Below are 72,089 nucleotides of genomic sequence, written 5' to 3'. Positions count from 1 at the left end.
GAGTCCAGCGAAGGGCAACGAGGATGATTCGAGGATTGGAGCATCTCCCTTATGAAGAAAGGCTGAGAGAGCTGGGACTCTTTAGCCTGGAGAAGAGAAGGCTGAGGGGAGACCTTATTAATGCCTATAAGTATCTGAAGGGTGGGTTGAAGGAGGAGGGAGCCAGACTCTTTTCAGTGGTTCCCAGTGAGAGGACGAGGGGCAACGGGCACAAGTTGGAACATAGGAGGTTCCACTCGAATATGAGAAAGAATTTCTTCACGGTGAGGGTGACAGAGCCCTGGAACAGGCTGCCCAGGGAGGTTGTGGAGTCCCCTTTGGAGATTTTCAAGACCCGCCTGGATGCAGTCCTGAGTAGCATTCTCTAAGCAATCCTGCTTCAGCAGGGGAGTTGGACTAGATGATCTATATGGTCCCTTCCAACTCTAAAAAAAAATTCAGTGAAATTCAGTGAAATAATCCTGTTGGCCAGCCTGGGTCAAATGCCCAGGCCTTGCTCCTCCTCGTCCCTGCACCTGGCAAGGCTCAAAAACACTAAAACCTTGAATCCCACAGAGCCTGGCTGGCTATAAAGTAAATATTTTCACAAATTCAGACACTAGAGTCTTCTAAAAGTGCAATTTTCCCCAGCATTAGAAAAAAAGGTAGTCCCGTGCCTCTCAACCCAGGACAGTCAGTTGGCAGAGCTGCACGCGAGCACAGAGACTGTGCTAGGAACACGCCGTGCCTGGCTGGGGACAAGCAGACACAGCGCCAACCAGGCACCTCACCGGGGCCACACCGCGTGTGTGCCATCCACCCGAGGGACGCCTTCGAGAGAGGTGGATGTGGGTGACTATTCCAAAAAAGGGGTGGGCATTTTTTGCAAGCCAACTTGGATTTCAGCACTGGGAACATGATCAAAAATGCCGATTGAGACTTTGTCCAGTTAAAAGCCAGAGCCTCTTCTGTACGTCCACTCTCCTTTTCCACTGCCGCTGAAGGGGCTTCTCTCCCAGCTCTCGGACATGCTCAGCTGTAGCAGGGTCTGCCCTTCCTGCTTCCCAGTTCTCCTTAACTGCTGCCCGTGCCACAGGGAGGACAGTAATATTCTTCTGTAGCTCCAGCAACACCAGAGCACCACAACGCAGAGGATTTAAACTCAGCTGGGGATTCTCACGAACACTCTGTCGCGCTACGCGCAACTTTTCTGCCACCAGAGCCAAGACCAGGCTCCCTCAGATCAAGAAGGAGATCTTCCAATATGCTGTTTGGCCTGCTTCTGCAGCGGTTTCCTTGCAATCAGTCATGCCGCTGCTGCGGTAATGAAACACAAGAGTGAGAAAGCTCAAACCACTTGGACGGAAAGAACTCGGCATTCAGAGCCCCGAGTACCGGTTTTGTTTTCCAGCACACTTCACCACCAACCTGCCATAGCAGTTTGGATAGCATTTAGCTTTCAACTTCATCCCTAGAAAAGGAAACATCTGTCTCTTGCATGTGGGTAACGGTTAATATTCCACCAGAACCTGAATATGTGAAATTTATTCCTAACTGCCAAGCCACAGCGTTGTAGCCAGTCCAGCAGTAATTTTAACTATCGAAACGGGTTTAAAGATTTTCCTCTTCGAGTAGCTACTGGAAATGCTGCCAGCGAGACTGTAGTAATGCTGAGTGAGGCTTGAAAATAAAACTGTTTAATGAAATGAAAGGTCCTCTGCAGAGCTCTGGCTTTGCTTTGTGGCATCCAGAGAATGGAGATGTTTGCTATTCCACCCCTCTGAATCCTGGCTCATTAAGTCTGTAATGAACTTGGTAAGTATTTCTCCTATCTCTCCACGGATTCATGATACACTCCAGTGGATTCAGGTTACAGCAAAATTGGTTTCATTCACTGTCCATCTCAGGGGTGCTTTTGGGTCGAGGGTGCTCAACACAAACAGACAGGACCTGGGGAAGAGGTAGAAACTGGGGGTGGGCAGGATGGGAAGAGGGAAAAGGGAAGGTCTGTGAAGAAAACAAACAGGCTTGTGCTGGTGGGAGGAAAGGCAAGTCCGAGCAGGGGGCAGCATTGTCCCCACTCACAGGGAATGCATCTCCACAGGTACCACCTGCCTAGGGCTAGTGGGCCGGGCACAGCCAACAGGAGAAGGGTGGGGTATTTTCCTTTGGGGCAGGGGGTTGAAAAGAAGCATTCTTGGAAGGCTCTGCTTTCAGTAGATTTAAGCAGTGGAACCAATTTTATATTTTTCAGACTTGAAGTGCTCTGAGTTCTGGGTTTCTGAGGAAGTCTGAGGTTTTCACTACATTCTCTCTGCACTGGAGACTGTAACTGAAGCATCAGGTTAGGAAACGCCACTAAATTTGTGAGGAGCAACTGGAATTCAACCTTAAATTCAATACTTCGCAGAAGGCTTCTGAGGCATATTCAAAACAGAAAGTTGTTGTTTCATCTATGCTAAGGAAAAAACAAGCATGGCCACGCAGACCAAGGACTACATGCTCTTGAAAGAGCAGAGCATCCTTCCCTTCCTCTAGAGACCAGCTGCTGGCATTTACTGTTAAGGACTCTGCCACAAATTACCAGGTCCTACAAGCCGCTGTCGTGAGCAGTGCCCGTGGCACACGGAGAAGCGACAAAAGGTGAAGCTTTTGCCTCAAACTAAAAAACAGGGCAGAAGAAAATGGAGAAGGTGTGAAAAATGAGACAGTAAGTGTTTCTGACATGTTGCGTAACGCCCTAACTGCTGCTGCTGCTTCCACATCCCCAGGAACAGAGGGGCTTTCACGGCAAGACCACCCAGACACCGCTCAGCAGTGAGGAGAAGCCACAAGTTTAGTCTGCAGCTTTGTGAAGGCTTCTGGTTGCTGCAGCAGCAACGGAGCTCACAATGTCTCTGATCAGGATAACTTTTTTTTTTTTCCTCAATTAACCAGACTGAAGAAGTTTGAGAAGACCAAATTTTAGAGAGGGCTTTCACAGCAGACAGAAAAAGCACATGGGCACATAAATATGCATCTTTTTAGAAAGGACAAATGTTGTAATTAAACCCTCCCAAAATGCAAAACTTTTTGAAACCTGAGAGGGGAAAAGATGGAGAAAGACTCTTCACAATTTAAGGACTAAACTAATCTACCAGCAAGTTGCAGATTCCAAGCATGTTGGGGTGGAGTGAAGGGGTTGTGTCCAGTCCACACAGCGAACAGGTACGCACCATTTAAGAAAAGAGGAAATTAAAGAGCTTCTCTTAGATAACTATTTTCAGACCACTTTCACTCCCAGCAATCAAGTCAGCTCCGTTCCCCGACAAATGGGAGAACAGTAATTTCTCTTTATGAGTGAAATTTTGATAACTACAAGATGCATTTTCATTTAAAATGTAAATCGTCCAGCATCATCACATGTCTGTACTCTGAAAACAGTCTAAACAGCATCTTAGGCACTGAGGAGCTATTCCTGATCCCTTGTTTCCTGGACATTCAGGTGACGGATGAAACTTAATGATGTCCCTTCAGCTAAAAGAAAATGCAATTAAATTCAAAACAACACGTTCTTTCCCACCACCCAACCCCAGCTCTTGCAGCATGGCATTGGCAAAATCAAAAGGCTCCCTAAAAGTTTTTCTCCATGGGTAACTTCTTCCTCACCTGATAGAGGTAGGAGAAAGGCTTCTAGGTTTTGCTCAGCCTAACAGAAGTTGAGACCTGATCAGAGATGCCAACAGAGACTCAGCTTTCATTCCCTGCAGATCTGGTCCATACGTCCCTTGAGAAACGAGCATTCGATCGTACAACCAGTGCAGACACTGCCCATGGGCTCCTGAGTGTTCTCCAGCCCTTGACCACCTGGGGTGGAGAATAAGTCTTTGTTCTTCCAATTTCTCTAATTGCTCTCCTAAGAAGGTACTGTCTGCCATGCTGCTGCATTTCTTAACCCCACAGAGAGCTTTCTGCTGTAAAGCACTTGAAGATTTGGTGGTCAAAAGGAGAGAGAAAAGTGAAGACAAGTGAATATAGTGACAAGTGAATATAGTGGCCCTGGAACGGCCTGCCCAGGGAGGTGGTGGAGTCGCCATCCCTGGAGGTATTTAAGAAACGTGTAGACCTGGCACTTCAGGGCATGCTCTAGTGCCCGAGATTGTTGGGTTGGGTGTTCTGTTTTGTGTTGGTTTTTTGGGGGTTGGGGTTTTTTTTCGTGTGCGTGTGTGTGTATGGTTGGACTTAATCTCAAAGGTCCCTTTCAACCATGAAGATCCCGTGATTCAGCTGATCACAGATCAGCTTCCCACGCAGTATTAAGGAAGAAACCAGATGCATTTTGTGAGTCTGGAGTTTATACCCTGGCAGTTTGATAGTTGGCAAGGGTTCCTGATGCTCCAGGAAAACTCACTGAGTTGTTCTGTGCCAAGACTGAAAACCAATGGAACTCATGCCTTAACACTAATTTTACGAAGATTAAAGGAAATATTTCAGTAAGCACAAGGAGGCAATGCCTAACTCCTTTTGCACTGCACTTCTGAGGTGCACCATATGTACTGGTCTAACGAACACAGCCTAAACCCACAGAGTTTCTACTGCTGTCGCTGGAAGTGGACTTTGAGAGTGAAGCAACAGAAAACACACATTATAGCAAACAAAACCTCAATAACGCACACTGCATGACTGTCCTGAGACATCACAGGCTGCAGCAGAATCTCCCAGGTCTCACTTCATTACTTTGAGCCTTCGAAACTTTAAATATTTATGTTACCTGTGCCTGCCAGGTCAGCAGTAATAGCTTTTACAGGGTCACTGGCACAAAGCCAAAGGGCTGTAACTCTTTTAATTTTTTTTTTTTTTTTTTTTTTTTTTTTTTTTTTAAGTTTTGCTGACCGTACTGATAATTTTCAAGGTTTTCTCCCTATCTCTAGGGCACGTTCTCAGATAGTTCTGCTGTTACATCCTTTTGCATTCTTAGCGAAAGTTACTTGCAATCACCGGTCAAATCAAGCCCTGGTAAAACCTGAAATCCTAGGTGAAATCAGGCAAGACGTTCACCTCCCACTTGTGAAGCCACTGACTGCCAAGCACAGTCACCAGTGTCATGTCCCGTCTTTTGTGAGCCTCGTGCTGTCATTTGCTGAAAGTGGCTTGCACTGCTGAAGCGTTCTCAACCTTTCTGATATTCAGTCACATTATCAGCATTTCCTTTTAATGCTATTTCAACACCTCAGCCCCCAGCATCGGTGTAATTCAACATGCAAAGGGTTGTTTCTGGCTGCAAGTCATGAGAAGGTGTCTAAATGTTTAGAGGAACGTGGGTCATGAATTTTTAGCATGAATTAATTGTAAAAAAGTTACTTCTTCAAGTTGTAATCTTTCTCTCAATTAAAAAAATTAGAATATTTTTGTAATTTTCCACAGGCATTAAGATCCATAACCAGAAAAATCAGAAGTCCAAATTTCAAGGATTCTTAAATACCAAAGCTGACATTTTCATCTCTGGTTTTTAGAGTCGCTGAGCAGTTACACAAGGTTTTAGACGTTAGATAAAAAGTCACTGATGGTGAGCTTAAGCTTTAAATCAGCATATATTTTAGATAATTACTTTAGTCACGAGCAGCAGACCCAAGAATTCTCCAAACAGGCTATTCCAGGCACCATTTTGGCTCATGTCCTGCAGAGCAGCAATCAGGCATTTAGGAAGGGATTCAGAAGTCTCAGGGTACACGTGAAACCACATAGACTTTCAGACGCTGAAATGGGCCAATCTAGTGCCTGAGGTTGGGCTGTACAGACATGAGCTCAAAATATATAATCTTCCAAAAGCTGAAGGGACATCCCATGTCCCATTGGAAACTCCTAGTCCCAGTTCTGTGAGACTACAAGATGCAACTTAAACCAGCTGTTATTTTCAAGTTAGCTCAAAATCTGTGGGGGAAAAGGTAAGTGTGGATTAGTCCAATTCTTCCCCAAGCTGAGAGCAAAACTATGATTCTACTTAAGTTCTCAGCTGCTGTGCAAACATCACAGCATCAGAGGAGGTTAAGACTCCAATTTAGCTCTATATAGCCATAACACCAAATGCTCAATCACAAGTTGCATCAAGAGAAGTGTGGCCAGCAGGTCGCAGGAGGTGATTCTACCCCTCTACTCCGCGCTCGTGAGACCCCACCTGGAGTACTGTGTCCAGCTCTGGAGTCCTCAACACAGGAAGGACATGGACCTGTTGGAGAGAGTCCAGCCAAAGGCCATGAAAATGATCAGAGGGATGGAGCACCTCCCCTATGACTGTCGACAGGCTGAGAGAGCTGGGGTTGTTCAGCCTGGAGAAGAGAAGGCTCTGGGGAGACCTCATAGCAGCCTTCCAATATCTGAAGGGAGCCTACAGGAGAGCCGGAGAGGGACTCTGTCAGGGAGTGTAGTGACAGGACAAGGGGTAATGGTTTTAAATTGGAAGAGGGGAGATTTAGATTAGATACTAGAAAGAAATTCTTTCCTGTGAGGGTGGTGAGGCACTGGAACAGGTTGCCCAGGGAAGTTGTGGATGCCCCATCCCTGGAGGTGTTCAAGGCCAGGCTGGATGGGGCTTTGAGCAACCTGCTCTAGTGGAGGTGTCCCTGCCCATGGCAGGGGGGTTGGAACTCGATGATCTCCCTTCCAACTCTAACCATTCTATGATTCTATGATTCTAAGTTCAACATCTTTCTCACCACTGGAGGCCCTGGAATTGGTGCAAGTTCCCAGTCCCAACATTAGACAGTCCGTAGGCAGTAGAACAGGCACTGACAGAGCCAGAGGCTCCCTCTTTTGCTGAAGGAAGCCACATATAAAGGCATGACTGTGATAAGTAGCTCTTCCTGGGACGTCTCATCACTGAGTGAGCCTAAAAGAAGTAATTCTATGCCACAATTCAATGCTGTCATTGCAAAATGACCTTCTGCCACAGCTGTCCCAGTGCTGCTGCTGTGTCCTGGCAGTTAAAGTCTTCAGTCAGAACTGCTGCATGCCCACAATTCCCAGGATAGGTGATCCATACTGCAGGATCTTCAGTACAGCTGCAGACCAAGCCCTGTGCAGTTGGAGGCAGCTGCCTACAACAGGGAAGGAAATTGAACTCTACAAAGGCCCGGCATTTACACTGATGTGAGCACAGCTGGAATCCAAAATTTGATTGATGCTCCTGTGGCACCAGAGCTCCTGCCTAGATAGAGCACGTGGGATATCCTGCAGGTCCAATGTACTCTCAGAGAAATAAATCCTTTCTGCAGCAGAGAATATCTCTTGGTATTGCAGTGACGAATGCAGCAAGTGAAGGACCACAGAATACACTGAGGCAAGATGCAAATGTATAATCATGAAGCAAAAAAAAGCCCCAAGAAAACACTTCCAGTCCTGGTTCAACAGATGGTACATAGCCACAGCTATGGTAAAAAAACCCACCACCAAAACCAGGGATGTAGTCAGCCCTTATGCTCATCCGAGACACTCCTAGAAACAGCTCAGTTGTCATCACTCGACTGAGGCAAAGGCACTGACTGCAGAAGTTGTTTACCTGAGACCACAGAGGACAAATAAGTGCAAATAGTAGATGAAGGACTGGAGAAAAATGTACGAGGACAGATCACCCCAGCATGCCAGTCCCTTGGTGAGTGCAGACCACATGACGGAAGCCCTCTGCAAACTCACTTCTGGAGGGGAAGCCCTCAAAGACAAAAATCAGGTACTGTCCTGGTTTGAGGTAAAACAGAACTAATTTTCTGTTCAGTAATTTTTCCTTTTTAGCTGGGCCTCTTCTAACTAACTAAACTCTGAAATTAACAGCATATTGTTCAGAAACTGTTCACTCTCACAGTGATAAGACCTGGTTATGCCGAGGAATGGTGAGCACGGAGGCCCTTGCTTATACTTATTGCTGTAACAACCAAGGTCAGGTAAATTTGCTATTTGCCGCGTTGAAGGGTCGGAAGCGGAAAAGCGTAGAGGGGTCACACCTGTGGGGAGGAGGGGACAGGAGAGGTGACCCAAACCTGACCAACAGGGTATTCCATCCCATCCGCATCATGCTCAGTATAAAAGCTGAGGGATCAAAGGGTCATCTCTCTTCCTTCAATGGCCGACATCTGAGGAGGACCCTGTCTGTTCGTCTGCCTTTGATCCTGATCCGAGCATTCCTTACTCCAGATCTGGAATACAGCTCCTGTCCATCAGTGAGTCCAGCCTGGGACTTTCCCCTGTGCCTGCTGGTGACGTGATCGTCATCCTGGGATCTTGATACAGTTTTGTATCAAGATACAGTTTTTGTATCTGTATACTTTTTTTTCCCTCTTTTTCTTTTCTTCTTATTATTTATTATTTCATTATTTATTAATATTCTCATTAAAGTAGTTTAGTTTTTTCTAAACTCATAAGTCTCTCTTATCTCTCCTCTCTTTTCCTTAGAGGGGGGAGGCAGGGGCCATCTGTCACTCTGACTGGTCAATCCGGTCAAAACCAGGATTGTTTTGAGGTACCCAACCCTCCTCCTCCCACTGCACGTACCCAGATACCTCCAGGCAACCACTCAGCACAAGCACAGTTAGGCACAGTGGCCACGAAACTCAGGAACAGCTTGGTAGCTCCTTCTGCTCTCTCTGATCTACTCTGGATCCCACCACCAAGCCTCGTCCCAATCATTCCTTTCCCCCAGCACTGAGAACAACACAGCTCCCGCTCTCCCAGATTAGACAGGGCACAAACACCTGTGTCCACTGTTGAAAAGGTACAGCTGAGTGATGTATTTCTTTAAGTGAGACTCAATTACTTGGAGCAATTAGTTTTATGAATTCATTCAATGGCTGTGCTTAGGCATTCGATAACTGCTTAAACAAAACCAGCCTAAAAGGCACTTGTCTTGCACATCTGTTGACGCTTTTCCCTATGAATTGCTAAGGGCCATGAAGGTGAATCAGCTCTGATTCCCAGCACGCTGCTCTCAGAAGAGGTATTATCAGCCCGATCTTATTATTCAAGCCAACAAAATTAGTGCCCAAAGCTAGGATAAGCCTCTCCTCTCTCAGACACACCCTAAACCCAAATTCCTCTGGAGACAGCCCATGGCTGGTCATGTTCTCCTTACAAAGGTGAATCCCAAGAAGTCTAAAATTTACTTTTAATTTTTTACATTACATTTTCTTCACCGGAAGCATGCCTCAGCTCCGGGAAGTCTTCTTCATTAAGGGATTCCCTGTTGGCATCAATACACTGCAGTCCCAGCTGCCATCTTCTACCTGTGCTGCAGCCTCCTTCCTCCTGCCCGCCCGTCAGTGAGATAGTTAGCCACAGCGGGAAGCAAGTGTCTTGGCTGCTAGCCCGCTGGCAGCCAGAGCATAGAGCATTCACTCTGTGCTCTGCCTGTGCAAAAGTGACAAGATACAGGACACTGTATGATGCAGACAGACCGCAGCGCTTGGCTAGCTGCCCGCCACATCTCATGTCCTCCTTTTTGATAAGACTCCCTGGACCACTTGGCCCCAGTGGGTGTTGGTCCTTTCTGCAACAAGGATAACAGTGCTTCTTAGTTACAGCTACAGGAGGAACTTCAGCTATCCAGCCAGTACAGCAAAGGAAAGCAAGACAAGATGTTCTAGAATCCAATGAACCAGCAGTGATTACCTACACCCACACGGAAGAAAGCAACGGTACAAAGAAGGGCTCCTGAACCTCTCGAGTGTCTCTCATTGTAGATTTAAAGAGAAAATCAGCTCCAGGATTGAACCACAGCAGAAAAGGCCTGAGCAGGAAAGCCACCTGCCACGGCCCTCTACACTATCAGTCTGCCCTAATTCCCTCAGTATCATTCAAGCAAGAGCCATCCAAACTAGACACAGCCTGATGTCCTGGGAAGGGGGCAGAGATCAGGTGCTCCGTGAGCCCAGGCAGCAGGATCACAGCAACAGGGACCACTGTACCTGTAAACACCTGTACCCCATGGCCCGTGTGGGGACCCAGAGTAGAACCTGGTTGATCACAGTCAGTAGACACTTTGCTTAATCACCTCTCTACGGCGGCAGAGACTTTGCAGCATTATTTTAACTTCTTGTAGTTCTGCTGTTGTAGATGCCCTTGTAGACCCTTGTAAATGCACATACACAAAGCTTAAAATCCTGTTGCAGCACCGTGGGAACAGGAGCTGAATCTGTGTTCCCTATCATGCAACACAGCTTTTGGACCCAGTTTGCAGAAGCTAACTGATCCTCCCTGGTTCACAGAGTTACCGCAACACTTCTGCAAGCACCTATCAGCATCTTCAAGCACCATTCACCACCCTCTTCCACCTTGCTTCCAGCCAAACTGAGCAACCATTTCCGAGTGAATTCTCTGTTTCATCACTTGAAGTCTCTTCCTAGGTATACAATTATTTTCTTAAGTTTATTTAAATCACAGAATGATATGGGGTTGGAAGGGACCCCTGGAGATCATCTAGTCCAATGCCCCTGCCAAAGCAGGTCCACCCAGAGCAGGTTGCACAGGAACGTGTCCAGGCGGGTTTGGAATGTCTCCAGAGAAGGAGACTCCACCACCTCCCTGGGCAGCCTCTTCCAGGGCTCTGCCACCCTCACAGGAAAGAAGTTCCTCCTCACGTTTAGGTGGAACTTCTTCTAATCAAGTTTGTGCCCATTTCCTCTTGTCCTGTCCCTGGGCACCACTGAAAAAAGACCGGCCCCATCCTCTTGACACCCTCCCTTTAAGTATTTATAAGCATTGATCAGATCCCCCCTCAGTCTTCTCTTCTCCAGACTAAAAACACCCAAGTCCCTCAGCCTCTCCTCATAAGAGAGATGCTCCAGGCCCCTCATCATCTTTATAGCCCTCTGCTGTACCCTCTCCAGCAGTTCCCTGTCCTTCTTGAACCGGGGAGCCCAGAACTGGACCCAGGGCTCCAGATGGGGCCTCACCAGGGCAGAGCAGAGGGGGAGGATGACCTCCCAAATTTGCAGCTTGCGTTCCAAATCATACTAGTGACCAAATGAGTTGGTGTTTCAGCTAATGCCGAGCAGTGCTTGCACAACATCAAGGACTTCTCTGCTTCTCATGCTGCCCCCTAGCAAGTGGGCTGGGGGTGGACAAAAGACGGGAAAACACAGCCAGGACAGCTGACCCAAACTGACCAAAGGGATGCTCCATGCCATATGACACCATGCTCAGCAATAAAACCGGGGAGTTTTTCCAAAGTAGCCATTGCTCAGGGACTGGCCAGGCTGGTGATGAGTGATTGCTTTTGCACCACTATGTTTCTTTTTTTTTTTTTTTTCCCCTTTTTTAACGCTTCACTTATTAAACTGTCTTTATCTCAGTCCAGAAGGTTTTTTTTTTTCTTGCTTTTGCCCTTCCCATTCTCTCCCTCATCCCACTGGGGGCAGAAGTAGAGAAGTGACTGGGTGGGGGCTTAGCTGCTAGCTGGGGTCAACCTGCCACGCTCACGTTCATTGCCATCCATCACCAACTGTGTGATGCTGCCTCTGTTCCCCGAGAGGCTGCATTTAGCAGACAAATCTCTAAGAAAAAGACACAGTTACTTTTCCTCATGTTCTGGCCACAAGAACAAATATGCTAATATTCACACTAGCCAAATGCAATCCCCTGGCACTAACAGAAAGCACAAAGATATACCTTAACATGGATAAGCCAACTCCAACAGTGGCCCAAGTGGTGCTCCTGAAGCATTTTCAGCAGCACTAAGTTACTCCCCGATTCAACATTTTTGTCGTGTTGGAGTTCCTCTGCCTTTTGAGGGTTCAGTGCCTGGAACAGCATCAGTCATCACCGCCACCAGTGATTCTTAGCATCCAAATACTTGTGCATCAAACCCCAGAAAACCAAGACTGTAGAAAATTACACAATGGGTGGAGATTGTTGTCTTTGGTTTTGTGGATTTTATAGTTCAAGTTTATGTCTTGCTGACCATTTTAAGGCCTTGCGGCAAGTCTTGGGTTTTTTTCTTGCTTTTAAGTGAAGATTCCCAAACTGCAAGAGGCAAGGCCTTAGGGGAAATATATTGTCACAGGTGTGAGAGCAAAAGTTATCGAAAGCAACTCATTCTATACAAGTGCCGCTCCAGCAAGGTAGGAACATTTTGTGTATTTAGGTTTCCCTGAGGATGACATTTGTGGGAGTTAGCTATTAAGTGTTCCCAAACCGAGCCCATCAGCAAGTACTTACAGAGATTAGATTTTACAGTTACACCCCAGCACAAGCACTGGGAGCCCATCAGCACACGAAAACAAGCCAAGTAGAGAACACTGCACAAACACCCGGAATAGTTTGTAGCTCAAATTCTACACTGATACCAGTCACAAAACAAAAACCACTTTCAGGATCCAAACAAAACCTCTTAGAAACAAGGTCTATTTGCTCACTATTCCGTGCAGAGAAAAAGAAGGAAAGATAGATGCAGTTTGTGAATAAATTATTCATTACAAATTAGCCCTTGCTTTTAGCAGCGGGGTGCACTCCAGCCAACATGGGGCATGCTGTAGGAACCAAGAAACACTTCACCTCTAGCAGTTCTGCTGCAGTCAAATCGCAGCTGTGTTGTTACAACCTCATTCTACAGTTTTGCTCCTGCCGAAGCCATCCCGCATTTACGAATGCGAGATTTCCCAGAAAGGAAACTTATTGCGATCAAGGTTTAACGACGGCTTGTGATGACATTCTAAATCCCATCAATCCTTTGTCACAATACCTGCACTCCAGTCACCAGCCTAGGCAAGCAGAAGACGTTCAACCTCCACTTACTCATATATCCTTGCTTCAGCCAATATTTTTAACTGTATGTCATTTTACTGTCTCCCAGACCAAGCCCACATTGCAATAAAATACAGTGTTTATCAGCTATTTACCACGAAGAGCAAATCTACATTCTTTTAAGCAAAGTAGATGCCTCTTAAAAAAAAAAAAAAAGCATTATATATGATCTCGTTAATACTCATTTTCACAAGAAAGATTTCCTGATAGCAGAGAACTCTTATCATAAATTATCCAGGAGATTATTAGATTTACACGTTTCTTAGATAACAGTTTTAGAATGTTGTTATTGGAAATATATTAATGCCCTACACACAAAAAAAATAAAATAGAAATGGCATAAAGCAAGAGCTTATATACTGGGGATGCAGGAAAATAACTTGACACAAAGTTGCCTTGAGACAGCATCATATCAATGTTTTAAATCAAATTAATAATGGAAAGGCAGAAGACAGGCAGGGGCAAAAACATGTAAGCTATCTCCTAGTGAGGAAATACAGCCTGGCTTATTTACAACACCCAGACACCGCTTTCATGCCAAGATTCCTATGGCAGGCTCCAGCAGTGCACGTGTCCCTCCTGACCAAGGGGCACAGTCTCAGGCATTGCCTGCTCCTCCAAGAGCCTCAAATATCAGCAGTGGGCCATGATGCATCCTCCCATCCCTGCAGTTCTCCATCCCGTGCCAGCGCTCCCAGCCCTGGGGACAGATGTAGGACATTTCCACAGGAAAGCAACTTGTACCACAAGATGTGGAAGGCATCCATCAGGTTAGGGGAGACCCGGCAGGACAGGTATATCCTGAGGGATATTTGAAGGAACATCATTGTGCTTGACATGTAGGTACCCATTCAAGCTTAAGATCAGTTGCCTCAATTTCCAGGACTGCCCAGTCTTGACCAGTATCCATACATGGATGCAGGACTGCTAGGAGGTTTTGCTGGGACTCGGGGTGACAGGACTGGCTATCTTAGGGCCAACCTGTGTACATGTAGTACCCCCTCACGTACCCGCAACAGTCTAGTGTCATCCTGAAACCAGACAAACACTCACATGTCAACAGAGAAGAGCAAACAGCATTCAGCTCCTTTCAGGATGTCTAAGCCAGGCTTGTTCAAGAACATGCCCCAGTTTTAAGGATTTTAAGGTCCGCTAATGTTCAGCAGTAACAGCTTCCAAAAATGCCTACCTCATTCTCTCCAAGATGCACAGAAAGGGCCAATTAGCAGGAAGCTTCGGGAGCCAAATATTCCAACCCTTTCCTGAGGCGAGGAACGCATCAGCTGGTGCCACACAGAGAAGGAGTCTCCAAGGTGCATGGCCCACGTATCTCAGCTCTGGGCTGGCTCTGGGCCAGACCTGCTTCCACCATGGAAAAGGCTGTGACTAACTCTCCATCTGTCTGCAACCATCTCCATCTGCAACAGAAGAGGCGTCACAGGCCTAAGAGAGATCAGGCATTAGGATATCATGACATCAATTGATGTACCCCCAAGCTTAAGGGAAGTAAAAAACAGGATAAATCCATCACCTCTTGGGACACAGCAGCAAAAGCCAGGCAAATGTATACTGCCATGGATTAGGGCAACGAGGATGATTCAAGGATTGGAGCATCTCCCTTATGAAGAAAGGCTGAGAGAGCTGGGACTCTTTAGCCTGGAGAAGAGAAGGCTGAGGGGAGACCTTATCAATGCTTATAAGTATCTGAAGGGTGGGTTGAAGGAGGAGGGAGCCAGACTCTTTTCAGTGGTTCCCAGTGAGAGGACAAGGGGCAACGGGCACAAGCTGGAACATGGGAGGTTCCATTCAAATATGAGAAGAAACTTCTTTCCGGTGAGGGTGCCAGAGCCCTGGAACAGGCTGCCCAGGGAGGGTGTAGAGTCCCCTTCTTTGGAGATTTTCAAGACCCGCCTGGATGCAGTCCTGAGTGACATGGTCTGGGCAATCCTGCTTTGGCAGGGGAGTTGGACTAGATGATCTTTATGGTCCCTTCCGACTCTAAAAATTCAGTGAAATTCAGTGAATAAAAAAAGCCTAAATAGACAAGATGTGCGTGTGTGGGTAAAAGGCCTTTAATTCACAGCTCTCACTGCTCTACTGAACTGACCGTGGCCCAGGAGCTAGCCAGCCACCGTGACAGGGTATTTAATGTTAAATAATTCACTGACGACAAAGTGGTCATTTCACCTGGCACGATTTCTTGTGTTGTGACAGGCGTCGCGTGCCCCTCTTGCTTTGGGGCTCTCAGCTGGACAGAGATGCTTCTGCTCAGACCTCAGCTGAGAGGTGGGTAACAGACCCTGCTGGCAGGTGCTTGGGATGGACCACGTTTAGACTTGGTCTCTGCATCTGCAGGGAGAACCCAAGACTGCTTTTCACAGCCTTCTGCCTTCCCCAGCCCCTCTCCGAAATGTAATGGGCAAGAAGGACTGGAAGAACCACAGGGGGACCAAAAAAGAGACATTTGTACCTACCTCACCGGGAACTTTCTGGGAAGTTCTTTCCTTGGGAAGCAACCCCCTTCCTCCAAAGGGATTTACCCAAACTAGTAGTTTTCTTGGGGAAAACAAACACACAGTTAAGAAACCCTGGCAAGACTGAATTATTTACGGTCCTTTCAGAACAATCGTTCGAGCTCGTACTCCTCCAAGTGTGTTTCCAGGTGTAGATTCAGACTTAAAGCCCCAGGTCCTTTGCAGACACAAGCTGCCTGTTGTTTTCTTCACATCTCTGAACACCTGCCTCCCCTCATGAGAGGCAAAAGCAGACTGTTCTCGGTGAGAGACCAGATCCCCCGTTCCCACAGGACGGTCTTTTAAAGCAATAGCCAGGACTCTCCGCTGTGCACATAGGACGGTCTGCTGAAGTCCAGGTGAACAAGGTGAAGTCCAGGTGATCCACCGCTCTCCCCACGTCAACAGATGTTATTCTGTTGTAGGAGGTGATCAGGTTAGTCTGGCATGATTTGCCCTTGGTAAATGAGTCCTGGCTTTTCCCAGTCACCTGCTTCATTTGGTTAGTAACGTAACAGCTGCTAGGAGGACTCGTTCCATTACTTTCCCGGGGACTGAAGTAAGAGTAATGGGCTCGTAGCTTCCTGGGCCCTTCTCGTAGATAGGTATGACATTTGCCTTCCTCAAATCATCAGGGACTTTCCCTGATCTCCACAACCTGGGCTGGATTCCGTCCAGCCCCATAGATTTATGAGTGTTAAGCTCTTACAAGAGCCTGCAGACCAGCCCTTCCTCTGCTACCGGTGGGTTGACACACGTGCTCTCATAGCCACTTCATCTGGTGATCTGGGGTCCAGCTACACCAGTAAAGACAGAAGCAAAAAAGGGGCTGAGAGCGTCCGCCTTATCATCGTTATTGGTGACTAGCTTCCCCGCCAGGTTCAGCTGCAGTCTTTCCTGTGTTTCTCCTTGCTGCTCATGTATCTGAAGAACCCTCTCTTGTACTTGACATCTTTGGCCAATTTTCTAGCTGAGCCTTAGCCTTCCTTACTGCCATCTCTGCACGCCTTAGCAAGGTTCTTATAGTCCCCAGTGGCTACCTGACTGGCTTTTCACAGACAGTATGCTGCTTTTTTTACTTGTAAGCACACCCAAAACTCCTTGGTAAGCCAGGCTGGTCTCTTGTTCTGCCTTCCACCTTTCCCTATATAGGGGATGGGCTGCTCCTGTGTTTTCAGGAGGCTGTCCTTGAATAACTCACAGCATTCACAAGCTCCTTTGTCCTCCACAGATGCTTTCCGTGGAATCCCTTGCAGCTGGGCTCTAAGCATATTGAAGCTGGCTCTTCTAAAACGCAGGGTCTTTGTCCTACCACTGGTCTCCAGTGTGCTCAGCGAGATCTTAAACTCCGCAGCATTGTGGTTGCTGTTTCCAAGGATAACGTTGGCCGTTATGTTGTCAAGCAAGTCTTCTTGGTTTGCGAGCAGTAAATCCAGCAAGGCGCTGTTCCTAGACAGCATGTCCAGCATCTGCAGCAGGACACAGTCCTCAACACATCCCAGGAACCTGACAGATGGCTTGTACACAGCTGTATGCTTTTCCCAACAAATGTCCCAGTAACTGAAGTCACCTGTGAAGACCAGGTTCTAATGGCCCACTCAGAAGTAGAGGACAGTAGTCTGTGCTTTTTTTTTTTTTCCTCCTTTTTTTTTTTTTTCAACAGAGACCATGGTGCCTTCTTCTCCAAGGTGCCGTCTGTTCATGGTTGAAGCTTTTTGTCTGGTGGTCCTTGGAGGTCAGTGTCAAAGGGACCAAGTATTTCTTCTTGCAAAGCCTTGATTAATATTCTATTTTTTGTTCACTCCCCCAGTACAGCATAGCCAGCTAATTCCTCCAGCAGCTCCTCCACCTGCTGCCTGAGTGACTCCACCAGAGCACAGCTTGCACAGGTGGAGCTCCCAGCCTCCTCCACCCAGGACCCAGGGTGCAGTCTTTGCAACCCTCCACCTGGACAGCAGCTTCCCTAAAAGAAAACTCTGCATGGTCATCTCCACTCACCCCAGGCTATCCTGGCCAGGTAGCTGATTCCTATCTGCTGCAGAGAACAGCCCTTGCCTGGTCTCTACCACCATGTTTCCAACAACCTTAAAGCACCGCCTAATAAGCCCTTCTAATTCCCCAGAGACCCCAATTCTAGGCAGACTTGTGCAGCCACCAGCTAGCTGGAGTGCCCGTCAGCACCTGCAAGACAACCTGCCCCGTGAGGAAAGATTGAAGGAGTTAGGTCTCTTCTCCATGGAAACGAGGAGGCTCATCACACTATTTAAAGGGTACCTGCAAAGAGGATGCAGGTCCTCTCCTCACAAGAGTCACATGGAGAAGACAAGGGGCAATGGGTACAAGTTGCACTGGGATAGGTTTCATCTCTGTGATGCTGCCCTGGGGAGCTGGGGTGGCCACTGCTCAGAGGGATGCTCTGTCTCCTGAGAATTGTCCTTGGTCCCACTCTGGTGAGACTGCTCTGCTTTCTGCTGAGCTCTGCAGTGGCAAGCCAGGAGCTCAGGAACTGGGTAGGAGTCACCAGGATAGCTGGGCTCCTGGGCAGCTCCAGCTGCCCTCTGAGATGGTGATCCCTACTGGCTGGTGGAGGGATGAGCAGGAGATGAAACAGTTCTTCTCAGCCATGAACACCTGGGAAATATGAAAGCAATAGCAGGAATAAAGCTCCAGGACTTCCTTCTCCAAGGCCAGCATCCCCTTGCTCAGCGCTCCAACCCACCTGCCCCTGTCTGAAGGCCATTCTCCTAGAATCCCTCGCCAGCTTTCTCCTCTGCAGTGCTGAGACCCAGGCCAGATGGAGAAAGATCCTCTTGCATCTGTGAAGGTGACAGGACCCTCAGAAAAGGGACTGACCCTAGTGGAGGACCTTTCCACCATGAACTGCTGCTGTTCCTGCACACGGAGCAAAAGAAAGGCCGGACCAGAGCCTGTGTGCTTCAGGAGCCAAGTTTTCCACTGTTTCGTTTCCACAAAAAGACGTGTAGTGAAGGTGAAGGAGCAGGACTGTTTATTTGCAGAAGGCCAAGTGGAGGGATGAGCTGGGAGCAGGTGAAGGGGACAGGCAGGACCTGAGGGCTGGAGCTGTCCTGTGGGCAGGGAGAAGCCAACGGCCACTCAACCTTCCACACAGGCTCAGCCATGCCCGGGATCAGCTCCATGCAGAGCTCCAGCAGCCAGAAAGTTGGTGCATGGGAGAGAAGGTCTTCTCCTCATCCATGTCCTCTGTAGCTGTTCTTGGGAGCACTGCTAGACTGAATCTGGAAGACCTTTTCTCTGCAGCTCTTATGACGAACACTGTCATCCTTCATGCCTTGAAGGGCTGGGGGAGGATGCAGAGGGCAACAGGGCCAGCCAGAAGGTGGTGGCCACGAATAACCCACGTGCCCTTGAAATCTCTCTCTGCTCTGCCCACACCGCCCCTCGTCCACGCAGGCAGCAGAGCCCTCCCCAGCTGGGGCAGGGATTGCAGCTCCCTGCCCAGGGTCTTCCCTCCTCCCCGCCAGCCCCCACTAACACCCCGCTGCCCTCACTCGCCCTCAGAGATGACCTGGAGCGTTCCCTCGTGTGCCACCCAGCGAGCCCGAGGAACACACAGCCCATCACGAATCCTGCTGGCCCCAGCACTAGGTAGTCGGGGATCCACAGCCCCTGGGCCAAATCCTGCTGCTGGTGCAGGGAAGGAACCCCAGGCAGTTGTGGCTCACCAAGGAACCTGATGGTTGCCTCTCGCATGGACTCCTGTGGGCTCTGCAGGTACAGCAGGGACTGGTGCAGGTACTCTCCCGCTCTGCTGCTGTTCTCTGCCAGCTGGAGAGAGTGCAAGGGGATGGAGGGAAGGGTTGGTGCAGATTCTCCCCCTTGGTCAGGTGGTCCCTGCACCCAGGTCTGGCTTCAACTGCCAGGGCACTCATGATGCCCAGCCAGCAGCCCGCTGGTGCCTGGGTTTGGAGGAAGCAGAGGGCTGGGTGCTCCCCAGTGCCACCCGACTGCCAAAGCCCACCTGGCTTTGGCACCTCCATTGTCACCTCCAGGCTTGGGGAGGGAGAGGAGCCTGGCGAAGAGCCTGTAGGGCTGCACGCCTGAGGGAAGGGGATGTGTGTGTGGGGGTGCAGGCTGGCAGCGATGGGCTGCAGCAGTGAGCAGGGACAGGCTCCAGGTTTGTGACCTTTAGAACATGGTTCTAAGTTACATTCACCACTTTACAAGAGAACAGATCACTAGGGCTCCTGACAAGTACACTTCAGGATTTATATATGAATGAAATGAACTAAAAGCATGTTTCACATTCAAGGCATACAAATGACATAGGGAAAAATAATTTATAGAAGGGAAACTTATCTCAATAATTTATGATGCAAGCTAAGTGCCATGGAAGTCAATGAAAGCCCGAATCCTTTATAAGCTTTTTAACAAGAAAAGACAAGTATCTCCGCATCTAAACAAATAACACTGCTATTAGCATTCTATATCCCCCAGGATTGTGTAATAATAGCATACAGTAAAGTTAGGTAATGAGAAGCAGCAAGAAAAGAGCAGCAACCTTTTCGATAACGCATCATCACAGTTTTCCCTGTAAAACTATTCCATTTTCAGCTACCAAGACAAGCAGAGCAGCAGCTCCAGTAAACAACGCATGCCTGTGCTGTTCTCCTCAGCCAGTAAAGCTGCACCTCACTCAGCTGCACCCTAAAGCAGAGGCATTCCCCACATACAACAGCCCTTCATATCCCTGTACTGAAACAAACACCAGAACACACAAAATGGTCTTTATCCTGTCTTCACCATCTTGGACCAACATGTTTTCACAGCAGGCTTTGGTTTGGTCAGGCAGCAGATGGCTGTATTTTCACCGGTCAAGGTGGCTCACTTGGGGAGTGTTCTGCTTCAGCATAAAGTTCCTCCCCATCCACCTAACTACTTATCTGGAGATCTCATGTGGTATCCACGTAAGGACCCATATATTCTGCCTGACAGTTCTCAAACTAGCTGCAAGTCATGGTAAAGTGTATGGACTATGATAGCCATTGCCAGTAAAAGGAAAATATCTAAACTTTCAAAATCAAACATCTTGGAAGATCGTTCCTAGGCACTGGGGATGAAGATGGATACAATACTTTGCAAGGTAAATAAATGCCATTTGTAGTGGTTTCCCTTAATTTGGTAATGCATCCAGTTATATCACAGAAAATGCCACGAGATTCAGCTCTTACTTTAGACAGAAAGCAGGAATAGCAACCTCACCAGAGCAAGCATCACAATATTTAAAGCTGGCCAACAGCCTCTTCTCCGTTTCAAAATGCAGACTTCTACAAACAGATCTTTGAAAAAAAAAAAAAATTTGAATTAATTGCAATGCTCCAAGTATACGACTTATCACTAAAGAAACAAGCAAGGATCGCACGCCTTTGGAAATACTTTCTAGATTAATTAAGTCTCTCCCATGCAGGGTTGCAATAGCTGAGCTTCTGCCTTGTTGTACAGTTCCAGGTAGAGCAGAAAGAAGTCCACACTGTTCATGTAGAGTCTGAGATGTGGGTGCAGGGTTGGACTAAATGTCGTCTTTCTTCCAGGGGATGATGCTGAAATATACTGTATTTTGGCATGCCAGCACTACAGACTTCAGCAGGTCTGACAGACTACGCAAGTAACAAGCCAGATCTGGCTACTACATGAAGGGTTGGGAAGGGAGACTGATTCATTAAGACAAGCAATTAGTGGATAAAGGAAACCCATGAACAGCCCCCTTCGAGTGAAATTGAAAAGCAAAGTGATTTTGGCAGCAGCAGGAGAACTCTTGGAATTAGGAGTGCTTTTTAACAGCAGCTGACAAGGACTAATTGCTGCCATTGAACATCAGAGGATATGAGGAAAAAGGAGAGCTTGGGTAACATGGGAGTCCTGCCAGGAGATAAACAGTCATCTTAATGTTTTACCATCATCTTGCAAAAAGCAATCAAAAACATAAAAAATTAAAAAAGTCCAGCAGAGACACTGACGCTGTGGTATATCAGTTACCATGGTCATTACTGCCAGCTCTGGGAAATTATTCTTGATGAACAGGTACCTGTGTGAGCAAAAGAACAAATTTTAGAGTAGAGCTCCCAAGCCCACCTCAATATTTTGCTTCCATCCTCATGATATCAGCTCAGCAAACCGGATGTCTTGTGCAACACTTGGGATCAAGGAGCTATTTGCGGCACCTATCCAGAACATGGTGTCTGAGTGGAGCAGCAGACAAACACCTGCATGCCAAGTACCTGGAAGGGCCAATCCAGCATCTCATACTGAAGATGGTCAGCAAAGACTAAAGTCCTCCCTTTCAGATGAGAGAGCATAATACACACATCTGCTTCCTGTGAGACACTAACACCGCTGTTCACACCATGACGTTAGTACTGTGGGCTGCCAAGGCTCAGCTTCAGAGTCAGGACAGCTCATATGCAAAACAGTTTGATCGCAACCAGGATGCCATCTAGATATTTTCCCAGGCATAAATTGGAAAGGAACTCCATTTTTCAAGGCACTCATTATATATAATGAGAGGTCATTTCCACAAGCTCCATCATAAACAGGTATCTTCTTTCCCAGGCTAGCTGTCCATAATTTGTTCACTCCTTTCTACTGTTAAGACTTGCAGTTCCTCTTGTCATGGTTCCGAACACTCTCCAGCCACTCCATCATCATCCTTGAAGCTTAGCGCTAACACTGGATGCCGTACCCAACAGGGGATTCATCGCACTATAAGCACTACTTCATACATCTCACAGACGACAAAACACCAGCTATTTAATATTCCATTTCAGACACTTTTCTGCAGGACTGCTGTCTCATCAGATTTCCCCCCATTTTGTGCCTGTGGAGCCAGTAATTTCCAAGTAACTGTAAAATTTGCATTTGTTCTTACTGAATTGCAACCTATTTTTCAGCCAAACTGCAGCTACCTTTGATCTGAGCTGGTGCTGTTTTGAGTGGGGAGAGACTAGATGACCTCCGGAGTTCCACTATCCTACAGCCTATTCTCTAGGCGATTGGGAGTTCACTGCGTGTAAGAAAAAGCCCAGTAACTAGCAATCCTTGTAGATTTTACTAGGTGGCTGCAAGTCGTTCATAACTAAACTGAACTTGAGGTCAAGTGAATATGAAGTTATCCCTAAAAAATGGTGAGACAACTGATTCAGGAACATTTGGCACAGGTATAAGTTGGCTTGCAGGAAAACCCTCTATGGAGGAAGGAGCCAGGCTCTAACGTTCAGGCTGATCAAGTCATTCTGGATTGTCTTTGTCAACAGCTACACTTCTAAACCTGCTGTCTTTAATGAAGACAGGAGTTCTCTGCATTCATCAATATTCTGCCTGGCTTCCACATCCCACTGGAACCTGTGTCTCCAATTGAGTTCTTCCACAAAACTTGATGAAAAAGGACCCAAGGCTCATGGCTAAGCACTAAACTGCAGCTGTGGAGACTTTGGGTCAACTCTTCACTCTACAGTTTATTGTACAGGACACAGGAAGGCTACAGTGATCTCCCATAATGCCCCAGTTTGAAAACGGGAAAATAAACAATTTTGTCTTTTCTACATCATTTTTATGTTCTTCAGAGTTAAAATGAACAGACTGTAAAGGAAAGAGCCCAGAAACTCATCATTTTCCAGAGGGTCTCCAGCACAAAGACAACTAAAATAACCTTGGGTTATTCACAGTTTTTCAAAGGCAAGGGAGCAAAATAAGATATTTTAAACCATGTCAAAAATTGTTAGAAACACCAGATGGAAAATTATATTTTTCAGAAAAAACAAATGAGTAAGAGAATTTAGCTCTTATTGCTTTTCAAATATTAGACAACATCAATACAAGCATCAATAATTAATACTAACTCTTCTTCCAAAGACATACTAATTTAACAACACAGATGCTGATAACTTATTCAAGTCAGAGAATGGATGTAAAGAGGGCTTACCCTGCTCAGGTAGCTGCTCTTGGATTTCAGTTGATTCATTTGATTTTGCTGGAAATTTCTTTCAGAAGGCCTTTCAAATCAGAAAGCTGAAGAATTAAAAAAAAAAAAAAAAAAAAAGCAGCTTTGTTTATATGAAGTCACTGTAACTAACTCATTCCAACGGATGACTGCAGGTTGGTATGAAGGGAAAGGAAGAGAACAAAACAAGCAAGCAGTTGTAAGTACCTTAAAATACCCCAGAATATACTTACCCTAGAAAATCATAGAATCAAAGAATTTTCTAGGTTGGAAAGGACTTTTCAGATCATCTAGTCCAACCATCAACCTAACTCTGATAAAAAAACCCCATCACTAAACCATGTCTCTAAGCACTATGTCGACCCGTTTTTTCAGTACCTCCAGGGATGGTGCCTCAACCACTTCCCTGGGCAGCCCATTCCAAGGCTTGATAATTCTTTCCATGTAAACATTTTTCCTAATATCCAATCTGAACCTCCCCTGGCGCAACTTGAGGCCTTTTCCTCTTGTTCCATCGCCTGGGACTTGGGAGAAGAGATCAACCCCTCCTGGCTACACCCTCCTTTCAGGGAGTTGGAGAGAGAGAGGTCTTCCCTCAGCCTCCTTTTCTCCAGGCTGAACACCCCCAGCTCCCTCAGCCTCTCCTCACAAGACTTGATCTCCAGACCCCTCACCAGCTCCGTTGCCCTTCTCTGGACACACTCCAGCCCCTCAAGGTCTTTTTTGTGGGAAGGGGCCCAAAACTGGACACAGCCCTCGAGGTGGGGCCTCACCAGTGCCCAGTACAGGGGGATGATCACTTCCCTAGTCCTACTCGCCACGCTGTTCCTGACACAGGACAGGATGCTGTTGGCCTCCTTGGCCACCTGGGCACACTGCTGGCTCATGTTCAGCCCACAGTCGACCAACACCCCCAGGTCCTTTTCTGCCGGGCAGCTCCAGCCACTCTGCCCCAAGCCTGTAGAGTTGCAGGGGGTTGGTGTGACCCAAGTGCAGGACCCAGCACTTGGCCTTGTTGGACCTCATCCCTTTGGTCTCAGCCCATCCATCCAGCTTGTCCAGATCCCTCTGCAAAGCCTTTCTACCCTCCAGCAGGTCGACACTCCCACCCAACTTGGTGTTGCCTGTGAACTTACTGAGGGTGCACTCCATCCCCTCGTCCAGATCATTGATAAAGATGTTAAAGAGAACCGGCCCCAGTACTGAGCCCTGGGGGACACCACTCGTGACCGGCTGCCAACTGGATTTAACTCCATTCACCACTACCCTCTGGGCCTGGCCTCCAGCCAGCTTTTAAGCCAGCGGAGAGTCCTCCCATCCAAGCCATGGGCAGCCAGTTTCTCCAGGAGGATGCTGTGGGAGACTGTATCAAAGGCCTTACTGAAGTCCAAGTAAACAACATCTACAGCCTTTCCCTAATCCACCAAGCGGGTCACTTTGTCATAGAAGGAGATCAGGTTTGTCAAGCAGGACCTGCCTTTCACACAACAGCTATACAACATCAGCAACAATAGACATAAAACCCCTTATGTGAACTCCTCCCTCCCTGGCTACCCTGTGGTTGCCAGCCACCACTTTGAAAGCCATAACTGACTGCTGTTTGTAATCAGTAGTCACACTGTGGTGGCAAATGAAGCAGTGTTAATATTGCTTTTCACAGGAAAGCAATGCTAACAAGTACTATAAGTAACGAGTAATTGCCTCTCCAAATATTACACCAAATTCAACAGTGCTTGAAAGGACACTCCCAATTACAGTTTTCACCAATGCAATTAATGCAGTGAGCCCTAATGCATCTGTATTTCACCTAGTTAACAAGCAGGCATCACAACAGCTACAAGGTCCCGTCTATACTCCATCTCCTTGTGCTCCTTCAAACAGAGATTGCAGATGAGTGGAGTTTTGCGGAGCATTCATTCTAACACATGGAGCTGCCTTCAAACCTTCCCCATGCCATAACTGAAGTCTATTATTCCACATCAGGTTTAAAGAAAAGTTTACCCCACGATCAAGGCTCATGCCTAGGACTCAGTTACACCCTCAGACTTGTTTTTTGGACATCATCTGAAGTAAGAGCCAGTGAGCTATCCCTGGAATGCCTTGCTCTCAAGGGCACTACTTCTAAGCACTGGCCTCACTACATTTCTGTCATTAAAGCTGAAGTTAGGAATAGACAAAACAGCTTCCTATAAGGTATTCCCTCACAGAATAAGAGGTACAATTTGGGTATTGCTTTTCAGTAGAGAATTACGGTTATCGTATCTCCTTTCAGTTTCAAGCGGAGCATCACTAGACACATACTTGGTGGCTCAACATTTCCATTTCAGTCTTGAAACCAAGCTATTATTTTGTAATCTAAATTATTTGACAGCAATCAAAAGAAGCCTTTTGAAGTATATGTGGGCCTTTTCACCCTTGGACTTCTAAAAAGTCTGTTCTTCACACTAATGCAACTCCCCACTTCAGAGGCAAAATACGTAATTCAATCAAGCCCTCAAAAACCCCACCCATTGTGAAGGTCTTTTCAGTGTCACAGTCAAAAGGTATACTTATATGACAATTCTGATAATGATGTGCTCTCTAGTAGATCGGAAGCTTTATATTGCTTTAGCACAGGATTTTTCTGTGAATCAGATGAGAATTGGTCATTTTAATCATAATTAAAGGTCTTCCTTCCCTCCAATACATATGGAGCATCCTTTGTTTACCCAGCAGGTATTGCCTGTGTTACCTGAAGGCTTGCCACGATGTATCTGAACTGCCACTTAATTCTATTATCAGAGATTAAACAAACAAACAAAAACCCAGGATTAATTACCTCATGCCATCAGCACTAGAAGCTAAACTCGACAGGACATGTGTTTGAGAAGGGTATACTGTAAGTGTGTAATGCCCCTTCTTCCCATCGGCATTTCATGGGCCTGTTACACAGCAGAATATTGAACTTTTATAAGATAGAAGTTATTTTTACTTTTATTCCATCCAATAAGGAATACTGAGAAATACTGAGGAACACTGAGAAACAGCAAGAATCTTTCTACTTCATTTCCCAGCACAATACGAAGCTACATACGGAATCAAAGGTGCAAAGGAGCACATTAAAAAAAGCCTATTTAAAACGGGGTCCTGGCGACAGTAACAAAGACTGCACGTGACTCTCGGTGATCCTCATTTTCCTTGTGAAGACAATCCGCTTTACCAGACAGAGAAAAACCCCCGGAGAAGTCTGAATTAGAAGTACCTTTGAATCCAGTTGTCTAAATCGATGCACCGTCCTGAAAACAGAAAGAGGACACAGAGGAGAAGACTGAGTCCGGGTATTAGAAAAGCCTTGGCCAGGCCCCTTCCCCGCTTTGCAGAACTGGGCAGAACTGCTTTGCAGAAGTCTATCCGGAGCTAAGAGATCTACTCCTCATCTTTGGCCAAAGAGTGGAGCTAAGGCAACTAACAGCCAGAGGTCAGTTACAAAACAGATTGTGTGCAGAGGCCCCTGTTTGGGAAGACTCATCCTTCCAAGAAGGCAGGGCTGCAGGTGGTTTGGCATTGTTTTTATCGCAAGTATATTAACTAACATATAAATTACCGTTAGTGCCGCGCTATTCCATTTTCCTTGTCAAGACTCCTCTGCTTCCAGCATAAAAGCTATTTTTTTTGTATTTGTTTGGCTTTTTATCCAATGCTGAATGCCTCTGGGTAGTCTTAGCAGAAACACTTACTTGTGGATAACAATGTCCACAGCAGAGGCAAAGGGGCATGGAAGAGTCTGGTCTTTCCTGTCCATTCTTATCAGCTCTTCCCTTACATTCTATTTAGGAAAATTCTCACGCTGCTAGAAGCTAGCTACAAAATCAAGCTATCATACACAGCAGGTTACTGTTGCTGTTTTCTAGCTTTCTTTGTATTTCTCTTTCCTCTTACCCTATTACTCTGAAAACACTGAGATAGATCCTAACGATAGATAAAGGGTTACGATCTAGCAGTCAGGGAAGAGCAGTCCAAGCTATCAACCTTTAAATACCACCGTTCCAAGTAGCATCCTCCCCTCTCCAGAGCTCTTTCCTACTCATGCTATTAAGTACAGACCTCTGATAGATTGATGCCACGGGAATAATGCTTGGTATTTCAGGTCTAACACTAAATATTCTCTGCCAACTGCACAACATTACAAAACTAGTCAGCTATAGCACTGCTTTCCACGATGAGACCTCAAAACAGTATAAGAAAGCAACATTTTCTCCTCTGGTGGTAAGATAGAAAGATTCAAGCACAGAGAGGTGAAATCCTTTGAGAAATACCGTGACAGACATTGGGAACAAGTGTGTTTAATACATCCACTCAGCCACCATGTGCATAATATGCCATTATAGCCCTTCCAATATTGCCATTAGCATTTTACCAGCCTAATCAATTATTTCTGAAGACAATCTGCAGCAGCTGACAAAAAGCTATCATTTTACTTAGAAAGAAAAGGTCCATTTATGCTGAGTTTATTTATCTACTCATTACTTTGTAAACATTAAGAGCTGCTGAAAACTTGCCTTCACTAAAAATATTCAACAGAAAGTTAAGAGAGTGAAGACAAAGAAGGGCAGACGTACTCTTCTGATGAATCATTTGCTTTGGTATTGATTTTGACAAGGTAATTTTCCTTCATGACAGCTTCCCATGCCAGAATTTCATTGTCCTCATTTTTTGAGCCTGGAAAATGCATGGGAAGAAAAACAACAACACTAGATTCAGTCAATTTGTCGTTCCAGTGCTAACATGCAAAAAGGCTGGGTTAGTGCTCGCAACCTGAGGCTAATGATTCCTTTCTCTTCATCCAGAGCCTTCGCAGCCCCTCTTCCCACCTGTGACACAGCTCTGATAAATACAACGTTAACGCATTTTACTGTACACTCCTGGAAACCACAGCTGGTTAAAAAAGGAAAATATGAACAAAAAACCCAAACTCCAAAAGTCTTTCTGGATTTTTTTTTCAGTCTTGGTTAACGCCAATGCTATGTGAAATGGCAGCCGCTTCAACAGGCATGGACATTCCAGAAAGTTCCTATCTGGGTTTAAGCTTTCCATTTGTTTATATATTATCCCATACTGGATCATTAAGAGTAACACGTGTTAAGAACCATGTTGTACGACTTATCATTGAACTAAAACACTTTAAAATGATGAAGCATTGTCTTCTCTAAAAGGCATCTCCTGTTGGTGCTGTAAATTAAAGAGTGACACAGACCAAACCACTTTGAGTCAAAGCCCTCCAGGATAATACTTCTGATTTTTATCCTGTTCCAACAGGACAGCACAAACCACATGGGTTTTAATAAAAATAAAAAAAGAAAGGTTAGCTGAGACAAAAGAAGCCTACAGCTGGCTGAAGTCCTGTTTCCTCCACCCAGTGCTCCTCCGACCTCACACAGCCTCAGCGGTTCTCCCAGATACCAACAGGCATTTAAGCACCCAAATCCCAACCATTTCCATAAGAGTTAAGTGGGAAGTCAGGATTTTACAATAGACAATACATTGGTGTGCTTTCTCCATGCAGTTCCCAGTTCCTGTCACCAGCTCAACTACAATGATATTCTGCCTCTAATTAATTCTTTTGTAGAATCACAGAATCATAGAATTGTCTAGGTTGGAAGGGACCTTTCACATCATCTAGTCCAACCATCAACCTAACTCTGATTAAAAAAAACATCACTAAACCATGTCACTAAGCACTATGTCTACCCGTCTTTTATATACCACCAGGGATGGTGCCTCAACCACTTCCCTGGGCAGCCCATTCTAATGCTTAATAACCCTTTCAGTGTAAAAAATTTTTCTAATATCCAATCTGAACCTCCCCTGGTGCAACTTGAGGCCATTTCCTCTTGTCCTATTTCATTTGCTTTTAGAACTCCAATATCAACTTTGTATCACTTGGGCAGAAATATCTGCAGTTACACAGCCACCCCAGCAAGGAAACCAGTGATTTGGACAGTCAAAACAATTTAGTCAGTGCTAAGGAACTTTATACCCCAAAGCAGGCATCTTTCTCCTAAATGAATAACAAATCTAGACTGTGCTGCAGGGCAACAGCCAGGTTGCTGATGGATGGGAATAAGTCTGTCAATTAACTCAACTTACCCTCTCTCATCTGCTTATTAATGGCCATTAAAAAAAAAAAAAAAAAAAAGAGAAACCACTCCATTTGTTGGGGGGGAAAAAAAGGTTTGTTAAAACAATTCACATCTGTGCCCCTGACAGAATAAATAAGGAGGAAATAGCTACAGGGCTGACTCGGCCACTCCTGCATTTTTGAGGCAGGTTGTCCAGCACTAATGACAAATGGGATGGTTTACATTTTTCATGCAGACCATGAAAAGATGACTTTCAGCCACCGCAGGTTCTGGATGAATTTATTCAGTCTTCTAATACACCAAAAAAACCCCTCAACACCCCCCCAAAAAGCCCACCCCAAACCTTAAAAGCGAAGCAGCATAAGCAGCCCTAAACAGATAGGATTAATTTGAAGACTTAATTGATTTACATACATGAGGTATTTCTGCCTCGAAATGGCTTGGACAAGAAAGCATTGGATAACTCTACTCAAGTAGAGCAGGGACCGCAACAATGCTCAGATGGAGTTTTAGTGTAAGAAGTTAGAAGTATAATTCCCCATATCCCCAAGAGAGCACACCTGAAGTACTGAAGATGAGATCACGGCTGCGAAGCAGCCAGGGGCTTTGATTTGAATCTTACTGAAGAGATTTCCAGCAACGTAGTGGATTTGCATTTGATAAAGAACATGAATGAGCTGCTCCTCATTTCCAGTACAACCACATCCTCCGAGGTCTACATTGCCCTTGAAAATTTCCCACCAAAACACTAACTGCCTGGTTTAAGCACAGTATGCCATGGAAGAGTTACAATGCACCTGCCACAGAGCTGACTTCTAGGCAGTAAGGAATAATCCAACTCACAACAAATAGATGGCTCTTTACTTTCTTTCTTACAGCAGCATTTGAAACATTTCCTCATCACCATGAATACGTAGGCAAAGATGACGAAAGGGAAGGGGATAGTCAAGCGACTGCAGTATTCTTGAACCAAAAAGTAACGCTGGAACTTCCACACCTGGTCATTGTTCTCTTGGACTGATCCAACAGTGTAACTATTAGGTGAAGAAAGAGAAAATACATACAGCATTAGTTATTCAAAGACATCCATCAGAGCCAAGGCAGACAGCTTATCTCTTTATTAGACCAGGGCATGTTTTTGTAAAGTCATCCTGTAGCTGGTATTCTTTACTGATTAGGAGGTCATTGAGTTTGTTCTCCGTTTTAGAGAGAAATTTGAAAACGGGAGGAACTAAGGCAGTAGGAAAAAAAGCCCTGAAGTTACAAATAAACTGGAAAAAATAGGAACGGTGAAAAAATACTCCACATACTTTCACTGCCTTAGCTCTAGGCAATTTTCTTCCATCCTAGACACTTGAGAACAGGATGCTTCTTTGCAAGATACTGTGTCTCATTAATTCATCACCTAACTTCTTTCTAAGCAAAAAAAAAAAACCCACACCCTAAAAATAGATCATTTACAAAAAATGAAAAGCTCCTGAGACTTTTAGTAGAGGCATTAAGAACGCTCCAGGCATGGATCAAACCTACTGCACTAAGCACTGTATGAATCCAGCAAAGCAACAACCACAAGAGCAAACAGCTCACAGACTGTCTGACCTTTCATTGCTGACGTTAAATGGCAGATGGATGCTCCCAAAATGTGTGTGTTGAGATTCTAATGGACCCTTACACAAGATAAGCTAAAACTTTCACCTGTTGGAAATTATCTTTTGTTTTAGAAGGTAAATACAAACCTGAATTTCAGAAATGTCTAAAATGTAATATTCACCCTTTTCAGCTAATGCATTCTGGATGCAAAGAAACAGTTGGGTTCCCTGTTGTTAAAATTAACATATGATTGTAATTACAACATATAGAGACATTGATTGGACTGGTCTCTAACAGACATCAGCATTATTAAAGACTGACGAATACTATGTACACACTGGTCTTAGGATGAGCCATCACAGATTCACACATTTCTAACTGCATGAAGGAAAAAAACATCTGGGATCGCTGCTTGCGCACTGGGCTTCCTGAGTTCAGTATAATCCAGTGCTCCTGCTTGATTAAGTTGTTCAGTCCATTGTTAAAACGAACTATGCAAAGAGCTCAGAGAGTGTCATTAGAGAATTCATGCTGGGTCCTTCCACAAAATAAGTTGAACTGGCAAAAACTAGGTTTTTACTGGCATAACTGGATAAACAAGAAGTTTTATTATTAGATGCTGTTAAAATAAGTGTTTTAACAAATATCAAAGGCTTCTAGGCTACAGCTGGCTTACTACTATACTTTCCTTGAGTAACATGAATTGCTTTTACCCTTTCTAGGGAGTATAAGCATTGCCTTCCATCTCCAGGTCCTGTGCAGTTTAGGAAAACACATGTACAAAAAACAGATATGCTGTTCCAATCCTAGCTGCCTTGCCAAAAATCACAAAAAAATCTGACTTGTCTTTGGAGTCCAGGTGAGCATGGGAAGAAAGGTCTAAGAGCTGAGGGGAAAGCAGATCCCAAAGCTGAAGGGGTTCTCAATTCATCACGCTAACACGTTTCATCTCAGGCCAGGCAAAACTGGCATCGGCATTCAGAAGGAAGATCCTCTTGAGATAAACCAAGAGTCCTTAGCACTTCTTGTAAACACTCTTGTTGCCAAAGCAAATTGCTGCCAAGCCTGCCACTGCCAAGGTACTATTAAAACACACAAAAATAAACACAGTGGACGTCAAGAATGATGCCATGGGGTTGTAAGGGAGTGTAAAGCAGAAAAGAAGCAGGATTGGGAAGGAGAAGAGAGCCACAGCACCAATCCAACTGTACTCATAAGTGAGAAGCGAGACAGGAGGGCATTACATTCCACAAGTCTGATATAAGGACCTCCCATTTTTAACTCAACTCTGTGTCAGAGCTTGCAGTGTAAGAACCAAAGACTTCTGGAAGAAGCTGAGCAAACTTTTCCTTGAGGACCACTTATTGTTTTTCTCTTGCTGGCCCCAATGCAGCCCATGTATATTTGATAATGTGCACAACAGCAACCATTTTTATTTGGTAAATCAGTGCTGACTACCTGATACAGTCAGCTGTTACCAACACCAGGTTTCAGGTATCTGATCCATCTTCATGGTCTAACACTTCACAAGATACCAGAAGAGACCTCCTGACTGGTAGACCCACAGACAGATAAATTACCATATAAAAACAGAGGTGACAGCATTTTTCAAGACAAAGTCATTTTGTACGTCCCAAGGAGATGCAGCCCATTGCCTGTGGTATAAGTTAGAACAATAAATAGCAGGTCCACCAGAGCAGTAACCCACACATCATCACCCCACAGTAGTTCTGGTTAATAAAACCATAGCGTTATAAAAAGACTGTGGTAGTAACTCATGTACTCAGTCTAGCAAGGTCAGTTGTACAGCAACTCCTACTTGGTAAAGCACTGACCCAGCTATCACCCCCTGTGGGAACAACAGGGGCTTGCCCGCTGTGCAAAGGATTCTTAGAGAAGTAGTAGAAGGACAGGCCGCAATCCATCCCCAGCACATCATACCAGTTTTGATCAGACTGCTGTGAGAAACGCTGAATAACACCTTGCCTGTGTTCACCTTCCCACACCGCCCTTCAACTGAGAGGTCTCTTACAAGCTGGGAACCCTGTCCAGATTACTCCCAGCAATTCCCCTGCAAAAGTTACAAGCAGACTCCAAGGCCTGACTTCACGCCGTTTTCCAGGACTTCATTCCCTATCCCAGAGGGCTATTGATGTATTACGTACCCAAACATGGCCACGAGCAGGTTCACAAGGAGGATGTTAGTTGAGAGCATGTAAATACAGACAAGTGGAATGGTAATCCACTCTGGGAAGCGGGGTTGATTGTTGGCATCCAGCTCCACACATAAGGGCTTGGACTCATTCCCAGAAAAGGTGCAGCGGTCAAAGTTGTAGGTGGTACCTCAGAAGGCAAGAGCAGAGAACAAACAGTGAGCCCTCTCCCCCTCTTTCTGTTGAGTACAGCCCCTGTTGAGTACTGCTACTGACCACAATACGAGTGGCCTCCTCCTTCCTCACCTCCCCATGAGACATAAAAACCTTGCATTGTTGATGCTTGGAGGAAAGGGGTCAACACAGGACTGGGCAACTACTGAAAGGACAGAGCCTTCCACCCACCCAGGAGAGCATCCCACTGAAAATAGGTACCATCAACGTCATCAGGGTACTGGCCAAACATAGCCAGGTATGGCTCATAGATGACAGATCGAAATATCCACTCCCAGCGGTGCTCATTCTTTCTCAGGATGCCTTGCCTGGCCACACCAAAGGCCACCATCCACACAGCAAAGAGAAAGAGGAAGAAGAAGACATCTATCATCTGAAAAAGGACAACAAGCAGATGCATTAGTACCCCACTGTGTGCCTGTTGCAAGCCATACATGGCTTCTTTACTCCCTGATTTGAAATTAGGGTGGAGAACAAATATTAGAAAAGCCCACAAAAGTTAGCACCTTTTAATGCAAATTTTCAGATCACTGCTCCATAAATTTACAGTCACCAACACACATACACAAATAATTGACAATTCCCACTCAGGGAACTTCAAAAATGTTTACACAACCATAAAACCAAGGCGCATTTCAGAATATAAGATATCCCCCTGGCATCAGACAGGCTTCACCCACAAAAGCAAGTTCCACATACAAAGACTATTTATACAACAACTGTAGCTGCAGACCCTGTAGCTAAATGTCAGGTGAAAGCAGCCATCACTTCTGAAAATGCCACTCTAGGTGACTTCAAACCAGAGTTTATAGTCTAGACACTCTGGCTAACAGTTTCATGAATGTCTAGCTCTTAACAATATACAGATAACTGAAGACTGGTAATATCCCAGCTGAGCTTCTCCATTTGTTGCAGACCCACCTCCACCAAGATCTGTCCTTCCACTAGCCCCAAGCATCTTTATTATTAGACTTACTCAAAACTCATCCCTTTTGAAGAAGGCCAAACAAGAGAAAGATGTACAGGGAACAATCCCGTGTTGTTGTTTCCTTATCATAAGGCACTTTAGGACCAAGTAATCTCCAGACTTCAGCTTTGCAGCAGTGGTACATGGCAAAAGAAAGGCTTTCAGGGTAAGCTGCAGACCACGCCGTTACTCCCATTGTCACCACACAGCTGTTTTTTAAATTCTGTATACAAGATCGGCTCCAGGTGACATGCACAAATTCAAGCACACATACTCCAGGCTCTCCAATGATCCTCATTCCCGCACGTACAGTAATCCACCTCTGTATGGTATAGAATCCCACTTGTCTTCCTATTACCTTTCCCAGTCTGCTAGCAAACATCCCCTCCAGCTACAAAGGACAGAATTAGCCCAGCCACTCCATGAGAGGCTCCTCACCGCCTCCTTCTCCAGTTACTTGTGTGACGGATGCAGTGGAAGGCAGAAATCCTCCTCCTATACCATTTATCATCGTCTTATTTGGGGAAGGCTCACGTGAGCAACAAGAGTGACGGAATATGCCACTGAACATTTGAGACGTGTAAGGCAAAAGCTACCTGGAAATAGATTTTCCTCTTCAGCCTGATCTCTATTCTCTCTCCCTGTGCAGAGGAAAAGAAAAAGGCCCTGCTCTTAATTAGGTCCTATTTAAATCTTAATTAATCCTGTTTAGCAGATTTAAGGAGAGAACTTGCTGCCATCATCACAACAGTGGTGATTTTCACTCTTGAGGGGAAAAAAAAAAAGGTGTCACATCATTTATTTAGACTCTCTTGAATAGCTGCCAGAATCTTACCATCCTCTGCAGCATAATAATTTTGGGTCCTAGATTCCTGCTAACTGTGAAAATATGGATCAGCCTCAGAGTAAAAACTATGTAGTCCAAACAGAAAATGACTCTCCCAGAATACCAAGAGCTTTCATCAGATGAGTGAAGCCTGATGGAGACAGTAAAAGAAAATGAAGAGAAGCATTGGGTAAAGCATGCAGAAGTCAGGTAAAAATACACTGAAACAATGAAATGAGGAGTGGAAGGTAAGTGGAAAACAGAGCACTGCAATCCAGGGCCCCATAACCTCTCCCAACAGCCCTCCAAAAACCTGACAGTGCAATGACCACCCTGCTGCACTGAGGCAACTAGAACTAAGTGACAGGTGACTGAATAACTACACTGTAAAATGTATTTCCAGCATTTCTTTGTCATGGTTGCAAACTCACCCGTTCATGTAAAACAGCTTATATGAGCTAATGACATTCTCTTAGACTATTGTAGGTACAATTACAGTCCCCTTAAATACAACACAGTAAAGCTCAAAGAGTCCAGATTACCATACTAAATAGTCAATAATAGGAGCCAGGGAAAATCCCAAAGAACTTAGGACTCTCTGAGCTATTAACAACCTTACCCTGCAACTTTGTCTGATAGGTTCTATATAGCCAGTCTTGAAGGCATTGTCATGAAACCTAAATCTATTTCAATCATCTTCTTCTAAACATACTCATCCAAACCTAGGCATTAAGAAGGACTGCCCTGCTGGCCCAGAAAGATCTGAGCTTAGGAAAGCCACCTTTCACTCCATGGGGAGACTCAACTTCCATTAAACAAAAAAATGAGAAAATATTGCATGCAGATGTTCCCTAATCACTTTGATTTTATTTCTTTATTTGCTTTTACAGATTTAGAGTCAGGACTTGGCAGTATTTGGGGCCTTCCTAAAGAACAGGGAGTTTCACGAACATGTCGTTTCCCAAAATCTCCTTACAGGTTGTAGCCAAAACCCAGAAAGGAAGCAAAGCCATAACACGGCCACGAGAAAAGATACTACTCACCTGAACACAATCCCTGCTATGAAGTAGAAGATTGCTAGCGTATCCATAACATTCCACAGATCTGAGAAATACTTACTGCCGTTCATGTACCACTGGGGAGGAAAAAGAGCAGAAAGTAACCACCACACAGCACTGGCCAGTAACACGGAGAGCTCACCCACCCTCCCCTCACCTCACCCCACGGGGTGTCCTCGTGGTAAATATTCCACCCACTGCGATAGTAAAGATTGTTTCCTTGCCCAGTTAATTTTTTTTTTTTTTGTCGCACGTAATTGATACACCAGAGTTCAGATCGCTTTTAATTTCCCCCAAAAGAGTGTTTTTAACATATCCAGCAATGCCAGAAATTACTGGCAATGTGTTTGTACCATTAACTTCTAATAGGACCGTAGGTCAAGATTTTCTACGTTTAGAGCTCTTTAACACATTTTCTCCTGCAGCCCAGATGTCCTAAGCTAATGCTCTCGCACTGGGACGAGTTAAGCACACAGTGACACAAACACTGCAGGACGGGGTTGCTGTGCTCAAAGGACAGAACCCAACCACGCAGGTGCTCGTGCATGGGGAAGAACAGCCCCGACAAGAGCCGAGATCGATGCACTTAGTGCTCACATGGGTATACACATGCTGCCAGGGTACCTCATGGTGTGCTCCAGCAGAACTGCTGCCAAACGGATCAGAGGAGTCTTGGTGGGACCCACCAAGAGCAGATGAAACACTAGGGGGAGGGCAGGAGGGTCACTGTTTCGGGGCAGTTGAAATATTCCGGCTTCTCTCTCTTCACAGAGCTTATTGAGTAATCCGTCCCTGGCTAAATCCACATGGTTTTGATCAAAGGTGCAGATTTATTTTATTCTTTTAATTACCTGGTGGTCTATTTCTGAATTGCAAGTCTAGTGAGAACCTTTGCTCGTTCCCAGGCTGACTGGTACTGCGCCCTGGATCCAAAGTTTGTGCAAGAACCAACTTCCGGATCCAATCCAGACGTGAATCATTAGAACTTATCATTAGCTTAACCAGGAGAAACCTCTGCCAGGCACGAAGAAATAGACTGAGTCCCTGAACACAATTCTTTTTAATTTTCATTGAAATAATCAAATCTTAGTAGAGCACTGATCGGTGAATCTCTCTTTAACTGACATATCCAAGGAAGGCAACTCTGGTCTCAGAACTTTCATAGGAAACAGAGATTGAGGGGAGTTTTCTTCTAAATGCAGAAGAGAGATCCACTTTGCTATTCCAGTGGCACAATCATTGCGGTTTCTCCAAATGATGGGATACATTGCTAAAGATGGACAGTTGCGGCAGCTACCAGGGTGTCAGGCTCAAATATTACTAGACACTGTTTCAGCATCTTGGGTCCCACACATGCCTTTTTTACTACTTAAGGTACAAAAGGTCGAGCACTGAGCGGGGACAGAATGCCTGACACCCATCTCTGCCTAGTAACTCCCTAAATCAAACATAAGTTGTCTTGCTATACACGACAGTGAAGCAGTGTTCTATGTGAACAGCCAGATGCGTGTGATCCAAATGTCTTTCACAAAGCAATAAGCATATCACTGCACTACAGCTGTAGTAAATGCAGCAGAGGTTTAAGCCTGATGCCTCTTCTATTAAGGGCACAATAATTGTGGATGGAGGAAAGGAACAGGTTTTGGTCTAAAGCAGAAACAGAGAGAAAACAGGCAGATGTGTATAAACAAGTGAGAACAACCACGTCTGCAGGGCAGTTCAGTCCTTCAAACATCAAGCAGTTTCCACTGCTAAGAGTGCACCAAGGTTCTGTCCAGATTCCTTCTCTGTTTGAGAAAACAGGGCTTTCCTGCATACCCCACAAGTCTACCCACTCACCTGGCTGGAGGCTACATCCATGTGGCTAAGAAGATAGCAGGAAAAAGGCATCTCCAATTTCACTATTGCCATGATAGCTCTAAACGGGATACGAGAAAGTAGCTCTGGCTAGTTAAATATCCCTAGGACCATCAGAAGTGAAAACAGGGCTGAGCCTGTGGCTTACGGTTCCGTTCTCCTGAACAGTGAAACAATCTGCTTTAGATTTGGAAGAACGTCTAGGAGCTGGCACTTCCACAGATACACCACGCTCTAATCAGAGGGCTGATTTCTCCCCAAAACTAGTTGTTATCTGACTGCAGCAGCTACAGTGGGACCCCAGGGAACACTACTCTTACTTTTCCTTTGATGTGAAAACAAAATCTGAGACATCCCTCTTCTTGGAGGAAGCCAGGGAGAAAGTTTTCTGAGAAGCTTAGATGACTGGGATACTGCTCCGCATTCTGCTCCTTAGCAAAATAGGTTTGAGCCAGGACAGTGATTTAAGATAATTTTAAATCTTAAATAAAGTCTCTGTTTTAGCTGCCTCCACTCTCACAATCAAATTGGTATGGCTATCGGCTATTAATGGGATTACTGGGATTTGAAGCTGTTCTGTCTGCTCAGGAAAGTGAGAAATAGTGACACCGGTAGGAAAAAAGGTTTCTATCACTAAGGCTTTCCCCAGGACTTTTGCTGGGTACACACAGGAAGTACAAGGTCAGGTCCAGAGACACCAGAACCTAAATCAGCAGAAACACACACTCCATTAGTGTTTTCATTGCAACAGAGTCTTTTGCTTTTCCCCCATTTTCCTTAGCAAGTAAAGTTGCCTTAAACAGGGTACCACCTTGACTATTAAAAAGAAAAAAGATCACACAGCAAGTTAAGCACAGTAACATCAATATTCAGCCACGTCATTCGAGCTCATGTAAGAAACATTACTGCAGGGTGGTCTGAGCCAACAGACCACTCACAAACACTCACGTGGAGAGCAATGCCTTACAGAACAATCAGAAAGCAGCACTGCGCTCAAACTGCACACCCATTTCTCTCCCTCTTCCCCCAGCATCTTCCCACTATTCTGAACACCGACTGGTAGAGATCAGCTCACCTTATAACCAACATATTTCATATGCCCCCTTAGATACGAAGTGAGAAGAGCATCAACTAAGCAGCTGGCTATAAAGGCAGTCCCACACGCTGTTCCCACACCACACCAGCACAAGCAATGCAGGCAGTACAAAGCTGGTCCTTGGGACTACATGAAACTAACAAAAACTCTATTTATGATTAAAAGATAAGCAGAAATATGTAATGATATTGCTCATTGGTTTAAAAAAAAAAAAGAAAAGGGAGGGGTAGGATGTGGAGAAGAGGTACAGGAATCACTTGATCTAGAGGTATGCAACCAGATAAATGTGTTAAATCTAACCTCCTATTCTCAACTGCTTTGGCAATCCAAGCCAAGCATTCCTGAGAAGTATCTCCACTGGCATTAGTTTATCCACACAGCCTCAAGGTCAATACACATTCCACTTGGTGCAGGGACACTGCAGCTATTGGGGCACAAGTAGGAAATAAACATTGGGGGGGTGAGGACTAATGGAATAATTCATTGTGCCTTGAGTTGCCTGACATCTCTCCCAAGAAGTGGTTCCCCCGTAACTCAAAAGCAGCCTGCACTGCCTTACGCTACTAGGAGGGGAAAAACCAGAAGGCTTTTAATCTAGCACTAAACATTTTTTGGTTTGCAAGCGCTGCCTACTTGTCTCACTTCATCACAAAGTAGAATGAAGACCAGCACATAAAGGATGATCTCCAGGACGGTAGGTTCCTTCTGGAAATCCATAAGCAACACGTAGGCGAAGAGCAACAGGAAAGCGATGTAGAAGATGACATTCCAGGAGAAGACCACAAAGGGGGAGGTGAAGAAAGACACATAATACAAAAAGAGCTTCTTACTCTTCTCCACAGGCTTTTTCCTGAGGAATCAGAAGAGGGAAAAGGTCTCAAAGGATGGCTTTTATACCTAGAAACGTTTGTGCTCTTCATGAAATTGAAAATGAGAAAGGTGCAGTCTAGCACAGGACGTTACTTGGAAGGTAATGCCATTCTGCATCCACTGACTTCAGACACACAATTGGTACATCTTACCTCCAGACCAGAGCAAGGACACAATCTGTCATACGCTCAGTCAGCCATTAAATATCTCTATTTGAGAGTGACTGAACACTGGAACAGGTTCCCCAGAGTGGTTATGGAATCTCCATCCTTGGACATACTCAAAACCCAACTGGACACAGTCCTGGGCAACCTGCTCTAGCTGACCCTGCTTCGAGCTGGGGGTTGGACTGGAAGATCTCCAGAGGTCCCTTCTGGCCTGAATTGCCCTGTGATTCTATGATTAGTTGACTTGCTTTGCTTCTGCTAATGAGAACCCACTTGATTACCTGAATGAGATGAAACCACAGCCTATTAAAGGGAAAAAGAACAGACACAGTATAATCTTCCAGTTCTTAGTATCTCTTGAAATCTCTCCATACCACTGCTTGGAAAGGAAATTCTGCAGAGAAGAAGAAAATATCCTCATTTGTTCTAACAGCAACAAAATAACCTAGGAATGCTGTTACAGGACATTTGGTTTATTAAAAAAAACAAACAAAAAAGCGCCCAAACTTTGAGATTTCAATCAAAATAACTGGGATTCCCGTTTCAACAATGCAGAAAGCTTTCTGCATTAGTAACAGTGTGCTGGTTCCTTAGTCCAGCGATCCTCCAGTCTACCTGATAAGGAGTTCAAAATGAGACTGAACAGGACTTGACCTGATTTAGAAGGCACTTTATGCTGGGCAGTACCTCCACACTGTTCATACACGGAGCTGTGCCAAGGGAGAAGCCAGTTCCGGCAGTCTTTATCACCTAGCTCATTATGATTTACAGCTCTAAATCAAGTCTCCCCCCCTCTTGACTTCGCATTTGTGGGCAAATCAGCCACCTTCTATTTCAAGAAGAGGAGCCACACTCCCATCCTCCCCTAGGCACAGTCAGTGCTCCCTGGGGTGCATTTCACAGCGCTCCAGACGCCGGTTCTGCGAGCGTGCTGCAGGACACAGCTTTGCTGCAGCTGCACAAAGCCGAGTGTTCACATGGCTAGGAAGCCTCACCCGGAGGTTCTCACTTCCACAGGGACAGTGTCTGAGTATTGGCCTTTCACAGGCCGTTCGCGTGGATGTAGCACTTTCACAGCAATACTATTCATTTTTAAGCTACCCAGATCACAAGAGTTACAGCAATCTGAACACCTTCTTTCCACTGGTATTACCTGCACCCCTGGCTGAGCAATGAACTGCTGGTCTTTAGCTTCCACTGCTAGTTCCAGACAATTGCTCCCTCCCCAGGCTTCACAGGAATAGGTCAGCAGCTGCTCGGCTAGATCTTCATCATTGCTGTAGCACTCGGTGAACAGCTCTGGAAGAAAGAGGCAGCCCCACACTGAGCTCCAACTTCAGACTCCATTTCCCACCAACTTGGGTGCAATTGTCTTCAGTGCCTTCCAAAGTCTAACGTTTATAATACTAAAGCATGCAGATACAAGAACTCTTTCCATGTTTTCAGCATGGTGCATTGCTTTACAGCCCCACTTGCAAGTATTAAGCCTTCGTACAGAACTCATGTCTGGATGAAAACTGTAATATTAAATCAGCTCACACAGAGATAGCATGAAGTTGAGTTCTGCACTAAAAAACTGAGTAAAAAATATTAACTTCTACTCAAATGACTCAGTGTATCTGCTTGTTTCATCTTCTTTTCATTCATTTAGCACTGATCTAATAACTTAGTCACAACAGTCCCATGTTAACAGCAGAGTTGAACAACGAGGGCAGAATCTGATGCTTTTTCACTGGGAAATGCGTTGCGAACACAGCTGCTTTAGAAGAGTTACGAGCATCTTATTCTGCCCGTAGATTTTGCCATGAACAATGTGCACAGGGTAAGAAATTATTTCTCTTTCCGTCTCTGGACATTTTCCACTTGAAGGCAGTTCTGTTGGTGTATCTGTGACAGAGCACAGCTGCCCTTAAGAACGATCCAGTCTCTTATAAAACACACGAGCCTTCACCAGAAGCTCTTCCACAGCACATTATCCCAGGCGTTTCACAAACAGCCGTTACCGTAACGGCAAGGATGTACACACACACAGCAACACTTTTGGCTGGTATTATCACATACACTGCAATATGCAGACAGATCTTGATAGACAGACTTCAATGGGACCTGTTCACTCCTCAACGTCTTGCTAAATAATCAGGCCTGAGGGATATAGATCCCTTTAAGAAAGTCTATTTAAGCAGTTTTCACCTTACGAAGTAGGAGTACTTTCCGGTAGCAAGCAAGATATTTTCCTCAGTGAATAAAAATAAGGCTCCAGTTCAAAAGGTCAATCTAGTCTCCATGAACCCCAGAAAAGGAACAAACGTGGTCTGATTTAAGGAGCAATAAAACAATATCTAATCTGTAGAGATTTTCAAAATTTGGCTAAATGAAGCCGTGACTGAACCGATTTAGTCCTGGTGGTAACACCACCTCAGTGAGAAGACTAGCGGCCTGCAAAAGCCCTCCTTTCCATCAACATTTCTATGGTTCCCTATTCAACCTGCAGGGCTATTACACCTTGACTGTCACCTAATCTGATTTATGGTAATGACAGAAAATTGTTGGGTAGCAATGCAGTTACAGATCCACTACTTTCTGCACCAGGCAAGAGAACAAGGCCATAACCTGCAATAAAGCCCCAGAGACAACACTGTAATGTATTTCCATCCAAGTTTAGGAACCAAGGTTCACCACAGGTAAGCTTCAATTTGGGTGCTACAAATTAATCCCTGCTCTGGGATCTGCCAACTGTGCCGGCTTCCACTTGCATGTTTCCCTGAATAATTTGCAGGATAACTAGGCACTGAGGAAACGTTAGCATTATTGCTTGTGAAATGGAAGTCCTTAAAAAAAGAACATTCCCCAGCTCTCCTGTCACCCATTATCCTCATTAAATAAGAAATTATTGGTCACTCCAGCCCATGAGATGCAGGGCTCAATTCTGAATCACTGACAATCGTTGCAAATGGAGAAACTGAAGGTCATACAAAAGAAGAAAGAAGAAAACCTGACCTAGATCTGCATTCTCAATGAGCGAGTGTATTGCTTATCCCCTTAGAATAAGGAAGGTTATGTGATTTTGCATTTCAGAATTTAGGATTTTAATCTACTTTTACCTACAATTTATTCTCAGTCCCCAAAAGTACCGCTCCAAATTTGAAGGATGGCTCTTCTCAACTCAGATATTACCAGCACTCAGGCAGAAAGCTTCTCTTATTCTCTGTTCTTGCTATTTCTGGGCACCCTTCTTCAGCCTTGCCATTAGAGCTAAGGTGGCTTTTCTTCCCAATGAAAGAAAATCTCTACAAACCCCTCCGCCTCCCACCCTCCTTTGGAAGCAAACTGTTTAGACAGGACACAGTTTCTACTGGGAACAGATGGTGTGGAAAAGATTTCCAAGCAATAAAAACACATTTTGACATTAAAGGGAAGTATTTAATGTTGGATATCTAGTTTTCTAAATAAAGCTTTCTTTCTGCTTCCTTTTGAGATGTCATTTCTCTTCTTTATAAATCAGGCTGAATTTCTGGGCAGCATTTCAGGCAAATTCAATGAATTTTCTTGCCTTACAATTTGCTGAATAAAACCAGCAGGGTTATCAGTTTGTTTTTCTGCACAAAATAAAAACACCACTATGTAATTATTGCTACACATCAGACCTGGAGATCATTAAAACAAGTAATGTTCCAAGAACGGAAACAATTTCCCCGACCCCTTCTATTAAAATTCTAAAGGACTTAAAGAAGACACTTACCTACTGCTCTTGTCTCATACTCGTTAGCAAGTTCCTCAGACTCACCAGCAGCATTTATATCATTCTTCACCTTTGCCATGCTTTTCAGGAGCTTACTGGCCCCAAGGGCTGCCAAAGTGCAACCTCTGGTCTAGAAAGAGAGAGAGAAGTCATGCAAAGCCCTCTGCAAAGAGAATGTGAATCTTTAAAAATTATCCCTCTTTTTTGCAGCTGCTCAGTTCCCAGCCAAGACTGGCAAATGAAGATCCAGTTCCACAACACGAGTGGTAACCATCAGCGTACCGTTTTGATAACAGCTTTGTGGCTGGTTTGAAAAGTCTTTTGTTTAATAGTTACGTGTCTGTTTTGCATTTCTGGCTGAAGAACTCCGTCATGAGCTACACTACCATTTTCACAGTCCACCAGCCTGGATCAGTTGGGCATATCCTGAACTGCCCAAACTATGTCACTTTGTTCCATTCAAAATGTCTACATGCGTAGGGGATGTTTTGGACACACAGACCAATGTGCATCCACACGTACAGGGAAGAAGCACTCTGTTTCAGACGTAAGGACCAACATAAGCAGGAGCATCCATTAGCTTTGCTTGCATTAGCCTCACATTTGCAGCCTGTGAATTACCTATTTGATACAATCACCACTAGATGTACTGTCTAATCAAAATTAGAAATGGATTTCAATCAAACACCGGAGATCAGAACACATCCATATTGTGGAATGGGTGGGAACTCGGCATCCAAGCTTAAGCATAGATGAGAACATACAACTATAGGTAAATGCTAGCTGGACTGCTGATTCACACATGATATTAGCAAAGGAAAGTATGAAATCCACACCCAAACACAAAATGGGTAATATTAAACCTACTTACAGAGTCATCTAGCAATTTTCTTTGTGGTTTTGTGTTTGAAGATTGATCCAGAGTCTTCAAAAGCCTACAAACCAAACACAAGGAACACCACTGCGCTGTTTGCAAAGGAATAAAGGAGAATTCAACTTACTTGCTCCCAAATGACTTTAGACAACTCTTTCTTGTTCTGAAGAACTGACCAAATAAACAGAGCTTGTAATGGATGCCTTGTGATAGGACACTCATCCTGAAAGAAAGAACAAGAACTCCTCAGACCTAAGCTCACAAAACTGTTTTCAACTGGAACAAATCCTAGCCTGCAACTTTCCTGTTTTACAGACAGCCCACCAATCTTCTCTCTCACCTATGTGGCACTTGTCACACACTAATTAAAGTTAGTTTATATTTATATTAAAGTCTTATATTTTCCTATTTGGTGTGGAAGAATCAGCCTCCCTCTTTTTCCTAAAGTGGTCATTAAAGGATATTTGGGTCAAAGTCACTTTCTGCTTTAAGTCATGAAGTTCCGATAGCTTCATTCACAGCTTGACTTTGTGTCTAGGTAACACAGATTATCCTCTAAAAGGAATACTAACTGTATACCAATATGCCTTTTGTGTTTAAGCGAGGACATCCTATATCATCATCATCTTTGCATTAAAGCAATTAGCACCTGGGGATTGCAAAGCCACCACAAAATGACTCCTGAGCAACAAAACTTTTAAGAACCACAAGCTTTGGTGTAAAACCTCAAAGCTAAGCAGCATATTCAAACCAAGCTTCCCCTAAATGTCACATGTGTTGTTGCATCGCAGCTCTGAAGTCAACAACTGATCTCAAAAGTTTCCTATCTCATGCCTAAGCTCCAGTTTTGAAACTCACATATGGATCTGGTGTTTGGACCAAATGTGCTGTGGTAACTAAGAAGTCTGGTTCCACCTGACAATGAAATGAAATGAAGTCCAGAAGGTGCTTGACACAACAAGCAAGGCTTAAGATACAATAGTCTGTACCAAAATACAAGAGTCCACATTCCTCATGCCCAGCTGGCACCTCTGTACCAGACTCTGAAGTTATATTGGAATAAATTACACACATAACTAGAGCGCTAATTGCTATAACAGAAAATATTTTAACTCAACTCCCAAATAAACTCACCCATTTTCCTTGTAGTTAAACGACCCTTACATGCATTTGTAAAGTGGGGCGTTATGTTAAATGTAATGCATGGCTGAGACTATTAAAGCAAATCCTGCTATAACAGAAACAAAATATAATTTTTGGTTTTTTCTTTTCAGGGACACACAGTGGAATCAAACTGTTCATCACTTACTGAAAGATGTATCTCCATCTCATCCTTGCTATTTTTGTCATCTCTTTTGAGACCTCTTCGGAAGTCTTCAACCATCTTCCACACAAATGTGAGGAGTGCATCATTATAGGAATTCTTTGCGATCTGCAGGTTCTTGAACACCAGGCTGCTGAAGTTGTTCGTGTACAGCTCTCTAAGGACCTCTGTGGTAAGGAATTTCCTCAAATTCAAGCCGTTTTCCAGGAACAGTCGGACAAATTTGGGCCTGTCTTTCACTAGGGCTGTGAACATGACGTCCTGCAGGTCAGAAGACTAGGAAGACATGGAGAAGCAAATATTAGAGAGCATGTGAGACATCTTAATTCTTACCTAAGGGCCTGACACATGTGGCCAACTGCCACATTTTCCTTCATGCTGCCACATTTTCATCAGAAGCAGATTTCTCTGTATGCAATTGCCTTTTTTTGGATGGGCTAGAGTACTTCTGGCATGGGCAGATAACCTTTGCCATCAGTGATGTCAGAGCAAGGAGGATTAGACACTTTTACTTATCATCACAGAGGCTGGGGTGCTGAGACAGTGGCTGCTGCTACAACATCTCTCTTCCCACTACTCCTCTGTCCCGTGTCACTGTACTCAGACAGAAGTGGGCTGTACCTCCCAGTTTCGGTCATTGGTGAAGATCTCATCACTGGCCAGGTCCAACTGGTTCCACTCCAGCAGCAGCTTCAGCTGCCCATTCCAGTTATCTCTGTCATGTTCATTGGTGCTGAAAGCTGCAGAGGGGGAACAATCCTCTAGGTAAAAGACCAGAGACAAAAGAGCTTTTTGGCATACTTATTTATCTCTGCTTTTCACACTCGAGGTGACAAGACCCCTATCAAGTGTCTTTCCCCAGACTCACGTGCATCTTTCTGATTGGGTTTTAGAGGATGCTGGAGGCTTAGAGATATATTTCTGGTCCAACATAGGCCACAAATGAGCTGCTAGGAGCACCTCATCAACAAAAATCAGCACCGTCTCCTTCGGGCTTCTCAGTGTCCTGTATACACTACATGGAAGAAATTCTGCAGGATTCCTAATGGGGCCCGACACAAGAAGTATCGTAAGAAGCTGTAATGTTCATGGGCTTTCTCTGTGCACAGACAGGAAGATGAGGTCTGCCCAACCACCTTCACTGAGTAATAGTTCTGCTCTGCTGGAGTAGTAGAGAGGTTCTGACAAGCCAGTGGGGTTGCTTGGCCTCCTGACTGACTCCCTGTTGTGTTGCATACTTGTGAGCTACTTTCAGAGACGCTATCACAGCATCCTCAAAGCTCTGCAGAATATCTTCTTGATTGTCTGAACTGAGTTTTGATCTCACCCACACTGATCTCACAACGCTGCTGTAGGCTGTCCACACCACTGCAGATGAAGACAAGCTCCGCACCGTGGCAGAAGCTTAAACTCTAGAGAGATGGCACTGCTCTAGAAAATAAATAGCCATCTTTTTACATCTATTAAAAAAAAAAAAACCACACAGAAAAACAATTACTTGCCTTTGTACAGAGCAAAAGAAATGGCATTGCTCACAATTTCATCTCCAGCTTCTTCTATTTTGATAACTGTCAGTAAATGTGGGTTCTCAAGGACTTCTTTGATCTACAAAAAGAAAAAGTTCCATTTCAAAGCAATCTAGGCTGTTAAGCAGTTGATCTCCTGGAGCATCTTTAAAAGAAATTTCCCATCTCATCATAGCAAAGCTGCTTCTCCTCAGTCCTATTTCCACGTACAGTTAAAATTTAATCAAGTCCAGATAGGAGTAGATAATGAGATTTATTTTAAAGTCACCAAAGTACAAGATTAATTATCCTCTGAATATACAGCAAATAACTGATTCCCCCTATGCAGAACACCATAACCAAAAAGATATAATCTCAGTAATTAGAAGTTACTCATAAAAAGAAAAAAAAGATCGTGACAGCGCAAATTTCAAACAAACATCTACCCGTTTATTAAAGAACAGTATCTACCTTCTTGTGTTTTGTCAAAAACAGAGATAATTTCTCACATAACTAAGCCTTATACAGTTACTTTCATTCTAGCACACAGAAAACAAATGAGATTTGCTATTCTTGACTGAAGGACGAGGTACACCCCAAGGTAGCTCAGCAGAAACTGTGAAGAGTGTGGCCAGGTGACCAACCAGGGAAAACTGCCTTCAGCAGCTCCACACTCCACAGTGCAGAGCTCCTTCTGGAAACCAGAGACTCACAGTCTGCTCAGAGGGAAGTTCTTCCTCTTCAGGTTTGGACTCCAAAGCCCCCAGGCTCAAAGTACAAGTTCAGACTCATTTCTGCAAAAGACCATGCCCTACTCCTGCTCTTTTTCCTGTAAGCTTATCACAGAAGTAGAAAATTGATGAGGTTGGAAGACAGCTCTGGAGATCTAGTCCAAACCCGCTGCTCAAAACAGGGTCAAGTGGAGCAGGTTGTCTGCTGGAACTGCAGGTTGTCCCACGGACTCACTCTGCCAAGCTCTGACCAAGAGTTTTGACTCAGGCCTTACCAGAAACAAAAGCTCCTTAAACTTCAATACCAGAAGCTTTGCTTGTTTTATGTCAAAGAAAATACACACAAAAGTTCAAGTGTTTGAATTCCTGTCCAGGGCCTGCAAACAACTTGCAATAGCACATTCATTAAAAAGCAAAAATAAAAATTTTTAAAAAGTTAAGGAGGGGCAGAAAGCTGAGAGAAGGAGCCTTAAGTGTACAGGAAGCAATATAACATTTTCCGTCCCCCATTATGAACGTTGACTGAGGTTTGAAAATGCAATCAGTCCCCACTCCCCGCTCCCCACTGTGAGTATGGGTAGGAGATAATTAACCAAGAGAGGAAAACAGAATCAGACCCCAGGATAAAGCATCGGGCAATTAATTGAGAAAGTCAATTAGCTCAAGTTTAATGGATTGTTCAGTGAGCTGAAGTGTTGTTGGAACTAAGACTTCTGAAAAATAACAGAATATTGAGAATTTTCTGGAGCTCCATTTTCTTCTGTCCCCATTAAGGACAGAAGTATATCTTACACCAGATCCATCTGAAGGTCAGGTAATCAGAGTTACAAGATTTTTCCTGAGACTGGCCCATGCAATCCAAGACAGCAAATGCTCTCCTTGCTTCTCCAGTTTCCCCAGTCTCCAAAAAACACTCTTGTAATAAACAGTTACATATGGGATCACAATGGTGACTACCATCCTGAAGGCTCTACCTCCGGTCAAGGAGGCAAAGAAAAGCAAAAGAAGAATTTACTGATGTATGTAGAGTGTGGTACATTCAACTGCATCCCATGTACACAGTACTAGTAATTCAACGCTAACAGAGTCGCAATGGAGGTGGTACAGGGAGGCTGCTGTGTCAAAATACCAACCAAGTAGGTCTCTAGTCCTAAAGGTCCCACTCCCAGTCTGTAGGGGAAATGTGTCCTGCCCAATATCTTGAGGGACACCGGAAGACAGACAAGAAATTTTGGAACAAATGAGAGAATCCTGAAGTAGAATCACTACAATTTGAAAGTCCATGGGCTAGCAGGAATAACCCTTTGGTCTCTGAGCAATCCAGCAGGATTTAGCAGTGTGAAGCCTGATGCATCAAATATCCACCCTCACAAAGCACACAAGGGAACTGCGACACCAAGCAGCACATCAGCTAGGAGCCAGTGCTCCAGAGGAATCACAAGCATCCGGGGAGCCGTCAGTTACAACACATCTGGCCTTAGCTCCCCGTGCCTAGCCATGTGCTGCCTTTCAAAAAGATTGAAATTCCCCACCCTTTTTGTTCCAATCTCTATAAGCTGTAAAAGCTCAGAGTTTCTCTTTTCTAAAATCCCCATGGATATGTCACGGCAAGGAGCCCTGTACATCTCATAGGTACCGCCGGATAGCAACATCCCTGATTTGGAAGTCACTAGCTGCTCCTGTTTCCTCTACCCCTCTCCCACTTTCAGCCTCACTAGTTCCCCACAGTAGAGCACTCACTCACCCATTTGATCCAGCTTTCAGTCTCCTCTTCCGAGAGCCTTGAAATGGTGCGAGGCAGATACCTGAGTAAGCTCTCCTTGACGCATGAAGACGCAAGAGTGCCTTCTGCCTCCATCAAGCTAGCAATAACATCCGCGATCCGGCCAGAGCCTTCCACCACAACACAGGGAATCTTACTCTTGATGGCCAGGTTGATAGACTAGGGAGCCAAAGGAGAGGTGATCACTTGAAGATGACCATGCTACCAGAGCCTACTCTTCAGTAAGAAAGCCTAAAGACGTTAGGTTTGACTTAGGCAAGTGAAACAGAAACCCATGGCCCAGAGCAATATTTTTACTACTACCTACAGATACCTTACCAATGACAACTCTTTAAAAGAGCATTCGTCTAATGACAGAGGGCTGTGAAGAGCCCCATAGAAACTGAGCGACAGAAATCACCATCTGCCAAATTTTAGAGTCGATTAGCAGATCAGGAAAATTGCTAAGTGGAAATGGCATTCAGGACACTTTACAACACTGTCTAGCTACAGTCACTGTCATTTTATGGCACAGCATTGCTCAAGTAACACCACAGCCGAGTACGAAGGCTCTGGCTCTATTTGCTGGAGATGCATGCAGCAGTCTTTTACACAGAGATCATTTCTGTAGCATCATGAGAATATTGCAATGCAATGGTACTGAGTGTCTCCAATAGTTACCTCCGTGATTTCTCACACAGCAAGGTTGTATACTGCTTATGGCAAGGGAAAAAAAAAAAAAAGCAAGCTGTTGAAATTCAGATGGAAGGACCGTTCGCTCTCCTGCTGCAAAGACCACAACAGAAGACAATTATTTAATTTGCATCATTACCACTGAGAACACAGTCACCAGAATAGAAGGTGTCTGCCAGCAAGCTGTACAAAAGGAGTTAATGCAAGTGCAAAGACAGAGCACCTATTAGCTATGGGAAGAGAGGGGTTCCTAAGAACAAAAAAAATAAAATTAGAGTGGCCAAAATTGTGAGCACATTACTCCTGCCAATTGGCCAAGGGGTCCACGAGAAAAGCCAACTAGATCAAAGTGGTTTTCTTAAGCAAAGTCCAGCTAAAGTGCATGTTTTACATCACAGGGAGTTTAAAACAGAACCTTGAAACAGTTTTACTTCTCCTCTGCAAAAGCTGATTCCTGTCATCACGCACCAGTCACAGAAGCTGAGAGTCTTTCCTGGCCAACGCCACTAAGACTAAGGCTCGGCAAGGACAGATGTCCACAGCATGAAACCTGCTGTGTCACTTTAGGCTGATCGGAGACTCTATTTACTCCTTGAGAAGATGGCCTCACCTACAAATGAGTGTGAAGGCAAGACACCGATTAACAGCCAAGAGACTGGCACGAATCCATAGCTGAACTACCAAGCAGGTACTTTTCAGAGGAACCTCTTGCTATGAATTATTCATTTGATTTAACAAGGCTTTTATTCATTCTGATTAGATAGCTAGTAAGTCTGCATTATGTGTCATTTCTTAACAGTGGGTTTGAGGTCTCTCCGTAACATACATGTAGCCACAAGGCTGCCCAACCAACTACACTGCATGGCATATAGAAACAGATCCTTCAGCAATGGCCAAATCCTCTCATAACCGTTGGAAATTTGGAGCTAGAAGGGGATGGACACATTCAATGTGCCATTTTTGGCAAAGCTAAATGGATGCTCCATTTCATCTTGGGACCTCTGGTAACACGCTGAACTCTGCATCTGTATTCACCTACCATCTATCTGTGGGCAAAGCTAAAATTAATCATGCAAATGGAGCCAAAACACCCAGGAAACATACAGGGAGGCTGGGATAATAACCTGAAATCTCACAGACTGGTTCAGACTAATTGATTAACGTTAGCAATCAAGTGGTAACAGAGACTGTGCTTTGAATTCACATTGTCATCCTGACAAGCAAAACAGCTTGATTAGTCTCAGTATTAACAGCATAGCTCTGGTCAGAACAGGTAGTACCAGGACCATGCCTTCAAAAAGAAATAATTATAAGTACCACTGTGCTTGAATTTTCCTGACTCAAACACTGACATACTCTTTTCATCGTATCTGACCCTCCTGCAAAACCCAGCCCCTTTCCCAGCTCCTTCTCAAGGTCCTTTCAGCCCAGCCTACGTCAGCTCACTGTCTGTCAGAGCCACCTCGTCCTTTCTGTTGCTGCTCCCTTCCCACGCAGCCGGACTGCGCATCCCCTCACTTCGAACTCCCTGGTGCCAGGTTCCTTTGCTCTCTCAGACCCACTCTCCTCGTTCAGACCACTCATCTTCACGCTTGCAAGGTACAGGGGGAAGTAACAATCCTGTTTTCTAACACCGAGACAGATCTAGAAGTCATCTCTTTTTCACCCTTCCTTAAGTGCTTAGGCAGCCTGTTTCAATACATTTCTTTTTGCCTTCTCCATTCTGTTCACCCTCTCCTTACCTGTCATCTACTTGAAGACGAAGCCTCCTGCCTCCCTTCTAGGCTTCAGTCAGCAGAGCCCTCCTGCCTTGCTCAACTGCCTAGATTTCAAAGATTTCAACTAGGTGCAGCCCACTGTTCTCAGGAGCAGCAATCACAAGTCAGTTCAAGCAAACTGGGACCTGCAGTCCGTCCAGCACAGTTGATCTTCCCTGTGTATTACAAGAAAGCACTAATCTCCACTGAGCACGGGCAAGCCAAGTTTTCCCAAACCAAAGTTTAGTCAAATTTGCATAAAGAGGATGAAGAGCTACACGACTGACAAAGATTCTTCTGATTGCTGCTCAAATAAACACAAGAAACAAACATTTTTGGGCTGGATTTGTTATAGAAGGACTGAGATAACTGAAGTGTCCCAGCGAAAAGTTTTCCAGGATGCCAGCCTGAGGCAGAAACTTGGCACAGAAAATTTTAACTGAAACAAACTTCATAAGCTTAACTGCAATTGCGAGTGCTGGGCAAGCTTCAGCTTTATCACGTTGCTTGTGGAGTAGTATCTTTAATATTAATGTCCCTTCTATCACTCCTAGAAACAAGGAAAAGAAATAAACTTACTTTCAAAGTCTCTTTCCCTCCACCTTGGGCAAAACACACAATTGGAATCTTTCCACCATAATTAGACTCTGTGAAACATGCCAAAAGAAAAAGGGAAAAAAGATTCAACACATTAATGCAGTTTGAACAACTTATTTTGCCTGAGTACAATGAAAGAATTTTCAAGCCGTTCACGCAGACACTAGTTTACTGTAGATTTTGCCAAATCTATTATCAGCTTTTCCTGTTTTTAATGAAAATGCAGTTTTGCCTAACATTCTGCATAGCTGGCTTCAGACAGCTGCTCCAGATGTTTTTTTCCTCCTCACAGTCATAATTTTTACTAGCTCCAAAGTCCTGAAAACATGTGATTTTATTCTATTTACCTACTGCCTCGACCATTCTGAGTCTAGGTGCGAGGTTCTTATCACAAGTTGAAGATTCAGAACCTCTGACTTTACATTTTCAATTGCAAAGGAAAGCTAAGAATTCCGAAAATCTAGAAGCTGCTGTTCAAGAGACATACCAAGTTTCATGACGATTCTGGGTGCTTTCATCATGACAGCAAGTACACTTCAGCTGAGGTATACAGTAAAAAAACCCCAAACTCTTTAACTAACAATTTCTCGACGAGGCTTTTGATTTTTACCTTTTTCTCAAAGAAGGAGCTGAAAAAGAAATTATTTAGGAGCAGGTTTCAGATGGATCAATCACCCTCACAAATTAATATTTTGGAAAAAGCCTAATTCCAGCTCCTGTGTAGTTGTGCTTTAGCTATCTGGAATTCAGTGCCAGGTAGAAAGTAGATAGAAGGGTCAGCTTCCAACAGATAGCCCAGCAGGAAGCGGGGGGAAAGGCTGTATGGCTGAAATGATCGTTTACTGTGTCTCACAAAGGATCATTGTCACATACAGAAAGGAATATGAGGGGAGGGATATTGCAGATACTGGGGATATTGAAGAAGCCTTGTTGTTCCTGAAGATGCAATGCAGTTAACACATCCCCTCCAGCTCGGCATCCAAGGGATGCTACCGCTACTCTCTTGTTCCCAGAAAATCACCGTGAATGCCCCAAAGCATGCAAGGACTAAGGAAAAGGAGGTCTGCAATCTGACAAGGAGACCTACCTGGGATAACCAGCTCTGAAATGTACTTTTCTAGCTGAGTTCGTACTTTTGCCTCTATCGTCGGGTGCCCATGAGTGCCATTATCAACCAGTAAGAGGTGGGTATGATTATTATCCAGGCAATAGAGGGGGTCTCTCTTGAGATCATCCATTATGTAGTGGGCCAAGTAGTACCCCTAGAAGTACAAGCGTAGTGTTTAACAGAGATCCAAGGGCAGAGCATGCACAAGCCTTTAAGGACAAACCAGTGACAACTGAAACCCTAGCCATCAACTATTCCTCATCAGTTAGGAGTCTGGATTTCCTGACTCAAGACAGTGCTCACGGCAGTCCCAACAGCAACAAACCAGGGAGAGATATCCCATACAGGAACACTATTTGCAGAGGAAACTTTTCTTTACAAGAACGGCCTAATTTGAGATTATCCTCTCATAACTTCACCTCAGCCAATGGAACAGTGGAAGTTATTTGCAACAGTTTAGTCCTTTCAGAGATCCCGTTAAGCAATGCGTGCTTCCTTCAGATAAAAGAAACATGAAACCTGTGGCAAACTTACTTTCAACATCTCACAGAATCACAGTATTTTTTAGCTCAGAAGGGACTTCTTGAGATCATCTAGTTCAACCTCCAAACTTCCTTAGAGCTCTCAGTAAACTAAATTGCTTTTATTTATCTAGCAGGATGGGTTTTTAGACTTTTTCTATAACAACTAGTGGACAAAAGATCAGGGTATTTGACAGATAGGATAATAGTATCAATGAGCAAGGTCCGTTAACAGCAGCAGCAGGTACACGTCTTACCCCACAGGAATTCCCACTATGGGCTTCTGGGTAGGGATTTTGCAGCAGCTAGAATAGCCATGGAAGAGGTTATTCCCTAATGCTCTGCCAGACATGAAATTAGAGCAGCTGAGCTTCCACACAGACACGTGAAGGCCACAGCTGAAATCCTCTCCACGAGGCCTGATGTGTGCAACCACCTTGAAGATGAGAACACTTTAGTTCCCTCCTGTTCTGGGAAGAGCACTTGATGTTTCATCTCACAGCTATGCACACTGAAGAAAAGCTGGCCCCAGGCTGAATTGCTTAGGACGCAGTAGGTCAGGGTTAAGAAGACAGGTGTGCTTCTACACAAACATTACACTGGAAAGCATTCCGCTGAGGTCTGCTTTGCCAGACTCACAAGCAGAGCTTGACTGACCGCTCAACTCAGTCATCACATGGCTGATGGCATCAGCGTAGCACAGACATTGTTATTGCTGACAGCAGCAGTCAGTCAGGGACATAATCTGTATAATTGACAGCCGAGCCTCCTCTTTCTTTCCCCATCAAGCCGTACTCGTTTCTTACTTCATTATCACCACTGCGAATCAGACTTTCTCGGTTGGAAATCATGCCCCAGGCTGCTATGCCAATAGCCACCACGTTCTCCTCCGAGCTCCGACTGATGGTGTTGTCTCTGACCACTTCCCCGATGTACTTCATCAGCCCGTAATGCGTGCCTCCTGTGAAAATCCAGGCCCCTGGGGACAACATCCAATAACCTGGGAGGATGTAGTGGAATACCCACCCTCCTAATGCATCACCTTTAAGATCCCACAACCCAATTCTCTCTCAAGACCTCACCTCAGAAGAGGCATTTATTCTTCAGCTAAACACAAAAGATGTGTTTAACATATTGCACACAACATACCTTACATTATCCTAGGCATCCTGATGACTAGCTCTCAACCCTGTTACTTCCAAACGGCTAGGTCACATTTGTCCCAAACGCGCTAGCCAAGCGAAAACAAACTCAATGTTCTCCTTCCCTGCTGACCCTTTGAGCTACCACCTCTCCAACAGTATCATGCAGCAATAAAATAATGCAGACACATCTGCAGGTCTCTACCTTTGGACTGGGCAATGTAGATCAGCCTGCTGAATATCTTGCGCATCCGGGGCTTGAGTGCAAAGTTCTTTGCGCCCCCAGTGACAGAGATGACAAGGTTAGGGGTTTTCAGGTGCCAGTGCTGAGTCATGAGATCATAGAGTGTTTCAGAATCTGTGTCGCATGACAAACGGATGTACTTGGGTGAGAGAAAAGAGGAGAAACAAATAAGCAAGAGAAAAATAGTGATGCTGGGAACCGATCAGGAATTGCATTTTCTTCTCTAATGTACACTCTTATTCCAACAACTGTTACACAAAGGGTAAAGTGATGATGAACCAGAGCTTAAGGCTTTGTTCCTTCCTCTAAAACATCTTTATGCTCCCCCTACAACCAGACATCCATTCCTAGGACTTGCAAGGTGATCTCCTCTCAACAGATCAGTGCTGAGGTCTGGAGATAAGGCACAGTCTTACAGAGAGCAGAACAAAAGTGGCAGCGTCAGGGCAGCAGCACAGTGAAGAACGTAACCGCTGGCCTTAAGACCTCCCATCTCCATGATTTCCAGGTTCAGCCCAAAACTGCAACCAGTATCTCCAGCGCCCTGGTAATGGGGTCAGGAGGTAGTGCAGTGCTGAGGTTGCACTACCATGTTCTGCCACCTACATCTTAAATTTGGCAGAAGCTAAACTGTGTAGCCCCAGAAAATGATTTTTTGCCATTACTAATAAAAGTCCACAGGCTTTGCACTGAACCCAGAGTGCAGATTCTCAGGATGTCTTTGGCCTGATCTGAGTATAGTTGTGATAGCAGTTGTCTAGCAGTGTAATAACTATTGTCTATGTTTGATTTGCTATAACAGAAACAAATAGTAATTCTGTGGGAATTGAACAATGTATGACCAGAATAAAAGGTGGCAGGGAAGAATGCAGACACCAAACGACAGAGGTCCCAGTCTGTAAAAACAAATCACAATTGCCAATAACTTGCACTATTTGAGTGCAACCTTATGAATCAGGTAAAATTATTCTTAGAAATAACAAATACAGTCAAAAGAACGATATAATTCAGAACCTCTGAAAAGAAAAAGCACAAGCAGACTGTCTTGAGAGAAATGTACAGACAGAACTCCAGGCATCCCAGGACCAAGGAGGAGGAATCCCCTTGGTCAGTACTGAAATTATCCCTCCAAAGACCTCAGGAGTCAAATAAAGCCTCCAAAGCCTCCTTCCGCTGGCGGAAGACAAGAGCACTGACACTGGGATTCAGAGGAACACTGGAAGGATGAACACAACACCAAAGAAATTTACACTATAACATAATTTTAACTGTAACAAAGCTTGGATTTATAGCTTGGATTATGGATTAGTGGCAGCATTGCTATAAGTGAACTAATAATAATTACAGTTGTATTTTGATTACACTATTAACGCCTTAATTTGACTAAGTACAAATTCCAGGCTCCATAGGTATGTTGTCCCTGTGATAGCATACACCCATAACAGCATTTTAAGTATAACACAAAACAACTTTATCAAATTTATAGTAAAGCTTGAACAATGTATGAGGATACTACAGAGGACACTAGATAAATAAACTGGTTTCAGATGGTCCTATTATGTCTCCATTTATGTAAAAGGCTCTCTGGCATTTTTTTTTTTTGCTATGGTATTCAAGAGCCCCTTTGCAATTTCATCACTGCTAGTAGTTTAGCGTGATAGACTTTTGGAAGACAGTCATTGCTACACAAGCCATACCAAGGGATGAAAAGAAGTAACTTGGACCTGAATCATAGTGGATTTGGTATAGATTACCCAGTACTTGCAGGAAAGCAAAACCAAGGGATTAGTTTGAAGAAGAAATGTCTTATCTTGAGAGACGTTTAACTCGAACTAAAGAACATAATCAACCATTCCAGGATGGGTTCCCAGGAATACTTACTGCACCTGGCTCAGAACAGTGCATCACAGAGAAAGTCTAGCAGGCTCCAGCAGCTACACAGGAGAGCCGAGGGACTCCCACAGCTTCTGCTCTTCATAAGCATCAGCCACATGAAACCTTGGGTGTTTTTCAGGAGAGGGTCCCCCATAGAAGAAGGGAGCCTGCCAGAAATGTTAACTGCTCCACAGAGCCAGTAAGCTATCCCCACAGCAAATCTTGTTAGCTCTGTAGTTAGAAGGCATTTATCCTAAACACTACTGATAATGCAAAGTACCTTGTATCTGTATGACTACCGTTGTTCCATCAACAATTAAGGCTTCCAGTTGAATAACTTGTTGTTTTCATCTACACATTCAATGTACCAGCAACTTCATGTCTGGCACTTGTCGCCTCCAGAGTCCTTTACAGGCTGCATCCAAGAGGGTGAACCCCTCGGTTCAGCCACTTCATTTCTCCAAGGTACAAGGATGCCATCTCCTGGTACAGCCGGCTGGTGCACCCCAACCATCACCCATCCAACCAGCCCTCAAACACAGGTGATGCCAAGCATATTTCAGTAGCTGAACTCAGAAAGGTATTCAGAGAAGGATTTTTTTTTTTTTTTTTTTTTTTTTTCAGATTGAGGGCTACCAGAACATAAAACACAGCAACTGCAATGTCCTTGGATGTTAAAGGATCAGAGCAACACCACAAAAACAAGAGAGTGCAAGCAGGACTTAAACGTGGAGATTTTATCGGTCTGTTCACATCTAATATTTCCACTCAGGACTTTTTAGGACTCATCCGTCCTAAAAAGTACAATGGAGGGTATAAAACTTTCCATCCCTCATTGATAATAGTCTGAAACTCTTAGGATATCTTGGGTTTGAAGTCCTATGCACTGTGCACAAGATCAAAAGAAAACATTTTGCAATGTTTAAGACCGGCAGATGCCAGAGCAAATAATTTCTTCTTCCAGTGAAAGTACACAGCAGCTCACTACACAGTAGTATAAAGCTAAAATATGCATATCAACAAACATGGGAAGTACTTGGATGTGTTTAAGCGCGATTCAAAACCTTCAGTCTCAAACCCAAATGCCTCATTTCTGCTACTTTGCATAAAAAACACGCAATTAATTTACATAGCATGCTCTGATTTCCTCATTTATTTCGATTGTCTCAAGAAAGCTGCACTGGTGGTAAATAGCAGCCATTTAGAAGAGGTAGATGAGCTCAGCCACGTGTGACTCCTTCACACAGTATCAGTCCAAATCATCAGAAATAGCAACACCACCTATTTTCTTCCTTCTACCCCTCCACTGTCCCACATCAAGGAAAAAACTGGGCGGGGGGGGACAGGACACACACAAACAGAATAAAACCTCTAAAGTTCCACTGTTATCTTACATCCCTATTCAATTTACCATCATTGTAGGGTCTCCACCCCGGGAAATGTTCAATATTCAACTGGTTATGGGCCTGAGCAAGCTGTCCTTTGTGGATATGCTTTGAGAAAGAGCTTTGGCTAGAAAAATCTGGAGAGCCCTTCCAAACAAAATTACTCTTTAAGGGTGCAGGGCAAACCCCATTCCAACATGCCACAACAGCCTTCAGAGTGTCCAGCCCAAGGCCTAAGCTATGACTGTACGGACTGGAGCACTGCACATCCACAGACTGTGATCATCCGCACATAGAACAGATAGGGAGGAAGGGAACAGAGGTTCAGCAGGCTCCGTAGGCAAGCGCTGGATGAGTGTCATGCAATGTTAAAGCCATTACAAAGCACGACTGATGATTTTACGGAGTAGCAAGCAGGTACACGCAGCTTCTGTTTGGAAGAGTACAGACCCTCCAAAGAAAGGTCTTACATCCCCACAGATGTGAAATGCCTGTGGTTATCACCTCACGGATCCTGCTGCACCTTCAAAGGCAAAGCATGTCACACATGCTCCTGTCCCACGAGTTGCACTGGTGTGCACCCTCACACCGTTTTCTTTCTAAAGCATAAGTTGGTGCACACTGGAAAGGAGCTATGTTCCAAAAAACAGCCTTGTCTTGGTGTTAAAGACAGATAGTCAAGAACAAAGCACGTTTATCAGAAGCTTGGTCATTCAGACACTTTTATCTTATTAGGTCAGGTTCACCACTAAAATGCAAGCACATTTCAGTATAGAGGGGGACTACAAAATGGCCACTGCAACTGCACTCTGATATAGTCAGGGTGCGGAGTCCCAGCAACAGACATCACAGATCTATCTTAAATTATATCCTACTAGCCCAAGACCTTCAGAACCATATTACAGGGCAATTACAATAAAACTAGCTACATGAAAGAAAGAAAAATAATAACTGAGCATCACCCTCTTTCACCCATTCTTCTGCCACGCCTGGAAACAGATAATCTCTTTCACTCCCATCATTAGCCTATGAAATAAATAACACAAAAGAAATTATTCTTTGTTACCTACTGTCAGGACTTCAGAAACGCGCTTGCCTCCTTTGTAGTCTAACTTCTTCCATTCCCATTCAAATCAAATTGACTTTAGCTTCACTTCCCCTGCTTTTCAGGGGCTTCCACTGGCCTCGTATCCAGAAGTGACTACCGCGCACCCAACAGGGGCCTGACGCGTACTCTTAAAACAATCGCTTACCTTTCCTCTTTTTCCCATGTTTTCAAACTGAATGTCCCCAAAGGCATCAGTAGGAAGTTCCTTAGTGTGCTTCTTGTAATTCCATTTTTCATTGGTATTAATCTGAGTGCCCTCTATGTGTTGATTTTCAGGGTACCCACATTTACATAAGTTGCCCCTAAAAGAAGAGCGAATAGGCATGAAACCCCACCGTTATCATCCTGAGCACAGAAAAGTAAGCTCTGACATGTTTAAGAACAACAGACAGACTATTTTCACAGCTGAAATCACCTTCAAAACTTCTGCTCGGTCAGGACATTTCCAAGAAGTGTTATTTTGCAGCAAACTTGGAGCCAGTAGAATACAGGGTGCCTACCGCAGCAGTCACATCATGTGCAAAGTCTTCGAGCGGGGTTGTACAAACACAAGAAGCCATGCAGCATCGAGCGGGGTTGTACAAACACAAGAAGCCATGCAGCAGGTGGAGCTACGGAACCAGTTGTGCATGGGATTCTACTTGGGATTTGCTAAGTGACAAATTGACCGCTAAGAGGAACCAACTCTCAGCTGAGACCAGCACCTAATCATGCTTCCTACTCCTATAATCTGCTTCTTCCTGGCACCAGGCAATGGAGTGGAGCACGTCTCAGGAACCAGTCTGTGCTGAGAGATGAGCCTGACGCTTCTGGATGGGCCTTACCTATGTGACCTCTGTCATTATCGCATATCGAGTTAGATCACCAGCAGCTTAATTTAAAAGCCTACAACTGTGCACAGAAACGAAGAAAACGCACCAGAACTTGGCATCAGACACCACCAGAAGTGACCCCATCTGCTGCTAACCTGATGTGTACAAATAGTTTCTTTCCCTTTTTGTGCTCTCAACCAGATATGAAGAATTCTCGAAGATGATTAGTAAGTGTCATCGCTTTCCATACAAACCCAGGGCTTGACTGGTGTCTAAGGACGCCTAAGACATTCACATCAAGTGGGAACGGACATCTGGTTTCTGAGCAGACTTTGCAGGCAGTTTGCTGTGTTCCTAGCACACTTCCCCTACCACCACCCCTGCCCACTGCAAGGCATGGAGTTCAGTCACTACCGATGCCCCCCTCACCAACACTGAAACTGCATCAAGGGGAGGAAGAATCTGCACTTTGGTTGCACAGGTCTAGTTGGGAAAGCTAGGAGAACTCTTTTCCTAGGAAAAGCTACAACACAGACCATGAAATCTTGTGCGTACCCGTATCCCTGCTTCCTCAGAGGGCATGGAGAAAGGGTCCTTGCTTATGAAAAGGCAGGGTTGACTGAGAACTGCAGTCAGCCAAGTACAGTAAGCACTGGCAACAGCAACAGGCGGGAGGAAGTGTGGCCCCTACGGTCTATGTTAACAAGCAACATCACGTAAACACTTGCACAATGTTAATTTTCGCTAGCTAACAACACAAAAAAAAGTAGGTGAGGGACAAAGCAAGAAGAACAATGCTATTAACAGCATTGTGCAGTTTAGGAATATAGAGTGGGGAAAAAAATGCATCAGCCCAAAAGGATTAAAATGAGGATATTATTAATTTGTGGGCTTACGGTGACCTTTATAGTTAGGTTGCAGACTGCAAACATGAGATTGAGTAATGCCTCCTCTGAAGACTGCTGTATAGCTAAGTCACAGCATGTATCTCTGAAGGAGAGAAAACTTGTATGGTTTCTTCTACTCAACTGTAGCTTGCAAATAAAACCAGATTACCTTAAAAATAGGTAGACAAAAAAATCCCAGCAAGTTATAAATTATGACTTGCAATCCTTTTCCCAGTGGGCTTGTAGGAAGAGAAGCTGGTAAGAACCAGCTCTCCATCCTTTGTTGGTCCTTTGCCAGACATCCCATTTTAGATGGCAGAAGAGGACCCTAAGTAAGACTTTCTGAAATAAGACTAATTTCCCTCCCTCTCTCTCTCTAAGGCATTTTTCCTCCCAGCTTTAAAGGAGAATGGAGTTTCTGAGAGCCCTGAGAGCTCTGTATTAGGACTTCTGCAGCAGCTGCATTTGTTTGATCACTTTTCTCCTGAGATTATAAAAAAAAAAAAAAAAAACAAAAAAACCAACCACAATCCAAAACACAAAAGCAATGTCACAGTCCTCAAATTTACCTTGCATAAGAACTTGTGCCTGAATACGGAGCAAGCATAATATTCTGTCTTAAGAGAACATCAGCCTGAGCAAAACCTACTGGCTGTATCTCTTTGCTGAAGGCTTGTGCATGGAATTTGTGAGTTGGGTTTAAAATGAAAAAGTTAAATTAGGCAAAGCTCTGATACATACATACATAGTTATACATCGATACCAGTGCTGCTACTGCATCCCTAAAAGTATTTATACACTGCCACAATTATGCTTCGTATAGGGAAATTGTATTAAAGCCCTTTGAGAGAGCTGCTGGAAGGTACGCCGACAGAGCTAGCGTGAAGGTCAGGCCCTTAAGTTTTGCATCAAGTTAGTTGTGGAGTAGCTCAAACTGATACATTTCCAGTTTTCACACAAACTCCTGACAGTCTAGAGCAGTGGTCTCCAAATTGGGGCGGAGCATTAAATAAACTTTAAAAAAAAAAAAAAATAGTGTTTATTTCATCTTTGTCTCATCGTTTTTTAATTGCTATTTTTTGTGTATGTTTTATAATGTACATAATATTAGAACAGTAGTAGATGTATATAGTTTGTAAATAAACATATATTGACGGGTATGCTCAAAATTTTTGTACCGATGGGGTGTGCAATCAAAATAGTTCAGAGCCCGTTGGTCTAGAGCTGGGAGAAACACTCCAGGGTACATGTCTGACCACCAGACTTCCAGGTTTTTTGACCATAATTGCAGAACAACCCAGGCATATGCGAACAAGCCAAACAAGCAGTGACAATGAAAGGAGTTGTACAAGCAAGACTGAGGTGAGGTTGCACTGCTAGATTCAGACTTTTAACTAAAAAAAAAGTTTGCTCCAGGCTGAACGCCTGCCACACGGCATAGCAGGCAGAAATACCCTCAGCTCCCAGCCCCCCAGCACCTGGAAAACAAGAGAAAAATATCTGCTTACATTGACTTGGTGTCTTTTGTAAAAAAGACACATTCTCTCTTCTTAAAGTTTTCTTGGATGAAGTTGACCAAATCCTTGAAAATAATTTTAAAAACATTTACTTCTGGTAACGCATATAACTGAAGAAACCTCAGTAACAGCATGATAAGTTTAAACACAAGGAAAACGGGTACAAATTCCTAAGTCGCCTTTCTCAAAGTGGATGGTGGGGAGCAACTAGAAAGCATTGATGGGAGCTGACTGGACAAAAAAAGACTACTAAAAATCACATAAAGGCATTCAAAAAAACATGTGATATCAATATTTTTATATCTCTCAAACACAAAATATACTACAGAGGCAAAAGGAACGGCATTCTCCTCCAAAAAAATATAATAATCTTGAACAGCAGAACTGATTTGATATCTGAAGACCGGCTGGAGAGCCTACTTTTTTAATTTCAACTTTTAATCCAAAAGACCCACATAGAAAACATGGTACTTGAATTCAGTGGCACGATACGGTTAGCTGTAGACTACAGAGCCTTTCTATTTGCAAACACCACCATGTTTCCAAATAACTTGCAGCACTGCCAATATTTTTCGAACAGTGGTTAGCTCTGGTCTAGATACTGCTTAAAAGACTATGGCAAACACTGTTTCTTCCCAAGGGGAAAAAAACCAAAAAACCAAAAAAAAACACACCCAAAGCAAAAAAATCAAACATTAACATCCTTTTGGGTAGGGGCCACTTTAATTCAACTCAAATAGACCATAGCAGGAGCCCAGAATGACTGAAGTCATGCTTTATGTGAGCTCAGTGGAATACAAAGTCTCCTCAGCTTGTATGACCATGAACTCTGGTATTAAGCTTGAAACTCCACAAGTGTAAGCAAAGCTCTAAAATTTGGGAGATGCAAATTCATTCCTAACCTGCCTCTGCAAGTCAGGAAAGCAAAAAAAGTTTCTCACTTGTGGAGAAAAGTTTGGAGGTTTGGCTTTTTGTTGTTGTTTTTAAGCCCAGTTTGGATTTGCAAGCCAAGATTTAGCTTGCGATGAAAGATGGAAAGGGAAGACATACAGCTACAGGTAAGTTTACCATTTTGACAGAACACTTGTCGTTAAACAGCAGTTAGAGGAAGTCATTCCAAGTGGGAAAGCATTCTTTAAAAAGGACTACAGTATCCAAAACGAAGAAAATGGAAGGGAATATATTTAGCCAGCAAAAGCCAGGATGAGACCAAAAGAGACACACAAGACCAAAAAACTAAAAAGGAGGGGGAGCCACTTGCTAAAGACCTAAGAGCTAGTCATTAGGCCTCTTTGGAGCCCATCAGAAGCAAGAAATCTGCCAGACAATCCCTGTGATCAGCAAATGATTGAGGCTTTTCAAGGGATGTTTAACATAATTATATGTTGTCTGCCTTTGCCGTCAAGTTTCCTTAAGAGGTTGGGGTTCTTCTTTACAGAGACAGAGGATTTGTCTCTAACTGAAATGTGAAATAGGATTTTAAACCAGAAGTGACTAAGGATGTACAATAAAGAGTTAGATGGATCAAAAGGAATGCATTACATCCTTAGACTTTCACCTTGTCAACAAAGCCCTGCTTCTGCTTGAAGGGAAACTTCTCATTAAAGGAGAACTGATAAATCAACCATCCTTCTCCTGACATGACCTAATTCACAATCCCTGGGACCCACTCCCAAGAGAACACCCAAGCTGACCAAGGATGTACCAGATACTCACAGCATCACTGGAGGACACATCTATGCTGCGAGACATGCTGGAATAGAGGAGTCTGGAACTCTCAAAATTGCCATTTCTTCGGTGTCGCATGGTGCCCATGGAAACCTGAAAGAGCACAGCAGAGGGGGACTCGAAGGAGCAATGGTAATTTCTTTCACTAGATAAAAGCCAGCAAGGACACTTAGTGCCCTAGGAAAGCAAAGGAGAGGTTATTCAAACCCAGCATAAAGAATTAGGAAATGATTCCTAAAATGTGAAACCAACATTCAGAGATTTTTTTTCCTCTTATTTCATACCACAAAGATACTTTCCTTTTTCTTTCCCCACCCCAAAAAGAAAACCAAGTCAACACGCTTTGAGAAAAGAACATACCTTATATGCCATCCCATTCAACTGACTTAACTCTTTCCCTTCCAATCTCTGATGGGCATGCTGAGGAACCCGTGCTATTCAGTGTTTATATGCAATAAGTAGTCCCTAATCCAATGTACTTACATATTAAAGGAGATATTAAAAAGAAACATTTCAAGCACAGAGAAAACAAACTTCAGTGTAAAAAGAAGTTGTTCTGGCAGTCCAGCAGAAGCTTAGAGTCGATGCAGCACCTGAACACCAACCCCTCAGGTCTCTGCCCGCTCCTGTAACAAGGATAGTTAACACGTGCAACCTGAAGAGTAAGTGGATTTAAAGTTTGTGGGATCCAAAAGTTAACAAGTCACACTTGGAAGCAAACACACTCCAGTTGCCTTCTAGAGCAGATACCTGTATCGACCTCACTGTCTTTGAAGGAGCATTACTTCATTTGCACCAAGGCACAAAACAAAATTTTATTTATTCTACGAGTGAATTCTTCAATTCCCTTCATGTTACTTTGCAAAATAATATTGGTCTTTTCCTGAAAGGAAGGCTGGCAGCCAGCTAACATGGCGAGCTCAAATTCTACTGCTCCTTCCAACACTCTTCTCTCCTGCCTTTTCCTCTCGCTCTGTACACTAGACTTGCCTCTTGGGTCATCCTGCCACCTTATGGCAAAGAGCATCCCTCCCAGACACCGGAACACACATTCTCCAGCTCTGATGAAGCATCCCCCTGTAAATATATCACTTCCGAAACCCAAAACCTAGCAATTTACTTGGAGCACTCAACTAAGTAGGAATGGCACAGGCAGGGGGAAGCTGTAGTCATAAATAGAACAAAGGAGCATAATGTGAGCAACTCCCAAAGCAGGAAAGAAAAGGCAAGTTTCCACAAAAACATGTATATTTATACTTCACGGTTATTTTAAAAATACTTTGGAAAACATTTCATGTTTAGGGGGAGCGTGATTGACTCAGTGTTGTTTACACAGCTACTTGCCCCAAATTCTTTGGCATGCCTGGGATATCAGTCACTCTCTTCATCAATATTAAGGGATGGAAGAGTATGGAAAAATCCCTCTACTTCCTTCCCATCTTCTGCATGCAACAGGATTGATTTAAGCACACGAAAAGGCAGAAGGCTGGAAAGTGCATTTCATCATATTGCAACCTGAGTAATTGGCACAGTGCAGTTGTCCTCAGCTTTGGAAGTTGTTTAAGTCTCATTCGGTACTGATTTAAGAAAGTAGGATGCCTAAAAAGGTACCTGCACTCAATTCAGGCACAGGTTTTAATTCGATCACATAGAAACCAGTACCTATGGAAAGGTGGTGATCACCAAAACCTTGGAGGAACAAATGGGCTCAGGGATAGGACAAGAGGAAATGGGCACAAACTTGAATAGAAGAAGTTCCACCTAAACACGAGGAGGAACTTCTTTCCTGTGAGGGTGGCAGAGCCCTGGGAGAGGCTGCCCAGGGAGGTGGTGGAGTCTCCTTCTCTGGAGACATTCCAAACCCACCTGGACACGTTCCTGTGCAACCTGCTCTGGGTGGACCTGCTTTGGCAGAGGAGTTGGACTAGATGATCTCCAGAGGTCCCTTCCAACCCTATATCATTCTGTGATGGAACAGCAATGCCCATCTCTCCAAGAATAGCCAAGAGCACAGTGTTTCAAACAGGGCTGGCATTGTTGTTCCAGAGAGAAGATCCTATTCCAAATGCATGGATCTCTCCAAAGCAAAAGAGGAAAGAAAGGCTATAAAATCTCTGCAAAACATGAAATCAACAGTTAAAAATCTCACCTCAGGTCTCCCAAGACAGCACCGAGCTAGCTTGCATGCCATGCGAGAGTCGTGTAATACCACAATTCAGGCACAAACCTGAAAACCCGGTACACAGTCTGGCTGGTTTCATTACATTTCACATGAACTCCACAAGCACCCGAGTCTCTGAGCCCCACACCACCTCCCACAGACCCCCGCCACGAGGATTCAGGTTTCTCAGCCCAGAGGAATAACAACCAAAAAAGTCAACCCTTCCCTTTGAAACCAAACAGCGTATAATCTCTTCACATCTCTTCTGAACTCATTAGAGAGGAAGCACTCTACGGAGAAGTCCTTCATCTCCTATCATACTCTCTCCCTCGAATTTCAACTTCGAAATACTGATCCAAAAGATCTATGCCATTGAGAGCTCCAGTTGTGCTGGCCTAAGCCTTCCACGTGGGAACTCTTTTCAGCTGTAGATAATTTCAGGCTACCAAGCTATTTCCTCTTTCAGCACTGCAGAAAGGTGCTCACGCTGTTTAATCAAGGAGAAGCTGCAGAAGAAAACAGAGCACACTCCTCCTTGGAAGCTCTTAATCTCCTTTGTGTTAATAACTCTAAGACTTTCCATCTTCAGAGCAAGGATAGAAATCTGGCAAGCTCTGCACCAGATTCAGGAAAAGACTTCCTTCATAGCAAACTTACTAAAACAGCTCGTAACAACAAAACACTAGAAGAAAGCGACCTCCAAAGGGGCTGCTGCTCTGGTCATGCCCTACTTCAGACCTCCAGAAGAGAAACATTGCTGTATTTGCACAGAAACTGCAAGGGTCTGTGGAAGGAGAGCATCTGTTCCTTTAAGGGTTTCTGCTCAGGGCCTTTTCCATGCCAAAAAAAAAGGGGGGGAGGGGGGGGGAGGATAAGAAAAGGAGGAAGCCATAAACAAGAACAAATAGAGAGGAAAACCTGACTGACAGACAGGCAGGAAGGGAGGGAGTGATGAGACCCAAACCTCTCAACCACACTAATTGATAAGGGTATGTGGAATGTGGGAACGTTTATTCCAGCGAGGTTATCCGATGGGCCAGGTTTGTCAAATGGGATACTACGGAAAAAGGGGCAGTCATACACAAAATATACAGAGGCTCAAACCTGACAAGCAAACATCATGGAGACAAAGACAAGAAAAAACACCTCAGTCACAGTAATTAATGGATTAGCAAGAAATTTCATGCAAACTGGGACTTTGCGGCCGATAAGGATGCAAACCTGAGGTTCAAGGATGTTGGAGAAGGGCCGGTGGAACGCTGCCAGCTAAGGAGGGGAAGGCAGATGGGGAGGAACAAAGGAGGAATAAGCAGAAAGGGATATAAAAGAGTCCCTTTGCACGTAAAATGGGGCCGGTGTATGCACTTGTCTGGCTGAGCCCTGCCCCTGATCACTGCAGTCTCTGCTATCTTCTTAATAAATTCTTTCTTAACTATCCGGACAGGAGCGCTGGGCAGACAGAGGGGCCGTGGCAGTGCCCAAAGGATCTGCCAAAGTGCATCTGCTTGTGAACCCCAAGAGTGTCGTGTGTATGCCTGCACTAGTGACCTCCTATCTCTGCTGGCTGAATGGGAAGGGCTGTTGAAGAAGCACTTGATTACCATAGTCCAGAGCTCCATTAAAGGAGCATCAAGCACTAGAAGCTTGCCAAAAGCAGTCAAATGACCATTTCTGCTCATTACTTTCCCAAGACCATTTCAGCTCCCATTTCAGGGCCAGTGGAGCCTTGTGCTATGCATCCATTAAGTGAGGTCCGAGGAACCACCCGTGAATCATTTAGGGCCTTGACTAGCATCACTCACGCACTGACAGGTGCAAGACCAAACACAGTGGTTCTGGCTTATAGTCTGGCTTTACCTTCCCCAAGTATGGGACCATCCATTGTCCATCTGTGGGCCTGCCTGGTTTTTCACAAACTCTCCAAACAAGTCCAGGGTCCCGCAGGTAATGGCCCCCTTCCCTCCATGACCTTGACTTCAGAGCAGATCAAGCAGGGCCTGATAAATAAGAAGTCCTCCAACAAAAGACTGGTAGCTCTCACGTTGCGTTTCTAAATAGGGCAAGCCACAGGAAGACAGCTGACCTTGGTGTTGGGGTTATGACAGGTTTCACTCAGCACCCCAAACATCTTAGGATTCCTCCTTCCCTCCCCAGACAGCACACAAGGTTTGCATGTTTTGCCTAGTGCAAGGATGGTTTCCAGGCACGAGCTAGAAGCAGAGAAGCAATTGTCACAGCTCTAGCAGCTCCGCTTCTACAAAGATGTGCTGCCAGAGGAATTTAGATGGCTACAGCCACAAAGGAATCATCCTGTTCTTGTGCAGCGTTACCTTTGGTAACAAAGCAAGACCATGACGACTAAGAGAGTTTGTCCCTAAAAACACCAGATTGTTTAAAATAAAGCAAAAATACACACGCCCACCACACATCATTTATTTAACTCAGCTAAGACTGGCAACTGTGCATCAGGAGACATATTTCCTAATAACCCAGTAAGCAATTCCCATCATTTCATACAATTGACGGTTGGTTTAAAGATGTTTTTAAAGCTGTAATTCAAGATAAAAGTTCCACTGGGGAAATACATTTTGGTCTGGATCTATGCAATGTATTTATTGGCAGTTTTACTTGTTGATTTGTTCAGGAAGTTAACACCGGAAAAGTGGCTACGGACATAACTGTACGGAGAGAAGATTAAAAGGAAACAAGGGCATTAAATTATTCATTCAACAAACTACAGGATTTCAAGTTTTTCTCATTGCATGTGTAAATAATTTACAAAAAAGAACATGCTGCAAACAGACTGAAAAAAGTTAGCGAGAGCACAAAGGAACCCTGAAAACCTTGGACTTATTTTTAAATGTAGGTTTTGAAAAGCTGCATTGATACCTCAGTATTTAGCTGATATTTGTGAGTGAAGCTCATTAAGTCCTCGGGTGTTAGAAATAACAGCAATTGTACATACTTTAAAAGATGTGACACAGCTGCAGTCTATGTAACAGGCAAACACAGTTGATTTTCCATCACATTCCCAACCAAATAAATATATAGGAAGACATTTTTAAAGCACGACTAGTGCATTAAAGCATAACCTTCTTAAACTAACACATTTTGAGAGCAATAACCATTAGATAAACACCAGAATAATCCTCTAAATATAAGACTATTACTGTGACTTCCACAGCACTTGAATGAGCATATTCCAAGGAAATCTTCAGCCTAGAAGTGACTAATGAAAAAAAAAAAAAGAAGTGACAAAAAATAACTAGACTTTAATAAATAGGCTTTTAAACACTCATCTGCAACGGAAAAAGCAAGACTAGCTTCCATTCTCAGAAAGGTTTCAGATAAACCTAACCACTATTTGCATCAACGTAATTCTAGCAACTGGCTTTATGTGAAAGCTCCCAAAAAGAAAAGCACGTTGCCAAACTTGAGATGCACAGCTACCTCAATTTCAGCATATTAAAACCACCCACTCTTAAGTAGAGAAAAAGCAATGCCTAATCACCTACCACTGTGGAGCACTTACCACAGTCTCCAGGATATGCCCCAGCAATCCTACTGAAATCATTACTCAAAGAGGAAGGTTTTGATATATTTCAGCTCGCAAAGCCCCACCTTTTTTTATCTGTGTCACGCTCTCCTTTTAAGGGAGGGCACACGGGAAGAGATAACGCACAGGAGCGAGCAACAGCAGGGTTATTGACCAGCAACGAAGGCAGGCGTAATCGCAGCAGGACACGGGGAGAGCTGCAGGGTTACCTGTAAGAGAAGAGCGATGCTTCTGACCCCCCTGCTGCCAGCGTGCTGAAGAAATCAACCGGCAGCAGCAACGCAGCCAGGTTTACGCAATCAACAGCGCTATTAAAAAGCCAGAAATATAAGAAAATGCTTGTGGGAACAAGTAATTAGTTTTTAATGTATCAAAAGATAATGAAATAGTTCTAAAATCAACACCTATTAATCTAATTCACTACAAGGTGGTTGAAACACTGGTGAGTACAACAGATGATTTGACATCCAATATTTTGGCTCAGCAACTCTCAATTCCTTAATTTTTTGTCTGACGCTCGTTGGTGTAAAGTAATCTTTGGTTTCCTTCTGCCTTTAACTTAAAGCTATTAATTTTGGTAAGATTCATTTCTGTTGCTGTGATATTCACAGTGACTCCCTGGAGATCCAGACTGTTCCCGTTCCACCCTCCTTGAAGAAACCAGAGCCATCTGGTGTGCTGCTGGAGAACCTTCTACATCCCTCTAATTGGACAGATGTCACCACCCCACCAGCTCAAGTGCTCCCCTACAATCCTATTTTACTTTGCACCGCAGCGAATGAGCAGGCAAGGAGAAAATGCATCCAGCTCTGGAGCCATAAGCAATCCAAGAGCAGCAAAGACTAAAGGCCATACTGTTCAAAAGGCTCAAGACAACACGAGTATGAGTGGTAA

The 72,089-nt window shown here is 44.4% G+C and overlaps 1 protein-coding gene across 2 annotated transcripts; it reads right to left on the bottom strand.

The window, feature by feature from the left end:
• Nucleotides 1-23,249: 23,249 nt before the first annotated feature.
• TRPM8 (transient receptor potential cation channel subfamily M member 8) lies at nucleotides 23,250-71,213 on the bottom strand. Of its 2 annotated transcripts, XM_074146087.1 has the most exons (25): nucleotides 71,172-71,213; nucleotides 65,467-65,571; nucleotides 63,742-63,815; nucleotides 60,680-60,836; nucleotides 56,128-56,305; nucleotides 55,587-55,759; nucleotides 54,239-54,413; nucleotides 53,134-53,201; nucleotides 50,087-50,284; nucleotides 47,609-47,711; nucleotides 46,728-46,846; nucleotides 46,092-46,382; nucleotides 44,910-45,005; nucleotides 43,909-44,038; nucleotides 41,323-41,468; nucleotides 40,451-40,563; nucleotides 39,766-39,982; nucleotides 36,165-36,256; nucleotides 35,131-35,272; nucleotides 33,530-33,701; nucleotides 33,107-33,284; nucleotides 30,195-30,385; nucleotides 27,831-27,930; nucleotides 26,474-26,507; nucleotides 23,250-23,300 (listed from the first exon to the last, which is right to left on the bottom strand). In XM_074146087.1, exons 1-25 carry the CDS (start codon nucleotides 71,211-71,213, stop codon nucleotides 23,250-23,252), a joined length of 3,345 nt encoding a protein of 1,114 aa, XP_074002188.1. The 2 variants fall into 2 exon arrangements, with proteins under 2 accessions (XP_074002188.1, XP_074002190.1); XM_074146089.1 differs by lacking the exon at nucleotides 71,172-71,213 and having other exon boundaries at nucleotides 44,910-44,999; nucleotides 65,467-65,556.
• Between the last annotated feature and the right edge of the window lie 876 nt (nucleotides 71,214-72,089).

The sequence above is a fragment of the Numenius arquata genome, chromosome 3 (genome assembly GCF_964106895.1).
Source record: "Numenius arquata chromosome 3, bNumArq3.hap1.1, whole genome shotgun sequence".
Lineage (NCBI taxonomy): Eukaryota > Metazoa > Chordata > Aves > Charadriiformes > Scolopacidae > Numenius > Numenius arquata.
Note: the sequence above shows the minus strand (reverse complement) of the source record. Positions and strands in the feature narration are given on the sequence as shown.

Coding starts and splice junctions, on each gene's coding strand:
- TRPM8 (XM_074146087.1), bottom strand. CDS start 71,213: ATGATTTCAGTAGGATTGCTGGGGCATATCCTGGAGACTGTG. Junction 63,816..65,466: donor ATGTGTCCTCCAGTGATGCT/GTGAGTATCTGG, acceptor ATTATTTTCAAG/GATTTGGTCAACTTCATCCA. Junction 50,285..53,133: donor GAGGGAAAGAGACTTTGAAA/GTAAGTTTATTT, acceptor TTGGCTCCCTAG/TCTATCAACCTGGCCATCAA.